This window comes from Leucopleurus acutus (genome assembly GCF_964270905.1).
Source record: "Leucopleurus acutus genome assembly, chromosome: 12".
NCBI classification, from domain to species: Eukaryota; Metazoa; Chordata; class Mammalia; order Artiodactyla; family Delphinidae; genus Leucopleurus; species Leucopleurus acutus.
In genome coordinates, this window is record NC_139154.1 from 13,545,891 (window position 1) to 13,617,444 (window position 71,554).

General features: G+C 46.4%; 1 protein-coding gene across 1 annotated transcript; it reads left to right on the forward strand.

The window, feature by feature from the left end:
• The first annotated feature begins 14,052 nt into the window (after positions 1 to 14,052).
• On the forward strand, positions 14,053 to 31,074 carry THNSL2 (threonine synthase like 2). The gene is made up of 9 exons (XM_082851546.1): positions 14,053 to 14,119; positions 16,462 to 16,696; positions 17,938 to 18,132; positions 18,802 to 18,954; positions 22,057 to 22,287; positions 25,459 to 25,607; positions 25,714 to 25,839; positions 28,041 to 28,192; positions 28,686 to 31,074. The coding sequence occupies exons 2-9, from the start codon at positions 16,474 to 16,476 to the stop codon at positions 28,909 to 28,911; spliced, it is 1,455 nt and encodes a 484-aa protein (XP_082707672.1). The 5' UTR covers positions 14,053 to 14,119; positions 16,462 to 16,473; the 3' UTR covers positions 28,912 to 31,074.
• The last annotated feature ends 40,480 nt before the right edge of the window (positions 31,075 to 71,554 follow it).

Sequence of the window (71,554 nt, forward strand, 5' to 3'; positions counted from 1 at the left end):
TGCTGATTTCCAGTTGCCCTCTGGTTGGGTGATTGCCATGCCCTACGTCCTAACAGAAAAGCAGCTGGCAAAGGAGTTCAGAAAATATTATTTGTAGACTCCAGCCCCCAAAACACAGAGCCGAGTGGTGAAGTGGGGGGAAGGGGCCAAGAGACACAGGCAAAAAAAAAAAAAAAAAAAAAAAAAAATCTGGGCACAGGACATAAGGAGATGTGACAGCAATAAAGTAGGGAAGCTGATATGCTAGTGACAAAATTTTAGATATTGCTATGCTAGGTGATGGAAAGTCAACCAAAGTTCTTAAGCAGAGGAATGCTAATCAGATTGTGATTTTGGAATATTACTCTCTAGGTAGTGTGAAAGACGGGCTGGATGGAGAGAGAGCTGGAGGTGGAGAAACTGGTTAGGAAACTCCTGCAAAACTTCTGGCAGGAGAGGAGAGGAGCTGAACTTGGGAGGAGGTGAGAGTGTATGAATTGGAGAGCTATTCTGTGATTGTAACTGAGAACATTTGGGGATCCATTAAAGGTGGGTGAGAGGGAATGGGAGGAGTTGAAGATGCTCCCGGAAGCCCCAGTTTGGGTTACCATGGCGATGTTAACGCCATCCACACAGGTGGGAGATGTAGGGAGAAGACAGTCATCCTTGCCCCTTCCCTTTCCCCTCCTCCTAGCTGGAAGTATTTCCTCCTCACTCTGAACTCTAGTCACTATGCCTCTCTTACTGTTTGTACCACTCTATCTTACAACCTTTCCTAGGTTTTTTTTTTTTTTTACATCTTTGTTGGAGTATAATTGCTCCACAATGGTGTGTTAGTTTCTGCTCTATAACAAAGTGAATCAGCTATACATATACATATGTTCCCATATCTCTTCCCTCTTGTGTCTCCCTTCCTCCCACCCTCCCTATCCCACCCCTCCAGGTGGTCACAAAGCACCGAGCTGATCTCCCTGTGCTACGCGGCTGCTTCCCACTAGCTATCTACCTTATATTTGGTAGTGTATATATGTCCATGCCTTTCTCTAGCTTTGTCACAGCTTACCCTTCCCCCTCCCCATATCCTCAAGTCCATTCTCTAGTAGGTCTGCATCTTTATTCCTGTCTTATCCCTAGGTTCTTCATGACATTTTTTCCCCTGAGATTCCATATATATGTGTTAGCATACTGTATTTGTCTTTCTCTTTCTGGCTTACTTCACTCTGTATGACAGACTCTAGGTCCATCCACCTCATTACAAATAGCTCAATTTCATTTCTTTTTATGGCTGAGTAATATTCCATTGTATATATGTGCCACATCTTCTTTATCCATTCATCCAATGATGGACACTTAGGTTGCTTCCATGCCCAGGCTATTGTAAATAGAGCTGCAATGAACATTTTGGTACATGACTCTTTTTGAATTATGGTTTTCTCAGGGTATATGCCCAGTAGTGGGATTGCTGGGTCATATGGAAGTTCTATTTGGAGTTTTTTAAGGAACCTCCATACTGTTCTCCATAGTGGCTGTATCAATTCACATTCCCACCAGCAGTGCAAGAGGGTTCCCTTTTCTCCACACCCTCTCCAGCATTTATTGTTTCTAGATTTTTTGATGATGGCCATTCTGACTGGTGTGAGATGATATCTCATTGTAGTTTTGATTTGCATTTCTCTAATGATTAATGATGCTGAGCATTCTTTCATGTGTTTATTGGCAGTCTGTATATCTTCTTTGGAGAAATGTCTATTTAGGTCTTCTGTCCATTTTTGAATTGGGTTGTTTGGTTTTTTTTTTTTGTTATTGAGCTGCATGAGCTGCTTGTAAATTTTGGAGATTAATCCTTTGTCAGTTGCTTCATTTGCAAATATTTTCTCCCATTCTGAGGGTTGTCTTTTAGTCTTGTTATGGTTTCCTTTGCTGTGCAAAAGCTTTCAAGTTTCATTCGGTCCCATTTGTTTATTTTTGTTTTTATTTCCATTTCTCTAGGAGGTAGGTCAAAAAGAATCTTGCTGTTATTTATGTCATAGAGTGTTCTGCCTATGTTTTCCTCTAAGAGTTTTATAGTGTCTGGCCTTACATTTAGATCTCTAATCCATTTTGAGTTTATTTTTGTGTATGGTGTTAGAGAGTGTTCTAATTACATTCTTTTACATGTAGCTGTCCAGCTTTCCCAGCACCACTTATTGAAGAGGCTGTCTTTTCTCCATTATATATTCTTGCCTCCTTTATCAAAGATAAGGTGACCATATGTGCATGGGTTTATCTCGGGCTTTCTATCCTGTTCCATTGATCTATGTTTCTGTTTTTGTGCCAGTACCATACTGTCTTGATTACTGTAGCTCTGTAGTACAGTCTGAAGTTGAGGAGCCTGATTCCTCCAGCTCCGTTTTTCTTTCTCAAGATTGCTTTGGCTGGGCTTTGCTGGTGGCACAGTGGTTGACAGTCAGCCTGCCGATGCAGCGGACACGGGTTCACGCCCCGGTCTGGGAAGATCCCACGTGCCACGGAGCGGCTGGGCCCGTGAGCCATGGCCGCTGAGCCTGCGCGTCCGGAGCCTGTGCTCCGCAACAGGAGCAACGGGAGAGGCCGCAACAGTGAGAGGCTCGTGTACCGCAAAAAAAAAAAAGATTGCTTTGGCTATTCAAGGTCTTCTGTGTTTCCATACAAATTTTGCGATTTTTTTGTTCTAGTTCTGTGAAAAACGCCATTGGCAGTTTGATAGAGATTTCACTGAATCTGTAGAGTGCTTTGGGTAGTAGAGTCATTTTCACAGTGTTGATTCTTCCAATCCAAGAACATGGTATATCTCTCCATCTGTTTGTATCATCTTGAATTTCTTTCATCAGTGTCTTATAGTTTTCTGCATACAGGTTTTTTTTGTCTCCTTAGGTACGTTTATTCCTAGGTATTTTATTCTTTTTGTTGCAGTGGTAAATGGGAGTGTTTCCTTAATTTCTCTTTCGGATTTTTCATCGTTAGTGTATAGGAATGCAGGAGATTTCTGTGCATTAATTTTGTATCCTGCTACTTCACCAAATTCACTGATTAACTCTAGTAGTTTTCTGGTAGCATCTTTGGGATTCTCTATGTATAGTATCATGTCATCTGCAAACAATGACAGCTTTACTTCTTCTTTTCCTATTTGGATTCCTTTTATTTCTTTTTCTTCTCCGATTGTTGTGGCTAAAACTTCCAAAACTATGTTTAATAATAGTGATGAGAGTGGGCAACCTTGTCTTGTTCCTGATCTTAGTGGAAATGGTTTCAGTTTTTCACCATTGAGAAAGATGTTGGCTGTGGGTTTGTCATATATGGCCTTTATTATGTTGAGGTAAGTTCCCTCTATGCCTACTTTCTGGAGGATTTTTAACATAAATGGGTGTTGAATTTTGTCAAAAACTTTTTTGGCATCTACTGAGATGATCATATGGTTTTTCTCCTTCAATTTGTTAATATGGTGTATCACATTGATTGATTTACATGTATTGAAGAATCCTGCATTCCCTGGATAAATCCCACTTGATCATGGTGTATGATCCTTTTAATGTGCTGTTGGATTCTGTGTGCTAGTATTTTGTTGAGGATTTTTGCATCTATATTCATCAGTGATACTGGCCTGTTGTTTTCTTTTTTTGTGACATCGTTGTCTGGTTTTGGTATCAGAATGACAGTGGCCTCATAGAATGAGTTTGGGAGTGTTCCTCCCTCTGCTATATTTTGGAGGAGTTTGAGAAGGATAGGTGTTAGCTCTTCCCTAAATGTTTGATAGAATTCGCCTGTGAAGCCATCTGGTCCTTGGCTTTTGTTTGCTGGAAGATTTTTAATCACAGTTTCAATTTCAGTGCTTGTGATTGGTCTATTTATATTTTCTATTTCTTTGTGGTTCAGTCTCAGAAGGTTGTGCTTTTCTAAGAATTTGTCCATTTCTTCCAGGTTGTCCATGTTATTGGCATAGTTGCTTGTAATAATCTCTCATGATCCTTTGTATTTCTGCAGTGTCAGTTGTTACTTCTTTTTCATTTCTAATTCTATTGATTTGAGTCTTCTCCCTTTTTTTCTTGATGAGTCTGGCTAATGGTTTATCAATTTTGTTTATCTTCTCAAAGGACCAGATTTTAGTTTTATAGATTTTTGCTATTGTTTCCTTCATTTCTTTTTCATTTATTTCTCATCTGATCTTTATGATTTCTTTCCTTCTGCCAACTTTGGGGTTTTTTTTGTTCTTCTTTCTTTAATTGCATTAGGTGTAAGTTTAGGTTGTTTATGTGAGATTTTTCTTGTTTCTTGAGGTGGGATTGTATTGCTATAAACTTCCCTCTTAGAACTGCTTTTGCTGCATCCTATAGGTTTTGGGTCATTTTGTTTTCATTGTCAATTGTCTCTAGGTATTTTTTGATTTCCTCTTTGATATCTTCAGTGATCACTTGGTTATTTTGTAGTGTATTGTTTAGCCTCCATTTGTTTGTATTTTTTATAGACTTTGTCCTGTAATTGATATCTAGTCTCATAGCATTGTAGTCAGAAAAGATACTTGATACGATTTCAATTTTCTTAAATTTACCAAGACTTGATTTGTGACCCAAGATATGATGTATCCTGGAGAGTGTTCCATGAGCACATGAGAAGAAAGTGTATTCTGTTGTTTTTGGATGGAATGTCCTATAAATATCAATTAAGTCCATCTTGTATAATGTATCATTTAAAGCTTGTTTCCCTATTTATTTTCATTTTGGATGATCTGTCCACTGGTGAAAGTGGGGTGTTAAAGTCCCCTATTATGATTGTGTTACTGTCAATTTCCCCTTTTATAGCTGTTAGCATTTGCCTTATGTATTGAGGTGCTCCTATGTTGGGTGCATAAATATTTACAGTTGTTATATCTTCTTCTTGGATTGATTCCTTGATCATTATGTAGTATCCTTCTTTGTGTCTTGTAATAGTCTTTATTTTAAGTCTATTTTGTCTGATATGAGAATTGCTACTCCAGCTTTCTTTTGATTTCTGTTTGCATGGAACATATTTTTCCATCCCCTCACTTTCAGTCTGTATGTGTCCCTAGGTCTGAAGTGGGTCTCTTGTAGACAGCATATGTACAGGTCTTGTTTTTGTATCCATTCAGCTAGTCTATGTCTTTTGGTGGGAGCATTTAATCCATTTACATTTAAGGTAATTATCGATATGTATGTTCCTATTACCATTTTCTTAATTGTTTTGGCTTTGTTATTGTAGGTCTTCCCCTTCTCTTGTGTTTCCTTCCTAGAGAAGTTCCTTTAGCATTTGTTGCAAAGATGGTTTGGTGGTGCTGAATTCTCTTAGCTTTTGCTTATCTGTAAAGGTTTTAATTTCTCTGTCGAATCTGAATGAGATCCTTGCTGGGTAGAGTAATCTTGGTTGTAGGTTTTTCCCTTTCATCACTTTAAATATGTCCTGCCACTCCCTTCTGGCTTGCAGAGTTTCTGCTGAAAGCTGTTAACTTTACGAGGATTCCGTTGTATGTTATTTGTTGTTTTTCCCTTGCTGCTTTTAATATATTTTTTGATAGTTTGATTATTATGTGTCTTGGCATGTTTCTCCTTGGATTTATCCTGTATGGGACTTTCTGTGCTTCCTGGACTTGATTAAATATTTCCTTTCCCATATTAGGGAAGTTTTCAACTATAATCTCTTCAAATATTTTCTCAGTCCCTTTCTTCTTCTCTTCTTCTTCTGGGACCCCTATAATTAGAATGTTGGTATGTTTAATGTTCCAGAGATCTCTGATACTGTCCTCAGTTCTTTTCATTCTTTTTTCTTTATTCTGCTCTGCAGTAGTTATTTCCACTATTTTATCTTCCAGGTCACTTATCTGTTCTTCTGTCTCAGTTATCCTGCTATTGATTCCTTCTAGAGAACTTTAAATTTCATTTATTGTGTTGTTCATCATTGTTTGTTTGCTCTTTAGTTCTTCTAGGTCCTTGTTAAACGTTTCTTTTATTTTCTCCATTCTATTTCCAAGATTTTGGATCATCTTTGCTATCATTACTCTGAATTCTTTTTCAGGTAGAATGACTATCTCCTCTATATTTATTTGATCTGGTGGGTTTTTGCTTGCTCCCTCATCTGCTGTGTATTTCTTTGTCTCCTCATTTTGTGTTTGGGGTCTCCTTTACGCAGGCTGCAGGTTCGTAGTTTCCATTGTTTTTGGTGTCTGCCCCCAGTGGCTGAGGTTGGTTCAGTGGGTTGTGTAGGCTTCCTGGTGGAGGGGACTTGTGCCTGTGTTTTGGTGGATGAGGCTGGATCTTGTCTTTCTGGTGGGCAGGACCATGTCCAGTGGTGTGTTTTGGGGTGCCTGTGACCTTATTATGATTTTAGGCAGCCTCTCTGCTAACGGGTGGGGGTGTGTTCCTGTCTTACTAGTTGTTTGGCATGGTGTGTCCAGCACTGGAGCTTGCTGGTTGTTGAGTGGAGCTGGGTCTTAGTACTGAGATGGAGATCTCTGGTAGAGCTCTCGCCGATTGATACTACATGGGACCGGGAGGTCTCCAATGGACGAATGTCCTGAACTTGGCTCTCCCAGCTCAGAGGCTCAGTCCTGACACCCAGCCGGATCACCAGGACCCTGTCAGCCACACGGCCATGTACGCGGGGAATTTCTTGCCTTTTGGGAAGTCTGAGGTCTTCTGCCAACAGTCAGTAGGTGTTCTGTAGGAGTTGTTCCACATGTAGATGTATTTTTGATGTATTTGTGGGGAGGAAGGTGATCTCCGCGTCTTACTCTTCCGCCACCTTGAAGGTCCCCCTCTCATTCCTTTTTTAGCTTTAGATATTATCAATGACTCATTATCATGGAAGATTAGGATCACGAGGCTTATGTGGTGGTTTTCAGGTGCGCAGCTGGGCACACCTGTGTCGTCTTGCTGTCAGGGAATGCCCCAGACGTGCCCCATATCAACTGCCACAGAAAGTCCAGCCGCTGGGGAAGAAGCTTTTTCTTCCTGAAGGAGTATGTGAGCAGAACATCACAGTATCCTCCGCATTTAGAAATTTTTTTTCTCCTCACTGGGTGGAGTGTGGGCGGGACACTCAAAAGTGATAGAAGGTGGTCCCAGCTGGAGATCATGAAAAGAATTTAAGTATAACATCACCAATCTGTACACCAGGTACCTGGCCAGGAGGTAGGGGGGACACAGTAAGAAAAAATAATTCTCATGGCAAAATTCTAGTTTTGCCAATTTTCTAGGAAAACATCAGGCAGTAATTTCCAGTCTACCATGGACACCAATATTCCAGTATTTGCTTGATTTTTCAATCCTTTAGGCGCATGGATATATATGTCATATACAATTTTATGAATTAAAGTAAAAAAAATGGAAAACCCTATTGCCATTCCCAGGACCCCTCCCCGTGCCCCCCTTCCCCGCATCAACCAAAATCGGAACTGGGGCTGTCAGCAAGCAATAAGCCACGGTAGCCAGTCCTCTTGACCGAATACTGCCATCTAGTGGCAAAGAATGTAAACACCCTGGTTTATGCTGGAATCAGGAACCAGAGAGTTGGAACACAGGTTGGCAGTACCAGGCGCGAGAGAAGGGAGCCACACGCTCTGTATCACTCAACTTTCTGCATGGCGTGAATGGGTAGAAAGAAGCCCACTTCTGTTCCACCTAAATCTGTAAATCCGAGTCTCCCAGGCTAGAGGGGCCTCCTCCTCTGTGAAGCCGTGGCTGCATCTCCTGAGCCCCAACTCTGTGTGCTGAGCCAGGCCTGTGCTTGCTTCCCCTGCAGCACTTCTTGGTTGGGCTGTGTGTGTCTTTCTGTCTGTCCCTATCCCTCTGCTCTGCAGACTATGGGACCCTGAAGGGCAGAGCCTGGAGCCTGGCCCAGTGCCTGGTACTTTTTTAGGTGTCCAATATATATAAAATATCTTTAATCATACATCATATATATATTTTTTATGGAATAAAAATGAGTGAATGGCAGAGTAAGTGTTCATCACTTTAATAATGTCAGCTCCAGAGAATGAGAGCTCTACTCCTCTTAAATCATTTTCTAAATGCGGAGGATACTGTGATGTTCTGCTCACATACTCCTTCAGGAAGAAAAAGCTTCTTCCCCAGTGGCTGGGAACTGCTGGGAGAAGATCTTCAGCCCACAGCTTTCTTTGGAGGTTGTATCAGCTGACGGTACAATTGTAGACAGCGATTGTATCAGCCTCGTCCAAGGTCATACCTCCCCCACGGGGTAGCCGTGTCCAATGACTGACCGATGCAGGAGTGATTTATAGAATCATATCTGATTCCTGAAGACACTGTGATGTCTCTAAGATCTGCCCCCAGGGACCTAGTGTGCCTCTGTCCCCAAGCCCTGGCTAACTTGCTCCATTTCTGCACCTGGGGAAACGGACCGTTCTCCCCTCCCCTCCTACAGCTTGGGATACACCTCCAGCATTTTTGCTCCTTCCTTTCAGGTAGCTCAGCTGAGTATCATAGGTTTTTAAAATGTTTCCTGGGTTTTAAACTGTTCCCCTTCCCTCTGTGCCCCTGTGTGACTCGCATTGTTTCCTGGCCCTGGTGCTTTCCCTCCTTCCCTTGGCAGGTGTTTTCCTGACTCTGCTTGTGGAGTCGTGTTGTGAGATAGATGGTCAACAAGTTCCGAGTCTCCCACAGAGTATTCAGACAAATACTTCCCACCTTCACTCTCTGCCTGTCATTCTACTTAGGAAGAAGCTGCTAGACCAGGGTGGACAAACGTTTTCTGTAAAGGGCCAGATAGTAAACATATTAGGCTTTGAGGGTGTGGGTGAAAAATGTCACCTGTCGTATCAGTAAACAAATATGTTGGGGCCATCAAGCCCTTGGCCACTGCAGCCTCCACCCACTGTGCACCCTGAGGGGACTCAGGATGGAGAAAAGCAAGATAGTGTCCCTAGACAGCTGCGGTGCACATCGAGGGAATGATTTCAACGAGCCCAGACTTTTACATCTTCCCATACATAGAAAAGCGCTCAATTCATTAACTTGAGATGTCTGGTTTCCTTTAATTAATAGTAATCTCTTAATGTTCCGACTACCTGGTCTTTGTTGCAAAAACTCCTGTATATCCTGGCTTCTCCCTTACCTCTTCAGAGCAGTCCCTCAGAGCTATCTGAGAGGCTGCCTCTCGGGCTTAAGTCTTCAGCCAGTCCACCGAATAAAACACAATTCTCAACTTCTGTGCATTTTGTTTTTCAGTTGACACGGGCCATAGGGTCTATGGTGCAGATTCTCCACTCTGTTGTCTTAGTGCAAAAGCAGCCACAGGCGGTACTCAGATGAATGGGCACAGCTGGGTTCCAGTAAAACTGTATCCAGAAGAACAGGCAGTGGGCCAGATTTAGCCCGTGGGCTATAGCTTGCTGACCCCTGTCCTAGACAGTCCACATCTCCTCCCAGCCTCGGCTTGATCTATGACTGACCTGCCTGACTCGTGTCCCATGTTGTCTCAGGCTTGTTCTCTGTGACCCTGACCTGTGTCATCCACATGCCGTGGATAATACCTGTGCCAACTTGATGGTCACTTATCGTTTTGTAACTCACCTGAAGTAATAAATTATTATATGTTGACCTTACTCTTTTGTCTTTCTATAATTTGTTGAGAAAGACAAAATAGAGTAACTACACTCAGAACAACATTTTTTGCGGTACGCGGGCCTCTCATTGCTGTGGCCTCTCCCGTTGCGGAGCACAGGCTCCGGACGCGCAGGCCCAGCGTCCATGGCTCACGGGCCCAGCCGCTCCGCGGCACGTGACCACTGCGCCACCAGGGAAGCCCGCAGCATTAGTTATTAAAAAGAGGTAACTGATTTTTCTCATTCCCGGTCAGGGTGCTGGTAAGAACCTTGGGACCAGGAGGAAGGGAAGGTGTCAGGGTAGAGAGAGGGAAAATCATCTCCATTGCTGTAGTAATGTCTTCCTCAAGCAAATACTTTACGGGGCATTTACTATATGACAGGCACTGTCTGAGCACAGGGGATACATCAGAGAATGGAACAGAACTATTCCCTGTTTTCCTGGGAGCTTCCATTATGGTGAGGAGAAACCAGTGACCCTCTAGAGTGCCTGGTGGTGATATTTATGGAGAAGAGTAAAGCAGCGTAGAAGGATAACTAAGTACTGTTTTAGACCAGGTGGTTATGGAAGCCCTTTCGCATTAGGAGACCTTGGAGCAAAAACCTGACTGCACCGAGAGGAAGAGTACTCTGGGAAGAGGACAGAGCAGTTGCAAAGACCTGAAGTGACACCATGTTTGTCACGTGTTGGAAGAGGTGGGCACCATTGTGGCCCGAGCAGACAGAGCGAGGAGGAGAGTATAGGGGATGAAGTTAAATGTTAACGCTCTTATATTTCTAATTGCCTCTAAAAAGGAGCTGTTGCTCCAATTATTTCCTGAAATATGAATCCAGGCTCATTGTCATGAAGGACGTCATGCTCTATACTAAGAGCTCATGACGTCACTAACCCCTTCACGAACGTCTGTGTTGGACATTTTTAGGTGTCCAAAGGCCATTTGGAAGCACTGTAAGGTGAGCATTACCCTGAGTCAATCTTCCTCACCACCCGTGAGAGGGTCCCCATAAAAAGCTTCCTCTCTATCCCCCCCAAACCCTTTTCCTATTTCCCTAGTTGCCATTTTTGCCTTTATTCAAGGCAGCTTGTTAGCTCATTATTCTTCTTTTATTATTTATTTATTTATTTATTTTTGGCTGCGTTGGGTCTTTGTTGCTGCGCGCGGGTTTTTCTCTAGTTGTGGCGAGCAAGGGCTACTCTTCGTTGCGGTGTGTGGGTTTCTCATTGCGGTGGCTTCTCTTGAGGAGCATGGGCTCTAGGCACACAGGCTTCAGTAGCTGCAGCATTTGGGCTCAGTAGTTGTGGCTCGCAGGCGCTAGAGTGCAGGCTCAGTAGTTGTGGCGCACGGACTTAGTTGCTCCACGGCATGTGGGATCTTCCCGGACCAGGGATCGAACCCGTGTCCCCTGCACTGGCAGGCGGCTTCTTAACCACTGTGCCACCAGGAAAGCCCTCCTTGTTCTTATTGAGGTTTTTTTTTAATTACAACGGTCAAATGCAAAACTTCTCTAAATATGCCAACAGATCACTTGAATCAGAGTCACCTGCGGCACTAGTTAAAAATAAAGATTCCTGGGTCCCTGCCACTGACTTTCTGAATCAGAATCTTAGAGATGGCACCCGGGAATCTGCATTTAAAACAAACTTCTTAGGTACTTGCTACTCAAAGTGGGGTTCTCAGACCAGCAATATTGGTCTCGCCTGGAAACTTGCTAAAAATGCAGAATCTCACGCCCCACCCTGGATCTACTGAATTAAAATCCATATTTAACAAAATCTTCAGGTGAAGCTTTGGTATATTAAAGTTTGAGAAGCATAGGCCTAAATGATGTTTATACGCCTGGGAGTGTGAGAACCACTGACCTAACGCCATCAGAAGGTTCTTAGAATAGGGTCTACATTCGGGTTTGGCCATGGGAAATGGTTGCTTGGCTCACCCAGAGGAATAAGAAAGTTTCACAGCGTGCAGATTCCCTTTCTGCATTTAAGATCACTTCAGTCTATGCGGATTGTCTAATTCTCAATGTATGGAACTGCAAAAGTGCGTTCTCATGCTGAAGCTTGAAACTTTCTTGCTGACCATTGTTTTCCAGGGATGTTTAACACGGCCACCACTAGTGTGATGGAATTTCACACTAGTATCCAGTCAACTTTTGTAGGCTGGCCTTTGCTAAATGAGTTACCAGTGACATCCAGATGGCTAATATTTTAAACAAGTCAATTTTGTTTTCTATGCATTTTATTCATTCATTCAATAAGCATGTACTGAGTGTGGCCAGTAACTGTTCTAGGGGAGAGAGTGGTGGATACAACAAATAAGGTCCATGCTCTCACAGAGCTTCCATTAGAATAGAGAGGAGAGAAAGACAGCCAACAAGCACATGAGTCTGAGAGCAATAAATGCTATGAAGAAAATAGAAAAAAGAGCAACACGAAGTAATATTAACTGCAGAACTGTTTGTACCCTTCTCAAATGTATTCTACAAGCTTATCAAAAGTTATTGAGTAAAACCAGTTATCAGAACATTAAAAGGCATCTGATTCTTATTAATTAGGCACAATTACTGCTATTCCAAATAAATTCAGAAATGGAGGACGTTATTTAGTATGATAGAAAAGGGTGCATAACTAATACATGTAAGAACCATACAGGGACTTCCCTGGTGGTCCAGTGGATAAGGCTCTGCCCTTCCGGTGCTGGGGAGGTGGGTTTGATCCCTGGTCGGGGAGCTAAGATCCCACATGCCCCGGCGTGGCCAAAAAAAAAAAAAAAGAACCATACATATAAGAAGCGTCCAGCAATAGAAGATGCTTAGTTGGTTATGAGTATTGTAACAAACTCTGCGGCATCTTCTGGCATTTTTGCCATGGGTCTCAGTTTCCCTGGCCTTTGAGTTATTAAGTACACTTGATGCAGGGGATGGAAACTCTTTGCAGGTCCCTGCCTGACCTATATTCCTCTCTGGGAATGGCCCCTCTGGCCGCTGTGTGAATTCCACAACAATCTATAAACTGAGCAGTGACCAGTCAGACTTTCTCTTTCAGGAATTTGAGACCCACTCAGACTGGAGTCAGTCGACGGCAGGTGCGTGGACCTATATGGATGTGGACACCATGTGTGGGCCAAAGTTTGGAGGGCAGGTAACTTGAGTAAGCAGAGACCACAGGTTTAGGAGAATGTCATAAATAGAAGGAAGATAGCAGAAGTAACGGCAACACCAGAGGGCGGCCATTCCCTCCATCCCCATGACGCCCAGTGGGACCACCTACAGTGACCAAGCCCGGCCTAGAGGCAAGTCTAAACCTTATCCGGCATCTGTCACATCCAGTTCCACAAATTTTGCCATCTAAGTGGGTCGGGTCCCGGGAGCAGGGACGTGAATCCAAGGGCATTTGGCTATATCTGGAAGACATTTTTTCACGTCTTGCTTTTTTTCTTTAAAATAAATTGGGGAGGCATTTTACTCTAGAATATATCTGTGCTTAATAAAAAGTGTTTTCCTACAATACGATGTCACGTATCCCTGTGGATTCTGAATTCCTGACTCACTAACCCTAGTTTGAGAAACAGTTTGTCAGCCTTCCAGTTTTCGTAGGTGGGAAGCATGAAGCCCAGAGACGATAAGGGCCTTTCTTCTTTGCATCTTGCGCTCAGTTTTCTACCCTGCAACGTGCGACGATGTGGTGCTTCCGGGGCTTGCAAGGAAGATTTACGAGACTGTGAATAAAGCGCTTAGCAAAGTGTCAGAAAAGCATACTAAGTGAAGAATAAATGGTTTCCCTCTCGTTAGCATTCCCTGCCGCTCCCTCCTCCACCTCTTCCCACGCCGCTTTCTTCCGCCTTTAGCCTCTCTGCCAGGTGGCCCGGCTCATCCTCCGACCGGAAGCCTGGCCGCTGCCCCCGCGTCCGCGCGCACGTCCGGAACCAGGCACTCCCGCCGCGCCCGATCCGCCTCCCGGGCCGCGCCCCGCCACTCCCAGAGCCTGGCACCAGGTAAACGCGCCCGGCCCGGACCCCACAGCCCTCCCACTCTCCCGCCCAACCAGCCGATTCCGGGGCGGGGATTGGGGTTCCGCCCATACGCGAGCGGGCGCCCCAGCGGCCGAGCCTCCAGCACGCGCGCGCCGGCCCCCGGTCCCCTTTCCGGGTCCTCTTCCGGCGATCGCGGCGCCCTCTCCGGGGTAATCGGTAGCGAGACTTTTGAGCTCTGGAACTTTCGCTCAACCCGGATTTCAGCGTGGCTGGATCGGCCTCCCTAACCCCTTTCTTCTGTCTCTAGTTCGGGCGCTGCGACTTGGAGGAACCTGGGAGGGTTGAGGGTTCCCGATGCTTTGCACTTTTGGCAGGATTTCTGCAATTCTCAGAGAGCCCCGACACTGAGAAGTCTGCGGGGTTTTCAGAGGCTGGGAGTGGAGCCTTATCCCTAAGACCTTATCAAAACCGTCTTGGCCCAAGACCAGGCCAGCCGGACGACTGGTGCCCAGTGACCTTGGAGAGGCCGGCGCCTGCCGTGGGCCTATCGGGGCCTCCACACCAGGGGCCGCAGTACGAGGTCAGCGATCGGCTGCCAGGGGTTCGGCCGCAGAGGTTTAAGTCTTCCCCACGGCCTCACCCCTGCTCAGAAATCTCTTCGCCTCCTGGAGGAACCCTTCTTGAAACGTTTCCTTGTCTTGCGGCGCTCTCTTGTTGCCGTTGCTTTTCATCCAGATTATTGGTCAGAGTTTTTCTGACCTGTCTCCACTCTGGAATAGGGCCCAGCGGAGTCACAGGGGCAAATTATAAAATCATGCGCCAGAGGCCACTTAGTTCAGTCTCCGTCGGATGCTTGGAGCCCCCATACAGCCCCCATACAGCAGTCCAACCAGAGTGCCTGATTTTTTTTCGTCAGCTTCTCCACGTCCTGTGGCAGCGGCTTCCACTTCTGGGCTTCTCTCTCCAGTTTACCTTACACTGAACCCAGTGGTGTATAGCGCATGTAGCTTTGCCGTGCTGGCCTCAGAAGGCTGCCCCTTGGGGTCTTTGGATAGAACGGCGGCGGCGGCCCTTCCTGGTGCAGACAGCCGCCCGTGTGCTTATCAGTCCACTTCTTCCCACTGACCTGTGCAGAGCCCGGCCTCAGGCCCTCTCCTTTGTTCCTGGGCCAGGTGGAGGCGGGAACGGAGACCAGCGCCCTGGGAAAGTGCATTCCGCAGAGATTTTCTTTCGCGCTTCTCTGTAGCTCTGACTGCTTGCCACGGCTTCTCTGGCAGCCCGGTTGTCTTCTTGCCTTTAATCGGACCCCGGGAAGTGGCCAGGCACGACCGCCCTCCCGTTACTCCAGGGTCTTATGCATTGGCTTTAACCCTTGCCACAGAGTTACAGAAATTACTCATTTCCTTGAAGGCACTGCTAGCCCTGTGCCCTCCCACCCTGTTGTGTTTGTGAGACACTGGGCCTTCTTTGCGTACTCCCTGCAGTTGGCTTTTGGAGTTGCCTGATTTCATTTCTGTGCCGAGCACCCCTATACAAGGTGATATGTCCCAGTTTGCCTGAGACGGTTCTGGTTTATCCCCGTTGTCTCAGCGTAATTATGAATAACGTCCACTTTCACTTTCAAAAGATTCATGATTTGGACAATTCAACTTGTCTCTGCCTCTCAAAGTTGGATGCATTCGTGTTCGTAGGCTTGGGCGTGGCACAGGGCAGCCCATGTAGGACTTGCTCTGGGCTCAGATGTGTCAGAGTCACAGTCTAGGGAACCAGAATTCCTCCAGGTCAATGCTAGCTCATTCCCTTTCTCATAGGTGGAAGGCTTCAGGTGGCTTTGTCCCCAGAGGGCAGGGGTTCCCCTCTGGCCCTGGCACAGAAGTCCAAGCTGGTACTGAGAGCTATGTCTAGTCAAATTCATCCCCAGAGGTGTTGTGGGGATTTATAATCAGAATTCACAGCCATGATCCAGAGAAAGGTGTTCCGAGCTCAAGCCTAGCGGCTTAACATGGTTCTTGGCTCCTGGGAACCTAACTGATGTGAAGTGTGACCAGAGTTAGGCCTGGGGTGCCCTTGGACCCTATCCCCTTCCATGCTAATCAGAGTTCTGCATCCAGACAGGACCAGTTAGCCGGGCCAGATGATAGTAAGGGTAGCATATCAGCACTTCTAACTATTTTAGGATCGGGCTGAGAGGTAGGCCACTGCTTTTCACCTGGGATGACTAACCGTACTAGTTTTCCTGGGACTGAGGGGTTTCCTGGGACTTGGGGCTTTCAGTTTTAAAACTAGGAAAGTCCCGGGCAAACTGGGATGGGTTGGCCACCCTATTCTTCATCCTTGCTGCATATTAGACCCACCCAAGGAGCCTCATGTAGAGATTTCAATTTAATTGATCCAGGTAGAGTCCCAAGTAGGGGTATTTTTTTTAAACACTCCCAGGCTGATTGCAACAGACTACCAGAGTGGAGAACCATTAGGTTATAGGCAGCATTGCTAAAAATCCATGGAAGGTGATGATTATTTTTTTAGCAGAAGTAGATACATCTCTCAAAAGGGAGTGTAATCAAGTGTGTCATCCTCTCCTTATCGAGGGGGGTATCAAAATGACACGTGCCTTATTATTGTTATTCCTTCTCCGCACCCCAAGGACTTCTTCCTCATCAGTGAGGATCAAGTGTTCTCCTTTCCCAGAATGCCCCAGTACCCCCTCTCCCGTGGCAGTAGTTCAGTAGAATGACCTCATTTTGATTGGAGAGGTCAGGATTTGTGCAGTCTCAGGTGAAGCTGGCCTGAGATGTCACAGAGCCCCAGCCTCCCATGGATCATGGCCCAGGGGCTAGCCGAAGGGGCTGGGTGTACTTCAGCATTGTCCCCTGGCGTACTGAGCTTGGAGATCAAGTGTCTCTGGGACTGTTCCCTCTGCAGGCCTCCAGGATCATGTGGTACGTCAGTACTCGGGGGATGGCCCCACGGGTTGACTTTGAAGGGGCCCTTTTCTCTGGCTATGCTCCGGATGGGGGCCTCTACATGCCCGAGAAGCTGCCTCAGCTGGACAGAGACACCCTGCGTCAGTGGAGTGTGGTCTCCTACCCCAGCCTGGTGAAGGAGCTGTGCAGCCTCTTCATTGGCCCCGAGCTCCTTCCAAGAGATGACTTAAATGGTGAGCAGACCCTGCCTTTCTACTCTCCCATCTCACTCTTCTGCCAGCCCAGCCCACCATGGAGTTGCAAATCCATCATTTAACCCCTAGGAGGTCCCTAGCCACATTTCTGAAACTTTGGAGTTTTTTCCAGACTCTGGAATCCCAGAATTGGAAATATCCCCGAAGTGTTCATTCATTCCAGCTCCCACCTCCAGTGAGATGAATGCCAAAGTGATCTGTGGAGATTTTTTTTTTTTTTTTTGCTTATTTTTTAAAAACCCTTTCAAGGGATTTCGCTATTGTCCTGAGATGCTTGAATGTGGGGTATTTCCTTCCTGCATATAAAACACCCAGACCCTCAGATTGCTGTTTTATCTCCTTTAATGGTAATTCCAGAAGGGACTTTGAGAGTGTTTTGGTCCAGCTCATTTCAGACTGTTATGTGCCTACAGATTCTCTGTGGGAATATCTTTAAAGTGCAGATTCTGATTCAGTAGATCTAGGGTGGACCCGAGAATTCTACATTCCTATCAAATGTCCAGATGCTAATAGTGCTGCTGGTCTGTGGACCAAATGTAATGGTGAGAGTTTGGGGCTGAGAAGAAGAGGACTCAAAATGTAGTTCGATGACCCGCACTGATGGTGTTGCCTGGGTACATATTAGAATTCTCAGACTTCTCTGACCTACAGACCCCAAACCTGCATTTTAAGATCCCAGGTGATTGGTTCACTAATTAAAGTTTCAGAAACACTACTCTAGATGACCTTAGCCTTAGGTAGGATTCTAAGTAAACCATCTCAAGGTGCTGGCATCACAGGTGTGAGATTAAGTAATACAAAAACAAACAAATAAGTCTCTGTCTTTAGGAAGGAAAATTAGAAGAGATGAGACATTTGCTTTGTTTCTTATGCAATTGTTTAATTGAATCTCATTGGAATACATGCACACAAGAAATCCAAATGATGAAGAAATTTATAAAGTGAAAAATGAAAGTCTTACAGCACCAATTCTGGTCTCTGGGGCCATTACTATGAGGAATCCATGAACAGTTTAGTTCATGCCTTTTCAGACATTTTTCCTAGGATTAAACAATTATATTCATACACAGTATCCTTTGTGATAAAACTTTCTGGTCTTTTTATCTGGTAACAAGGGAAAGAAACTTCAAATGTAAAAGTGTAAAGAGACTGAGAGTGAACTTGAGGGACAAGAGAATGGCCTTTAATCACCGTCCAACGTCCCCTCTCTCCCCTCGCAGATCTGATCGACCGAGCCTTCAGCAGATTCCGACACAAAGAGGTGGTCCATCTATCCAGACTGAGGAATGGGCTGAACGTGCTGGAGCTGTGGCATGGGGTCACCTACGCGTTTAAGGACCTGTCCCTGTGCTGCACAGCACAGTTCCTGCAGTACTTCCTGGAGAAGAGGAAGAAACACATCACCGTGGTTGTAGGTGTGTATCATGGCCGTGCGCCCTGGAGCCCTACCGTGCCCCAGCTTGCCAGGGTCCGCCCACAGGATGCCCTCCACTGATGTCTCTCGGGGAGTGTGTTATTGGTTCTTCCAGAGCAGGGTTCTTTTTCTTAAATTGAAGTATGGTTGATTTATAGTACTGTGTGTGTGTGTGTGTGTACAGCACAGTGATTCAGTTATACATTAACTATCTATCTATCTATCTATCTATTCTTTTTCAGATTCTTTTCCCTTATAGGTTATTACAAAATACTGAGGACAGTTCCCTGTGCTCTACAGTAGGTCCTTGTTGGTTATCTATTTTATGTATAATAATGTGTATATGGTAATCCCAGCCTCCTAATTTATAGAGCAGGGTTCTTAAACTTTTCTTGTGCCACAGACCCTTTTGACAGTCTGGTGGAGGCTGTGGAACCTTCTTAGAATAATATTTTAAATACATAAAATACACAGAAGGTATGGCGCCAAGCTCACAGATGCCCTGATTTCTATCCGTGGACCCCTTGGAGGTTCAAGGACCCCAGATTAAGTACTGGGTTCCTACCCTCCAGGATATTGCCTCATTTGGCAACAGTGCTTTAGGGGCCATTGCTTTCCTTCTCCATCTCCCTCGTCCTAAAGAGGAGGGTTCCTCCTTCTTCCCATCCAGGCACTTCTGGGGACACAGGGAGTGCTGCTATCGAGAGTGTTCAGGGGGCAGAGAACGTGGACATCATTGTTCTGCTGCCCAAAGGTCGCTGCACAAAGATTCAGGAGCTCCAGATGACGACAGTGCTGAGAGAGAATGTCCACGTGTTTGGAGGTGAGTGCTGGGACAGAGGCTCCGGGGACAGCATGGCTTTGCCTCGAGTGGTCTGTTTTGGGAGATGGGCTGGAACAAAACTAGTCAATCGACTAGCTGACCATCCTTCCTCCTCCCCTTTCTCTCTCCTTCCCTTCCTTCATCAGTCATATTTAGAGGCTGGTGTATGCCTTGACTTAGCACTGAGCAGGCTCGTGGCTACACAGTTTCAGAAACTACTGGAGGTGACAGGTGCCTAAACCAATACTGACAGTACAACCGAGGAAGTGCAGGTTGAAAATCATACCCCAAAGAATGCCACTTCCCTGCATGTGCACCCTGCTGGTCCATATCTACAGGCAGCTACCCAGAGTCATAGCCTGAGCCAACTGACTTGGGTTCTGTCCCAGGGCACTGAAGTTCAGATGGCAAAAACACGTTTAATAATTATTTTTAAGAGAATGTGCTGTTGCATGTTGGCAGCTCATGCCCTCCCTTGCAGTGTTGAACCAACTAAGCTATGCACTTGGTTAGCAGGTCTCAGTATTTAAAATAAGAAGCTACTCAGTGGGAACCATCGCTAGTGACCCCCCTTCCTGAGCCACATCCCGAATCATAGGGTTTTGTGTTTGCAGAGAGGCAAAAAGCCATCTCCTTAATGTCTGGCCATCTGTTCTGAGTGCGTCTAATCATTACGGAGTTCAAGAGTGTAGGAAGGCGGGATGGGTTTGAGTGGAGTCATACTTTTTATTTTTTATTTCTACCTCTGACACCCTACTACACCCCAGGTAGCCCCAAGGAAGGGGTTGGAATATGAGCAGTAGGGGTCTTGGTGAGGTTTTGTGCACTGTGGCCTTGGGCAAGCTGTCCAGGTGGCCTGGCTTGGTTTGGTCACTCACCTGGCAGGACAGCAAATATAGTGACAGAAAACCTTCCTTCTATAACTGGCCTGGCCTCCTGTTATGATCCCATAGATGATGTTTTTATAGAACACCAATTTTGTCAGGGACCAAAAGAACAGTGAGGACGAACCTTACCCATGGGAGTAGCATGAATATTCTTTGTCTATTTGTTCAAGAGCAAACAAAAAGCCCCTTCTACTCTTTTCTTTAGCAAGCACGTACGCATTCCACTGAAAAGTTTATGGTTTAGCTGAGGCGGGTGTTGGCAAAAATCTTACACATTAGCCTTAGTAATGAATTACCCATATCTGGCTGCATTTTCCTGCAGTCACGACAAGATTTTAATGTACAAGGTTCAGGTTCCTGAGTGTCCCTGTTACACCCTAAGCACCAAAATTGCTATTTATGAATCTAGGACTGTCTTTACCTAGAATCAAAGCAGAGAAGAGCTTTTCGTACCTCTAATCTGCCCTTCTCTCCTTGTACACAGATGTTGGGAGGCTTTGACCTAAGGGCATGTGTAGAAGCATCCTGACCATGGGGTGGAGAATGGTGCCCATTTGAAAAATAGTGGCAGGGACTTCCCTGGTGGTCCAGTGGTTAAGACTCCGCGCTTCCAGCATAGGTGGCGTGGGTTCGACCCTGGCTGTGGAACTAAGATCCCGCATGCTGTGTGGCATGGCCAAAAAATTTTAAAAAGAAGAAAGAAAGAAAGAAAATAAGAAAGGAACCTTTAAAGGAGTTAGCTTTTGTTTCTAAAACGGGACTGTTCAAATTCTTCCCTTCCTTTCTGGAATCTTCTGATTTGGTTTCCAGGAGGACGTGTGTTAGTTCGGGAGCTAACGGTGGGCATGTGTTTTCTGTTGGGCTGGTGAGCTCCGGGAGTAGAGATGGGCCACCTGGGTTGCTGTGTGTTGGACACTAATGTTTTCTAAAGTCATGCATTTCCATATACATTGTATACCTGGTTCTTCTTAAGCACGGGATAGTCAGCAAGAGCTAGTTACATATTACTTGGGATGTTTTTGGTTGGAAGTAACAGAAAATCTAACTCAGACTGGCTTGAACAGGGACAGTCTTCAGCTCATGTCCCTGGAAGTCTAGAGGTGGGATAGGCTCCCGACTGGCTGGTTCACTGGAGCCAGGTTCTCTGCTCCGTCTTCCATTCAGCCTCATTCCTCGTGTGGCATATGATGGTTACTGAAGGTAACCAAGTCTCTCTTCCTGTGGCTCTCTCTTAAAAACAGTGAATCTTTTCCTAGCACCCCAGCAAATATCCCCCCTATACATGGATCTGGAGTCAGTCCTGCAGCCTCATTACTGCTACACGATGAAGGGTGGAATGAATAGGAACCTCAGTGCCGGCCTTCCCTGGTGGCACAGTGGTTAAGAATCCGCCTGCCAGTGCAGGGGACACGGGTTCGAGCCCTGGTCCCGGAAGATCCCACATGCCGTGGAGCAACTAAGCCCGTACGCCACAACCACTGAGCCTGTGCTCTAGAGCCCGCGAGCCACAACTACTGAGCCCGCATGCCGCAAACCCGAGCACCTAGAGCCCGTGCTCCGCAACAAGAGAAGCCACCGTGGTGAGAAGCCCGCGCACGGCAACGAAGAGTAACCCCCGCTCGCCGCAACTAGAGAAAGCCCGTGCGCAGCAACAAAGACCCAACTCCGCCATAAATAAATAAATAAACAAATTTATTTAAAAAAAAAAATAACCTCGGTGCCTACTCTGGCATTTCCCCTGATAATCTTCCCCCACCGTCCTCCAAGTCTGGACCCAGTGGAGAAACAGACCCAGGTTTCAGACAAGAGAACAATATTGGCTGGATTGCTGGTTGGGCTGGGTTGAGGGATGCAACTTGGACTAGGGACCCACGTGGGAAGAGCGACTCTTTCCCTCCAGCCCCTGATGGAGGACGGTGAAGTAAAGCCCAGCCTCTCACCATCTCACAATCTGATAAACCATCCCCGGAGACTGGGGAAGAGGGCATGGAATACAAAGAGGAATTCTCCCCCAATATCCCAGAAAGCTGACATTTTCTTTCATTTTAGATAATGGTAGAAACATTGGAAATGTGACCCCAAGGATATGAGACATGGTTTGAGTGAAGGTCCCAGCAGGATGGTCTCAGCCCAGGAGTACATGCTGACCTTATGGGCACGTGCTGGCCCCCGGGGGGTTCTTCATGATAACTCCCTCTCCTCTCTCCTCTGACAGTGGAGGGGAACAGCGATGAGCTGGACGAGCCCATCAAGGCCGTGTTTGCCGACGTGGCCTTTGTCAAGGAGCACAGTCTGATGAGTCTGAATTCCATCAACTGGTCCCGGGTCCTCGTGCAAATGGCCCACCACTTCTTCGCTTATTTCCGGTGTGCACCAACCTTAGACTTGCACCCACTGCCCCCCGTGGAGGTGGTTGTACCATCGGGGGCTGCCGGTAACCTCGCAGGTAAGGAGACCCCTGGGCGGAAATGGGCTTTCCAGAAAAACGCCTGTGGTCCCCGTCCTCCCAGCTGCACTTTGGTTGAGGATAAAGGTTGGGTCCTAAGTGATGGGAAATGACACACAAGAAGCTTCCAGAAAACTTGCCCCCAACTCCCTGGGGGTGACATCCTGGCCTCTTGCCACAGGGGAAGGAGGATGGGTTAACCCCGAGGTGCTCCGGATGCCTGATCTGATGTGTTTGCTCAGCAGAACGTGGGGAGACTAGGCCAAGGTTCAGCCGCTGGCCCGGCTGGCAGTGCCCTCTGCCAGGAACGTGGACTTTCCTCCCAGCTCCAGCCAGCTGCCCGCTCTGAAGATAAGGGCTCGCCTGGCACGGCGTGTTTTCCCTGGAGACCGCGTGATGTGGAAAGAGTCCTGGACTTAGGCTTCTGTGCCAGTTCTGTCCTTTACTCGCTAAACGTCTTGTCTCTTAGATTCAGCTCCTCAGCTATCAAAGATTGGAACACTTATCATATCTCTCGCAGAAATAAGATTCTTTATGCGTGTCTGTGAACTTTATGAGGGTCAAGAGCAATAGAGCTACGTGGCATTCAAATCATTTCCTATAATAATACTTAACATTTATCAAGCACTGAGTATGCATCAGGTACTGCTCTAAGTGCTTCTCTCATATTAACCCCTTAAATCCTCACATGCGCCTATGAGGGGGACGATACTATTATTTCCATTTTATAACGAGAAAGTTGAGGCACAGAGAAGTTGGTCAGCCTGCCCCTGGTTACACAGCAGTCAGTCCCAGAGCCAGGATGGCAGCCCAGGCAGGCTGGCTCCAGAGCCTGAATCCTCACAAGCATGCCTCCTGATTGGCATGACTTGTTTTCTGATGGTTCCGTTAGTGGCATCGCTTCTGATGGGCGTCCAGGACAGCTTAGGTGAGACCATGAAAGTATCTTAGCGGTCAGGAGTCTCCCTGACTACAGCTAACACAGGGATGGAAAGAACGGCAGGCTGGCTGTTAGACAAGGATGGCTCGGCCTTCTTCCCCATCCATGGCTGCCCATTTGCATCACCCTCCAGGGAGCGATGCCACCTGCACACGTCCCGGTATCTGCCGCAGTGCCTGGCACAAAAGCACTGTTTGCAGAGGGGACTCTGATCTAGCCCTGCTCCATCAGGAACCAGCTGCTTGACCTGAAGCCCCTGGATCCCTTGAGCCTCCGTCGCTCCTCTGTCATACAAGGATATCATGATGTTTACTGAGGATCACGTGAAATAAGACTGTGAATGTGCTTTGCAAAATTAAGAGTGATGTTGGGTGGTGCGGTTATCCTTAACCCCTTTCACCTACTCATCAGAGATAAGCCATTCATGGCAGTAGGAAGCTTCCCCCAAACTACGTTGCCTTTCTGGGCTTTCCATCTTTCAGGGTGAGGAATTCCTTGTTTGTTCCATGCAAATAGACACCGCTATTAGGGCTTCTGTGTGCCCCCTCAGTCCCTTTCCAGAGGACGCAGTCTGAGGGCGCTGGTTCTAGGAGACTGAGTCAGGGGACTCAGCATGCGCTCTAGACTTAGACAGACCTAGTTCAAATCCTTAGTCTGCCACTTAGCAGGCTTTGGATGGGTCATTTCAACTTCTCAGAACCTCCATTTTCTCTTCTGCAAATGGTGGCGAGCACGGGAACAGTGTCAGGGCACAGTCACCTTCTCCTACTCTTTCCTTCTTTTTTTTGTAACGGCTTCATTGCTCTATGATTCACATATCATACAATTCACCCACTTCAAGTATATAACTTAATAGTTTTTAGTATATACAGATTTGTGCGGCCATCACCATAATCAGTTTTAGAACATTTTCCTCACCCTAAAAGAAAGTCCTGTTCCTTTAGCAGTCATTCTCCATTTCCTCTCATCCCTCCCAGCTTTAGGCAGCCACTAATCTATTTCGTCTCTATAGATTTTCCTATTCTGGACATTTTATGTAAATAGAATCATCCAATATCTGACCTTCCTTCACTTAGTGTAATGTTTTCAACGCTCATCTATGTTGTAGCATGTATCAGTACTTTATTCCTTTTTATGGCTGAATACTAGTCTATTGTATAGCTATAGCACATTGTGTTTATGCATTTATCAGTTAATGCACATTTGGATTGTTTCCGTTTTTTAGTCGTTATGAATAATGCTGCTATGAACATTTGTGCTTAGGACCTGCTTTCAGTTATCTTGAGTATATAGAAACTAGGAGTGGATTTCTGGGTCATATTGGAACTCTGTGCTTAACTTTTTGAGAAACTGCTGGACTGTTTTCTGAAGTGGCTGCACCATTTTACACTCCAGCCAACAGTGTATGGGGGGGGGGGTCCAGTTTCTCCACATCCTGACCAAGACTTGTTATTATCTATCATTTTGATTCTAGCCATCCTAGTGGGTATGAAGTGGTATGTCACTGGGGTTTTGGTTTGTGTTTTCCTGATGACTAATGATGTTGAGCATCTTTTCATGTGTTCATTGGCTATTTGTATATCTTCTTTGGAGAAATATGTACTCAAGTCCTTTGCCTAATTTTTAATTGGGTTATTTTTATTGTTGAGTTGTAAGAAATCTTTATATATTCTGGCTTCAAGTCCTATGTCAGGTATATGATTTGCAAATAGTTTTTCCTCTTCTGTGGGTTGTCTTTTCATTTTCTTGATAGTCTCCTTTGAAGCACAAAAGCTTCCAAAAGCACAAAATCTTCTTAATTTTGATGAAGTCCAATTTATCTACTTTTTTTTTTTTATAATCTAGAGTAAGCAATGGGTCTTTTATTTTAATTTAATTTATTAATTTATTTATTTTTGGCTGTGTTGGGTCTTCCTTTCTGTGCGTGGGCTTTCTCTAGTTGCAGCTAGCGGGGGCCACTCTTCATCGCGGTGCGTGGGCCTCTCACTGTCGCGGCCTCTCGTAGCGGAGCACAGGCTCCAGACGCACAGGCTCAGTAGTTGTGGCACACGGGCCTAGTTGCTCCGCGGCATGTGGGATCTTCCCAGACCAGGGCTCGAACCCGTGTCCCCTGCATTGGCAGGCAGATTCTCAACCACTGTGCCACCAGGGAAGCCCTATCTACTTTTTTTTCTTGTGTTGTTTGTGCTTTTGGTGTTGTGTCTAAGAAACCACTGTTCTCCTCTCTTAAGCTGGCTTCATCGCTCAGAAGATGGGCCTGCCCATCCACCTGGTCGTGGCAGTGAACTCCAATGACATCATCCACAGGACCGTCCAGCGGGGAGACTTCTCTCTGTCTGAGGCCGTCAAACCAACCTTGGCATCAGCTATGGACATTCAGGTGGGGCCTGTGAGGCGATGTGCAGGTCTGACCCAGGTGTTGGTTGGGTGGAGGTGGACAAGGGCTGAGGTCAGCGTGGCCCTCGGGACCCTGCCTTTCTGCCCAGGTGCCGTACAACATGGAGAGGATCTTCTGGCTGCTCTCTGGCTCTGACAGCCAGGTGACAAGAGCCCTCATGGAGCAGTTTGAAAGGACCCAAAGTGTGAGTCTGCCCAAGGAATTGCACAGCAAGGTCAGTTACCACCCATACACCATGGAGAAGGGAAAGGGTGCAGCCACAAGGCCAGGCTTGGGGTTTGAAAATCTGTTCGAGGAAAGGGGATGCTTGTTTCTTGAGTACCTACTATGAGCCTGGCACACCTGCAGTCACTTCATGTGGATTTCTTTGTTGAATGAGGAGAGGCAGTAGAGGTTATTGGTTTAGAGTCAGGTGGGGCTTAACTCCAAGCCAGCTGTGAGACCTTGGACCAGTTTCTTAAATTCCGTGCTTCAATTTCCTCATCTATAAAATGGGGATAAAGAGAATGCCTGCCTCATAGCATTGTTGAATTTTAAGTCAAATAATACCCATGAAGAACTTTGTATACTGCCTGGCAGTATAGGGCTTAATATATTAACTGTTGTTTTTATTTATTATTGTTGATTTCCAATAATAACTGGAAGCCACTTTTCCCATCCAGTATGAGCAGAGACTATTGTTCTATTAGCTTTTTTTAAAAAAAAAAAAAAAGAAAGAAGGAGAAATTTTATCTCCTCAGATGGGTAGGAGCCTAGGGAGGGATTGCTTTTATTTTAAGGTAACCTGGCGATGAAAACTTATTTAATATAAAAAAAGAATTTCATATGTTGAATTTGCTTTTAATTTTCTCTGCCACATTCCCACCAAATCGTCATCCAGACTGTGTATATCTCCAGTGCCTAGGACCTCACTACCTCACATCAGCTGTAATCATTATGAAGGTCTTTATATCAAGCTAGAACCTGTTACTTCTTAGCTTGTGCACTGGTGAGCCATCTGATTCCCATACTTAAAGAGAATCTTCGTTTACCTGCTAAGCCTTCCTTTAGCTGTCCCTTACATGACGTAATTTTCAGTGGTCAATGTCCATCTTAAAGGGTTGTCTCCAGAACTAGATACACCCACACAGACTGGAGTGGAATTTCTGTCTTCTGGAATCTATGCTTCTTTTGATGCAACCTGCCTTAATTAGTTTGGACTGCTATAACAAAGTACCACAGACTGGTGACTTAGAAACAACACAAATGTACTTCTCACAGTTCTGGAGACTGGAGGACTGAGGTCAGGGTGCCGTGGTTGAGTTCTGGTGAGGGCCCTCTTCTGGGTTGCAGTTGTCTGCCTTCTCATATGTGGAAGGAGATTTAGCTAGCCCTCTGACCTCTTCTTATAAAGACGCTAATCTGATTCATGAGGGCTCCACCCTCATGACCTAATTACCTCCCAAAGGCCCCACCTCCAAATACCATCATATTGGGATTAGGGCTTCAACATATAAACTTGGGAGGGACACAAACATTCGGACCGTAACACAGCCAAAGTTCAACTTATTTAATGGTTTGTATTGACATCCACAATCCTTCTCCTCATGTAAATGAGGTGCTCCATGAAGACAGACACCATATCCCCCAGTTCTTCGTTCTCTCCCCCGCTGTACACGTAGAAGATATTCCAACTGCTGGAGCAGCATTCATTCATCCATTCATTCACTCATTCATATTACATATTGACCATGAGTCAGGAGCTATGCTTGGTGCTGGAGATACAAAGATAAATAAAACACATGCATTGTCTTCTGTGAACCCTAATGGGTCAGGAAGGTATCTAAACAATTTATAATCCCCTCTGGTCTCTATTGGTTGCAGTTGAGTATATGCAGGGTTTTTGGCACATTGTAAGCATGCAGTGAATTTTCAGAGAATGATCAAATAAACCATCTACACCGAGGGAGTACTGAGAAGGGAGTCTTCCTCCGTCTAAAGGTAGTGGGGAGTTTTCCTAAAGGAGGTGCCACAAGAGCTGGGGGGGAACTGACGGGAAGCTATTCTCACATCCACAGGAAGGGGGCGTGCCAACAACAAAGCAGCAGGAAGGCTTGAGTGCCCTTACCCTGTGTTCTGTCCCGTTGTCGAACAAGACTACATACACTAATTTGCTGATTCATGAGCCAAATTCTAACTAAATGTGTTGACCTGAAACTCAAAGGTATCCTTCCCCTAACTTGAGTGAATCCATTTAAAACTGGGAAACGTGGGAAACCAAATTTTTCTCTGAGCTGGATCTGAGCCATTCAGTCTGAACGTTTCATTCGTGTTTCTGGTGCATATCTGGCTATGTTATGTGGTGGGAATTTTCTCCCGTTTTCCCCACTTCCCCTCAGCCCTGATTCCCACCCCTCTGACCCTGAAACCTGTCAGCTTTCAGAGGCAGTAATTTCTCAGTCAGTGTCAGACGAGGCTATCACCCAGACCATGGGCCGCTGCTGGGAAGAGAACCAGTACTTGCTGTGCCCTCACTCGGCCGTGGCTGTGAGCTACCATTACCAGCAGGTGGACAGGAGGCAGCCCAGGTACAGGTGGTGGGTGCCTGTGTGTCGGGGGGACCCCTTGGCTTTCAGGGGTCCTCGTCTTCCCCAAGCAGGAGAGAGAGGAATGTGAACAAATGGACATTTTCTTTTTTTGGCTGCCCCTTGCTGCATGCGGGATCTTAGTTCCCTGACCAGGGATGGAACCCATGCCCCCCTGCAGTGGAAGCACAGAGTCTTAACCACTGGACCGCCAGGGAAGTCCCACAGATGGCTTTTATGAGCATGATGGGTGCTGCGTGGAACTGTGTCTTGAGACTGTGGTCCTGGAAGGGGGAGCTGGGCCTCCAACAAGGAGGAGCAATTTGCTTGCAGAGATAAGTTCAAGGGACCAAACACGTCTTTTTCTCTCTCTCTTTCTCTGCACCCTACCTCTCCCCTTCCCCTGTTCCTTCTTCTCCCTCCTGGCCTTCGTTCTGTACCTGTCCCTCTGTCTTCTGTCTTCCGCCCCCTGTTCCCACCTGCCCTGCCTCCGCAGCCCTCCCCGCTGTTGTCTGGCTCCCGCCTCTGCAGCCAAGTTCCCGGAGGCCGTGCTGGCTGCCGGGCTGACCCCGGAGACTCCCGCGGAGATCCTCGCCCTGGAGCACAAGGAGGCGCGCTGTACCCCGTTGCAGAAGGGTGACGACTGGACGCGGATGCTTCGGGACCTGATTGAGGACCTGAGCCGGCAGCGGCAGGGGCGCTTCCGGAACGCGCCGGCATAGCCAGGCTTCCTTTAGGCTTCGGACCCTGGGAGGTGTCCCCTCTGAGCTGCCTGGTGCACCTTCTCTCCATGCTTCGGACCCTGGGAGGTGTCCCCTCTGAGCTGCCTGGTGCACCTTCTCCCCATGCAGGTGCAGGAGTTTCTCAGGGGGCTGCCCAGTTGGGTCTGGAGCCAGCGGGCTGTGCGCTGTTCCTTGGCTGCTCTGTGCTCTCACCGTGGCTGGCTGGCCGTGTTGGGCCTGGTCACCGGGGAGGCGGGGAGGGAGTCGTGGAGGATTGCTGGGGGTGCACCCCCAGGGCCAGACAGTGCAGGAACATCACTGCTTCCTGTGAAACTTTCAAGGCCTGCAAATGAAAGGTCTGGGGCTCAGGGGCAACCTTGGCTCCAAGATTTTGGATCCCCAGATCCTAAAACCTGTGCCGGTGGGGCCCGCTGCCTCCATTACCACAGGTCTGGCTCTGAGCCTTAGTTTATCTGGTCCCCAGAGGTCTTGGCCACAGGGCTTCCACCCTGTCAAACGTTGGGAATCCCTGGAATAAAAGTGCAGGTTCAGTGCAATGGTGACTCTGTGTGCCCTGTGGGCAGAGCCCGGTGCCTGTCAGGTCGTGATGGTGGTACCATGGTGTCCCTCATCCATCTGCTGCCCCAGGTTGCCAGCAGGGCAGGTGGCACAGGAGCTGGGGTTCAGGATCACCAGATCCAGGCCATGTAGGAAAGCAGGGACCTCAGACTAGGTCAAGTTGCCCTGTTGCTCATGTACCAGGTTCACCATCCTTATTAAACCAAGTCATGATCACAGCAGCGAGAAGCAATGGTCCCTCTTTAAACACTAAATAAAGTCCAAATGCCTACATTTCCACAGGTACCTCCATAATCACGCTGCTTCAGAGAAGCCAAGTTGTTCTTTCCACTGAAGACACGACTGACGCTCTCCCTTCTCCACGCCTTTGACCCTACACTTGCCTCTGGGAGACTGTCCTTCTTTGATGAACCCACAAGTCCCATCTCACAGGCTATTTGTCTTGGTTCCTGGTACTTGTTTACCGTGTCTTGTTTACTCGTCAGCGCAGCTGGAAATAAGGACTCCTGTTTCCTGACTCTGGCAGAACTCCAGCTGTAGCTTTCTTAAGCTGTGTATTCCCTTCTGCCCTGTTTTATGGTTATCCACTTGAGACATTATCTTCCTGTCTCTAAGCTCCTTGAAGATAGGAACGATCGTTTAACGCAAGGGCTAAAACTTTTTGGATTTGCCCCTATTGATTAAAAATCTTTTAATATGTTCTCCCAACATATGTGGACTAAATTATGTATAAACTACACAAACCGTGAGCTAAAATAGACATGAAGGAATAATAACGACACCTATATTTATCTTTTCTCCCCATTCTCCAACGGATCGCCTGTGGGCCTGTCTTTGGCAGTCCTGGTTGAACACAGTGCCTGGTACATTCCAGAACCAGCAGGAACCAGGGGCATAGCACCCCTGTGATTGCACATCTGCCAGATACTGTGCGATGACTCTCAAAGTGTGGTCCCTGGGTTTATCCAAAATACACTCTCCTGGCCCCTACCCCAGACCTTCAAAGGCAAATCTGTGGGCGTGCGTGCGCCATCTTCAGTCCTTACAAATGCCCCAAGTAAGTTTCGACCCTCTCACTCGGGAAACCTTGGCCAGAGGCTTTAAGTGTATGAATAATTCTCTTCCACAGGGAGATAGGCCTTTTCACAAGGGCGTGCTTTCTTCCTGCTACTGTTTTCATGATCTAGCCTGCACTGTCCAGTTCAGGAGCCACTAACCATATGTGACTGTGGAGCCCTTGCAATGTCAATAGTCTGACTGAGGAACTGAATTTTAAATTTTAAGTTTAACTTACATTTAAATTTCAAAACTATTACTTGATTCAGTCATTGGAAAGCTTTTAGGTATGATTGGAAAAATGCAGATATGTGAAACTGCTTTTTCAGCTGTGAAATTTATGAAGTACATAAAATACAGGTAAGTATTTCCAATGAAAATTCAATGTTCTGATTGACATGTGTCACAACTGTAAACTGCATATTGGATTTCAAAGGCTTCCGATGAAAAAATCTAAACTATCTCATTAATAATTTTATACAGATGACCTGTTGAAAGGATGATATTTTGATGTGTTGAGTTAAATAAAACACGTTATCAAAATTAATTCCGTCTTTTTCCTTTCCTTTTCCAGGGACAGGGACAAAGTTATATATGTGGTTCGCCTTTGTCTCACGTTGTATTTCTACGGACAGCAGTGATCTAGGCTTTGGGTACACGTGAACACACGGCAGATAGTTGTGGATTTAGTTATATTACTGGGTTCAAATCTCATGTAGATCGAGGGAAGGGGTTAGACAAACGCAAACGTGTACGTCAACACAAGCCTGAGGCTCTGGTCTCTGGGGGCCCCTCTGGAAGGCAGTTAAGGCAGGCACAGCGTGGAGGTATTTTGGGCCACTAGAGGGCGCTGTTACTACCACTCTGAGGGCCGCTGTGAAAGGAGCCAGTGGGCATCTGGCCTCCAACGCGGCCTTTCCCGGCCCCCGAAGTCTAAAGGAGCTTCTGGGCCACCCAGCTTGATCTCTGCCTGCTACCTCCACATCAGAACCACTAGCCCCGCATCTACTTGATGCCCAGGGGCTGAAAGGAGAGGCCGGAGGGCATCCTCTTACTGGAAAACTTGGCATCGAAGCATGGCATTCAGTACGTAGACGGCAGGAATGCTGGACGCACAGGAGGATGGGCGAGCATTCCTAAGGGAATGACCGTGACCCTTACAGCCATCAGCACCTGACAGCTTCCGAGACACTTTAATATCCACAAGAGCATACCTGAGGGAGCCCCCAGGACCCATTTATCTATTAGGCAAGACCAGGCTGATACTTCGGGGTCATGAGATACTTAGAGGCCCGTGAAAATATTTTTATTTCTATTAAAAGAAACAATGAATATAATCCGGCTTGGATTATATTCATCTTTATACCAACAGTTTAGTAAAAAAGAACTTTAAATATTTTTTGTAGAAGAACCCCTTGAAAGCAAAAGTGCCTGGAGCCCACGAAAGTCATAATGCGGCCCTCAGAGGACCCGCTCTACGCCAGGTAATACTTCACCAGAATCAACTAATTTAATGGTGACAAGCAAGCTGTGAAATACGTGTTACTACCATCTATGTTTTAGAGATGAGGTCACCTGTCAGGGTGGTACCGCAAGGGGGCAGAGGGGCTGGGACTTGAACCCAGGCATGTGGCTTCAAGTTTGACGTGTACTTTCATCTTATCATGTTGCATGGAGCTGGTCCATTCTGCTGTGGCCCTTCCGCGGGGTCCTCTTCCACCCTCCCTTTCATGGGTGGATTTGGGAGCATGGCCATGATGCTCCAGGAGGTCCACCAGGGGCTGCTGCAAACCTGCGTCCCAGGTCTCTCCACGGGCCCTGGCACCCACCTGCTGCATGCGGCCAGAGCCAGTGGTTCCTTATTCTTTGCTGCCGCATTTCTGAGGGTCTCAGGGCAGTGCTGGGAGTTACAGGGGGTCACAAAACCCTTCACCTTCTGGAGGCTTCGGAGTGATATCCAACTCTGAGAGCCCACTGCACCTGTGAGAGGAGACCCAGAATAAAGCCATTGGACACAGCACAAACAGACATGAAACATGAACTACAAGATATTCTGGCCACAGGGAATCTTAGGGCTGAATGGAGGAGAGGACAGGAATGAGATGAATTCTGAAGAAACATCCACCCCTGTGAACATATACACAGGCACACAAACACAGACAGACACACACACACATACAAATACATACCTACATACACACTCATCCCCCTCAATGGAAAAAGCAAGGATCCTGGTACCAATTGAAATTAGAAGCAGGTTGAAGTTGTCCTTCTGAGTCGTCCGCTAACTGGCGGTGTGACCACACACAAGCCATTTCATCTCTGTGAGCCTCAGTTTCCTCATCTGCCCATTGTAACACTTACCTCGCTAGTTTATTTTGAGGATTGAGATCATGTATTTCCAATTCCTAGGTAAATGCTAAAATGCCATACAAGTGCTTCTCACTAACATAATTTAGTCTGCAGTGAACAGTTTAGTACTTTTAAGCTATCTTGCGTTTTTTACTAATTGCTTCCCGGATTCGTCTTCTCTTGCCTCTTCCTGAAGGATGAAGTTCCTTCGTGGCCCTGCGGTGCTGGGACAGCTCTGGGTGCAGGGTTGGAGTTGCCCTGGCCTGCTCAGTGCACCCAGCGACAAGCCCTGTGGGGGTCATTTGGGGGTTGAATGTCATGGATTAGTCAGTGGGGGCTCTGCTGGGCAGTTAACAAGCCTCATCAATTTGCAGTGATGAGGATGGTGGGATGATTCCCTTTCCTGAGCACTCATGATGGGCTGAACCCGTTGTAAAGCACGTTCCAGACACTGGCTCCTTCAGTCCTCACAAGGACTGTATGAGAAAGTACCATTAGGGGCTCCATTCTAGAGATGAGGAAATGAAGCTCGGAGAGGTTAAGTAATTTGCCCAAGGCCACCCAGCCAGTGAGTCCTGGAGGAAGGATGTGAGGCCGAGTTAACCTCAGAGCTAGACTAGGACAGGAACTTTGGGCCCGATGGCTTCCAAGTTTTCTTCAATCAGAGTCTGCGAGCTCGATGGGGAGCGGGCTGCGTCTGAGGGTGGAGGAGAAGAGAAGAGGACCCATCACTAGGAGACGGGCCATCTGGGGAGAGGGGCACAGAGCGAGTGCCTTTGCAGGGAGCTCTCCTCTGGCTCAGGCTCCCTCTTGGAGCTGGGTTCCTCTCGGGGATGCTGGAAGCTGGGTTCCTTGTGGGGATGCTGGTGTCTGCTGAGTGGATTGGGTATGGTTACGGGACAAGAGGGAGGTGAGAGTAATTCTGTGGGATTGTCAGCTGCTGGCAGGGAGGCCCAGCCTGGTGGTTCCCACTGGAAAGACTCAAACTTAGATGGATAAAGTCGGGGAGCCTTTGTTGAGTTTTCTGTGTCCCCAAATAAATAACGGGTGAGCAACACAGGAAGGGCTGGGCTATTAGCCTCCTGGAAAGAGGAGAGGGCCAACTTCTCTGTCCTGCTCACTGCCTCTGTCCAAAAAAGCATCTCCCCAGAACTCCCTTTCAGGCCCAACCCATCAGTTTATCCATTCCACAACCTGGGCATCTCCCAGGTGCCAGCTGGGCAAATGCTGAGGGCCACTGTGCTGACTGCCTACCAAGTGCTGGGGAGAGAGAAAAAGTAGGAAAAGATGGGGCTGGGGTTGACTTATGCAGAAGGATAAAAGTTTGTGGCAGCACCCAGGGGCTGTCCCCAGGCTGTGAGGGACTGGTTACTGGTTCTCCAGGGCAGGAGCCCAGGCAGTCCCCCTGCGGCCCCCTCCCGCACTGACCCTCAGTGTTGCAGTGATTGGTTTAGAGCCTGCTCCCCCGCTACTTAAACAGTCCTTAAAGGCTGCTGTCAAATGCCCCATAAGCCAGGACCTGGCGTCCACACCTAGCCTTCACTGAGTATGGGACAGAACAGGCGGGAGGAACTGCAGGGCCCAGAGGAGGAAAGGTGACTGGGCAGGAGAGGGTGGGGCTGGAGTGAAGAAGGCTGGGCTGGGTCTCCAAGGGTCTGCTAGGTACCAAGGGGATGCTCCTCGGTTCAGGACTGTTCCCTTCTCCTCTTCAGTGGTTTAGCCGTCGCAAAGATCTATTATAAGAAGGCAAGGGACCTCCTGTCGCAGCAGAAGTGTCTGTGCACTGCTCCTTGGGGAGGGGACCTTCTTTTCTCTGAATGAATGCGCAGGCCTTAAGTCACCAAGGCCAAGGTCCTGTAACAGGTGCAGAGCCAAGAACTGAGGCAGGGCTCTGCATGGGTTAGGCCAGGGTGAAGCCCCTGGAGCCTCCCCTTGGTTTAGCTGCTAGGGGGACCTATTGAGCGTCACCTCTCCAGCCTCCCCTTGGTCTCCTAAGTCGCTGGAATCACTGGCTTCCACCATCCCTGATCCAGACCTCATCCCCAAGCAGGGACAGCGCTTGTTTATAAAACGGATGCAGTTTAGGTCTTGGGGGTTCGGAAAGGTCAGGGCGCAGCTCTGGGTAACCTCCTGCAAATGGACGTCCCCTCGAGCTGCGTTCTCGCCCTCTCTCCCCGCCCCCCTCAACCCCTGGACAAAAGCGCCCTCCAAAGTCTTCTTCAAGCCCGGAATGGCCAGCAGAGAGCAGCAGAACACACCCAAAGTCCCTCTCCCTCCAAAGGTGACTGACCGCACCCCGCAGGCATGCAGGTCTGACCTTGTTCTCTAGGAATTAGAGCCCCTAAAGGTCAGAAAGGGGGGTGGGCCCCAGAGATTTTTCTTTTCTCTTAGCTCATTGTTTCTCAAATTTAATATTGGGAAGTTCCTCCTTTAAAGCTTAAAAAAAAAAGGTATATATATATATATATATATATATACTCACAAAGTATATATCACATATAATTCCAGTGTTGTCGTAAACAGTTTTTGCTTTGTAATAATGCTACTGCAACATGTACAAACATGAAACTACCTATGAACCCCTTATATTGATATCTCCCAACCAAGGAGAAAAAAGCATTCAAATTAAATGAGAACAAATCTACAAACAAAATCAGTCAAATTCAGAGTGATCTCATTAGTGTGTGTAATCCATCGTGTACTGCACTCAAATTTCTGGTGCCCTGTGACAGTGGCACTGCACTCCTCAGACAGCATTTTCGCTGTTGTGGCTTGTTTAGCGTATTTACTTGCCTTTTGTGGTGGAATAACTTTGCTCCTTCATCATTTTTCGTACATTAACCACCGGGAAACATCCCAAGCACAGCACGTTGTGATGTCGTATAACCTTTACGTGGCACCAGCTCATCATATATTTGCCACATCTGTCTGCCTCTCCTTACTGGCTTGTGACAATTGAGATGGTATTGTTGCTTGCAATTGTAAATACAGGTACAAATGCAGACACTGAAATTATGTGATGACTTACTTTTTTTTTTTTGTGGTACGCGGGCCTCTCACTGTTGTGGCCTCTCCCGTTGCCGAGCACAGGCTCCGGACGCGCAGGCTCAGCGGCCATGGCTCACGGGCTCAGCCGCTCCGCGGCATGTGGGATCTTCCCGGACCGGGGCACGAACCCGTGTCCCCTGCATCGGCAGGCGGACTCTCAGCCACTACGCCACCAGGGAAGCCCGTGATGACTTACTTTTAAGGTGGCTGGCAGATGATGCAGAAAATGTCTTAAAAAAATTATCAAATGAAATCACACACACAAATACACCATTGATTAAGAATTCTTAAACAGCAAGAGTACTTACTGTATGATATTACTTATATGTGGAATCTAAAAACTAATACAAACTAATGTATATGCAAAACAGAAACAGACTCACAGACCTAGAGAACAAACTAGTGGTTACCAGAGGGGAGAGGGAAGGGGGAAGGAGGAAGTTAGGGGTATGGGATTAAGAGATACAAACTACTATGTATAAAATAGATGCACGATAAGGATAAATTGTATAGCACAGGGAATTATGGTCATTATCTTATAATAACTTTTAATGGAGTATAATCTGTAAAAATACTGAATCACTATGCTGTGTACCTGAAACTAATATAATATTGGTAAATCAACTATACATCAATTAAAAAAATAAATAAAATTAAAAAAAGAATATATGTCTGGATCCCTGTTTGACAAATATTATCTCCCCCAACCCTTGCTTTTTACAGATGAATGAACAGGCTCAGAGAGGAGAGTTGACTTAGCCAAGGTCACACAGCTAATCGGATGGGGCAGCTTGAGGACTCTGAGACTCTCTCATTTTACACAGTAATACTTCCCATTACAGGCTTGACCCAAGGAAAGGAGTTTTAGGGATTCTCTTAGGAATTAACCATTGCAGTCTGGGTAATTTCCTGCACATTTCAAGCAGTCATCTTTCCAAGCTTGGAACGGGAAAGAAATTCAATATACACAGCCACTGCCACAGATAGGAAGAACTTGTCTAAAGCCCTACCAGACTCTGTTTTCTGATATATATACATGTATATATGTATGTATGTGTGTGTGTGTATATATATATATATATATATATATATATATATGAAAGTTTATGGAGAGAACAAAATATATACTTATTAAGCCTTTAAGATATTGAGGCCTTATTGGATAGTACTTTTACGGCTTGGGGAAAATAGACTATCTCTTCCCCAACTCCAGGGGCAGGTTTTTAATTTGAGGTCTTTTAACTCCCAAAGGTCCATGGATAGAATTCTGGAGGTTTGAGAACCAGATGGGAAAACACTGCATCTTATTTTCCCTGGCCTGTACCTGAAATTTAGCACTTCTTTAAAATATAAATGTTGGCAACAAACCAATTAACACTAATAGCACCTGGGACTTTCTGGAAGATAAAAATCACAGACATTTTCACATGGCGTTATAGTAGCAGTTGTAGGTGTCTTGAAATAGCATTAACACTCATCACTACTTTAAAATAATATTAGATCTGACACTATATTATGTTATTTAATTATTATTAAAGAGTGTATATTTCTATATTACATATATTTAAAAGTATTTTGGTAACTGTCTTTCAGTATAATTAGTTTCCTTTCTTATCCCATGTATTTTATTTTGTGCATTTGAAAATATTCCTCCAGGCTACTGAGGAACACACAAGAAAAGTACTCTTCATTTGGGGAAAACAAATCTGTAAAGTTACCATTTCTTGTTCATCAATTATAAATTGGGCACATCCTGGGTTTTCTATGGTACGTTATCGCTAAATCTTATAACACTGAGCTGGACATTATCATCCCCTTTTATACATGAGGAAACTGAGGCTCAGAGAGGTGCCTAATATCACACACTCCACAAAACATAATAAATATGTCCAGTACTGTAATAGAAATAGGGACAAAATGAGAGTAACAGTGTCTGGTTTTGTTCACTACTGTATCCCCCATGCCTGGCGCTTCTAAGTTGCTCAGTAGATATTTGTTGAGTGACTAGAGGAGAAGACATCATGTAGCCCCCATGAGGATGACAGAACAGAGATCAGGACAAGGCTGTCAGCCCTCAGGGAGGCTGCGAACCTCTGAGCTGAGCAGCTCTGCAGCCTCCCACCTCTGGACTTCTAGTTAGAGGAGATAACAAGGCTGGTTATATTTAAATCCATTTTAGTTGAGTTTTCTGTACTTTGTGGCTAAAGGCATCCTAGTGAAAGGATGTGTATGAAGAGAGAGGTGGGGCCATATCAGGAAAGACTTCCATGCTCTTCTAAGAAGTTTGTGGTTTATCCTCAGAGGTGATGATGGGGGTGGGTGGGGTGAAGGATTACATGATTGGAGGGAGGGACTGAAATGGTGTGATTTATGCTCTAGAAAGCATATTTTGGAGGTGATGTGGAGGATGGGATTGTGCAAAATGGTTAATACAATGGTAGAATAGTGCAAAGATGGTAAACAAGCAAACTGGGGTGGGACTTTGTTCTGCTCTCAGCTTGAGGGAAAAAAGAAATAAAGTAAACATGTTGAAATTTGAAATTTACTGTAGAACTCAGCTTCCAGGGGACTCACCATGGAGTAGATCCAATCTCACAGATGGCAGAGAGGACAGACTGCTGAGAGGATGCTCAGAATGGTGACCTGAGATCCTGCCAGCACCAGGGCCATCATCAAATAAAGGGTCAGTCTGGGAATTCCCTGGAGGTCCAGTGGTAAGAGCTCCACGCTTTCACTGCCGTGGCCCATGTTCAATCCCTGGTCGAGGAACTAAGATCCCACAAGCTGCACCTCATGGCCAAAAAATAATAGAAAGGGGAGGTCTGCCCAGTGCCATTTAGTACCAGGAATCTTCCCTTCTAGTCTATACAATTCTTTGAAAGTTGATAATCTTTCTATGATTTAAGTGGTTACTCTCAATGAGCCAGAGTACTCCCCCGCCCTGCCTTTTTTTCTAGGTAAAAGAAAGCTTGCTATGTTTGGGTGTGTGGATCTGTGTGTAATCAGCTCAAGGAGCTGGGGCAGAGCATTCTAGTCATCTAGACCTGTCTTGGGGACAGAGGTGCTTGTGGTGGACAGGGGAGTGGCTTGGGAGTCAGGAGAACCGGTTCCTGCTTCTGCTTCTGCCACTGTCCGGCTGTGGTCTCAGATGTGCCTCGTCCACTCTCAGCGCTGTGAATGGTGGGGTTGGCTCCACATTCTCTGTGTTCTTCCCAGTCCCAGTGGCCCTGGACTCTGACAACCTTCCATTGGGCTGCATCGTTTGCTTGCATTGGTCCTTCAGAGGGAGGGGATGGGTTTCCAATGTTTCTAATTAAATCGCTGTTCTCAGTGTCAAATAAAATGTTGGTATCAGTGGCCAGCTGAACATTCAGCATTTATAAAACCCCTACTATGTGCTCAGTACCATGCAAGGCATGAGGAAGCATCTTGAAGAAGAAGGAAGCTCCTGTTCTCCAGTAGTTGCCAGAAGACCTGTACATACACACACACACACACACACACATGCACACACACAAATGTGAAGTGCTGGGAGCCCTGGGTAATTTCCTGTGGTGGTTCTGAGAATGGAGGAAATCACTAGTGCAGTGTCGGGCAGTTAGTAAAAGCTTCTAGAGGGAGTGAGTCAAGTGTGTTTCAGGTTTGGGCTAAGGGAATTCTTATCATCTGTTATGGACTGAATTGTGCCCCCCAGATGCTCATACGTTGAAGTCCTAAACCTCAGTGCCTGAGAATGTAACTGTATCTGAAGACGGGGTTTTTAAAGAGGTAATTAAGGTAAAGTGAGGTCATTAGAGTGGGCCCTAATCCAACATGATTGGTGTCTTCATAAAAAGAGGAGATTAGGACACAGCACGTACAGAGGGAAGACACAGGGAAAAACCATCAAGTCAAAGAGACAGATCCTCCCCTTATGGCCCTCAGAAGGAACCAACCCTGCCAACACCTTGATCTCAGACTCCTAGCCTCCAGAATTATGAGACCATCAATTTCTCTTGTTTAAGCCACACAGTTTGTGGTCCTTAGTTATGGCAGCCCCAGGAAACTAATATATACCTTAAAATACCTTTTTAAAATAAATAAAATAACATCCCCCCATCTTCAAATAAAATGTATGGTCCTTATGTTCCTGTAAGATACCCATGCTTAGTCTGTGGCCTAACTCTACCCACTTGGAAAGTCATGGGCTTGCATTCATTCATTCATTCATCCAATAATTTTTTAAGGCATGCCAGCTATAAGCTAAACACGGTTTTAGGTGTGGGGATATAACAGATAAAGTACCTCCTCCTCTGGAGCCTTCATTCTGGGGAGGGAGGGGGGCAGGCAATAGAGAATAAATAAATAAGCAAGATAATTCCAGACTGTGATAAAGGTGTGAAGGAAAATAAACAGGGGTGAAGATGTGATGGACATCAGAGGGGTAGGGCCAGCTTTTGGTGGGTGGTCAGGAGACGATCTCTAGGAGTTGACACCCCAACTGTGGGGACTGGGTAGCCTAGCATAAGAACATTCCAGGGGGAAGTCACAGCCAGAGCAGGGGCTTAAGGGTGGTGCATGCTTGGGTGTCTGAGAATCCCCAAGAAGGTAAGTGTGTTTGTGGCAGGGTCCATAAGGGGAAAATGGGATGAAATGAGCTCCTGAGCCCGGCAGGGAGCCCATCATGCAGACCTTTTCAGGCCCAAGAGAGGCTTAGGACAAAATGGTTTAACTTGCATAATTAAAAGTCTGTACCATATGATTCAGCAATTCTACTTCTGGGTATATAACCCAAAGAACTGAAAGCAGGGACTTGATCAAGTATTTGTACATCCATGTTCATAGCAGCATTATTCACAGTAGCCAAGACAAGGGAACAACCCAAGTGTCCATCAAGAGATGAATGGGTAAACAAGTGGTATATCCCTACAGTGGAGTATTATCCGGCCTTAAAAAGGAAAGGAATTTTGACACCTGCTACAGCATGGACGAACCTTGAGGATATTATGCTGAGTGAAAGAACCAGACACCAAAGGACAAGTACCATATGATTCTACTGAGATGAGGGGACTTCCCTGGTGGCGCAGTGGTTGAGAGTCCGCCTGCCGATGCAGGGGACACAGGTTCGTGCCCCGGTCCGGGAAGATCCCACGTGCCACGGAGCGGCTGGGCCCGTGAGCCATGGCCGCTGAGCCTGCGCATCCGGAGCCTGTGCTCCGCAACGGGAGAGGCCACAACAGTGAGAGGCCCGCGTACCGCAAAAAAAAAAAAAAAAAAAAAGAGATGAGGTACCTAGAATAGGCATTTTCATAGAAACAGAGAGATAGTGGTTGCAGGGGAGAGCGAATGGGAAGTTAGTGTTTAACGGGTATAGAGTTTCACTTTGGGATATGAAAATGCTCTGGAGGTGGATGGTGGTGACAGTTGCCCAATACTGTAAACGTACTTAATGCTACTAAACTGGACACTTTACAATGGTTAAAGTGGCACATTTTCTGTTCTGTGTATTTTGCCACAAATGTAAAAAACTCAGTCTGGTTGCAGCTCAAGAGCAGAGGGAGGGAGAGGCTGGAAGAAAGGGGGCAGCCCAGGCCACTTCCCCATTGCTCTGCACCCTGTAAGGCTGGCTCTAGGATTTCCACCCAAGGACTTTCCCGGGTCCCAGGGCCATGGATGTCGAGCCTCGGTCCAAGGCTCCCCACGTAGGAAGCACACCGTGACCTTGCCTTTGGTGTCACACTGCTGCTGAGGTGGGAGGTTGTGAGGTGGGGGCCTGTGCCACCAGCTGCCGCCCTGACCCCTTGCAGCCTCCCCGGAATGCAGCAGCCTGAGCGGCCGGCATCAGACAATTCCTGCAGCCTCCTTCCTGCGCCGGCCCCTGGTGCTGCCTGGGCAGGCCTGCACGGGGGAATAACCCTGCCCCGAAAATAAAAAAAAAACAGGCGAGAGAGGGAGAAAAGCAGCACAATTAAAATCTTAGTGTATGAATAATTACATTTTTAAACTCCCCAATTTTTTTTTTTTTTTTTTTTTTACATCAAAAGGAATTCTGTAACCAGAGGTTTAATTTGCAGATTTAGTGGCATTTGGCCGGTTAAAAGTAGGTGCTGTGAAGTGAGTAAGCGTGGGATTTGGGGCTGGAAGCAAAGAATGGGAGAATCTGCTGGGCCAGAAATCCCGGCTTTGAGCTGCCTCGGAGCTTTGTGGCCTTATTTCCTCTGCCCACAAGCCACGCTGGACCGCGCTGCTCTCGGGGAAAGAAAGCAGGGAAGAGAGAGGGAGAAGAATTAAGTCCTGCTGTCCTCCTTCAAAATAGCTTTCTTGGGTGTTTTTTGTTTGTTTTTTCCCCCTGATTATTCACTCATTGCAAAAAAAAAAATCCTGAAAATATACAAAAGCGAAAAAAGAAAAAGCAAAGATCACCTGAAATTTCACTGCTTGGAGGTAGTAACAGTACCTTTTCCTCTTCTCTAAGACAATGTGGATGAAAAATCCTTTGGCCAACTGGACTGGGCTTCACAACAGGCAGGTCTATCATCCTTACCTCTCTCTTATTTTTCTTTCCCTCTTCTTTTCTGGAAGTCTCCCTCCTTTTTCTTCCCCACGAAAAACAAAAAAACAGGAGCCTTGACATACGAAGGTCAGGAAGGGAGATTATGGTCCAAGAACCTTTCCAAAAGTGATGCTGGCTGGCGGAGCAGCCTCAAGGAAGGGGCCCAGAGGCGGCCATCTTGGCTGAGGGAGGGGTGCAGCTGGGCGGGTAACAGAGAAGTGTTATTCTAGGGCGGCCCTTTCAGAGGAAGGGAAGGGAGAGAAGCAGGCATGGACGGTGTTTATCTCCCAAATCAACTAGTCATTGGTGGCAGGCTGGCACCAGGAAGGGGGCCCTTGGTGAGGTGACTCCCCTCCACTGAGACAATTTCCACATAGGGTTAGGACTCAGGGCTCTCTGTAGCGGTGCTCCCAACAGCTGGGGTGTGGGGCGTATTCCCTTGTATGCCCTTCGGTCCTAAAAGGGGTGTGTGTGTGACAGGGAGAGAGAGACAGACAGGATTGCTGGAGCTCACCAAGGCCCAAATCTAAAACCAGTTAGAAGGCAGCTGCCCCTGGACAAACTTTACCAGTGGCCTCTGTGAAGACAAACACAAGAGACACCAGCTGGGCTGTCCGGAAGCTCACTCAGATAGGAGCAAAGCCATGGGACAATCCGGCAGTTTGCGGGAGCAGGGCAGGCTGTTTTAGGAGACATGAAGGGAAAACGCAGAGTGGTAACAAAGCAAGCTCTTCCTGAGGAAACCAACTCTGCTGGCCCTGCAGCACCTTCCTCAGCACTTGTGGGTGGAATCTTCTTCTCACAGATATGTGGCAAATATTAACGGCTACCACTAATTTAACATGGCTGTCTCATCCCCCAAGATACTGGGGTTCTGCCCTTGTACTGAAGCCAGAAAACAAAGACTAAGAGAAGATGAGGAAATTGCCCTGGGCTCCCAGGTAGGAAATGGCAGGGAAAGAGGTTCAAACTCAGGTCTCTCTGACTCCAAGGCCCTACACACATCCACCAGCCCTTGTGACCATGTTTCTCTGACTTATATCATCATGAAATACTTTTTAAAAGCGTAATGGACTGAGGAGACACCAAGATGATTAAAAGGCAGTAATGTGCTTGGATCACACCAGGCAGAACGTGGTCTCGCAGATTAACTAATTGTAGCAAGAAATTATGAAAAGGAGTTTTGTATTTTTCATTTAGAAGAGAAGTTCCAAATTCTGTAAATTAAACCAACTTACTTTTCTTAATAATTAAATAGAACACACCTTTAAATATGTATTTTTATACTTTTATTATAATGTATGACCCCCACAAACATTTTTTAATCGAAATAATCCTTATTTATTTATTTGGCTGTACCATGCGGCTTGTGGGATCCTAATTCCCCAACCAGGGATCGAACTTGGGTCCGGCAGTGAGAGCGCGGCATCTTAACCACTGGACCGCCAGGGCATTCCCTTGAATTATTTAAAAGCTACCTTTTCACTTAGGAGCAAGAATGTGGGTTTGGATCTTTGTTATGAGTTTTAACATCAAGTCCATCTCTGTTACCACTACAGTGTAGCAAAGGCTAAAACATCAAGAACCCAATTTGCCCTATTTGTGTTGTGTTTTATCGCAGTTATTATTAGTAGTATTGGCAATTAATTACTTCCTTTTCAAGAGCTCTTCTCCCAACTTTTTAGAAACTCTCTTCATTTGGAGGCTGCTTAATTTTGTGACTGTATGATTCAAACCCAGCTTGGAAGCCCACGATTCTTTTTATTTAAGACTTCCTTCTTCTGGATCCATGCGGATTGACACGGGACAGCAGATATGTTTAGGATACAGGAAACATTGAAACACATCATGAATACCTTTGGATCTTCTAAGTCTGAACATACAATATAGGCTGATGCTGGTCACATGTCAGGAGTTGTTTTTGCAATAAGGGCGCATCGTTTTCTGCTGCAAATGCCTCTACCCTGTTCCTGAACCCTAAGAGTTGTGTTGTCACACAGCATAAGGGTCAATTGTTAGACACCATACATCAATGGAGGCTGTTCTGGAGGTCGCGTGTGTATGATTAGGTAATGCTTTCCTCCATTCTTCAATAAGGCTCATCATTTTTGAAAAGCAGATTATCACGTAATAATATCAATGGCACCTCTATAAATGTGTCCAGTATTTTTCTTAAGCAGATATTTTATTTTTTTTAATTTTGTTTTTATTTATTTATTTTGCGGTACGCGGGCCTCTCACTGTTGTGGCCTCTCCCGTTGCGGAGCACAGGCTCCGGACGCGCAGGCTCAGCGGCCATGGCTCACGGGCCCAGCCGCTCCGCAGCCTGTGGGATCTTCCCGGACCGGGGCGCGAACCCGTGTGCCCTGCATCGGCAGGCGGACTCTCAACCACTGCGCCACCAGGGAAGCCCTTAAGCAGATATTTTAAACATTTTTTAGAGCAAAAATATGGCTACTAGAGCTTTGAGCTTTTTTTTGGTGAAACACCTATTGACATCCCACAGCACACAGGCTGAACCTTAGCCCCCATAAGAAATTGGTAAAATCATGCTAATTTGGTCCAGTGTGCAAAAAAGTAGCAAATAGTTGGTAAAAGACATGGCCCCCTAGAAATGCATTCTAGAGAAAAAACATAAAAGATTCAGGGAACCGCTCTATTGATAAAGTTATTAAGGGTCCAGTGATTTGAGCCATGGTCAGGCTAACTCTCCAAAGCAAAGGACAACTTACTGCATCTTAAACTCCCACTACTGAGAAAGAAATACAGTGCTTGGCAGACTTCTTGGGGTTTTGAATGTTATATATTCCATACTTGGGAATCCTGTTATGATCCATTTATCAGGTGATGCAGAAGGCTGCTAGTTTTGAGTGGGGTCCAGGGCAAAAGCAGGTTCTACAGCAGCTCCAGACTATAGTACGAGCAGCCCTGCTTCTTGGCTTGTACGACCTGGGAGATCACACAGGGTAGAGAAAGATGCCAGGCAGAACTGCTGCACACCCCAATAAGAGAGCGCCAACACAGCTCTTAAGGTTCAGAAACAGGTAGAGGCATTTACGGCAGAGAACTATGCACCATTATTGCAAAAACAGCTCCTGACATGTTACTGGGTTCTTGTAGAAATTTAGCCTCTGACCATGGGAGGCCAAGAGGTCACAAGGCCATGAGCTGGATACTGTGAGAGCCAGCAAGTCATAGGCTGCGGGGGGAGGCAGCAGAAATCTATGAAAGTGATACATTGGGGATTGGGCGCGTCCAGGGGGACAAGTGAGCTGAAAGTGGACGGCCTGGACACACACGCCACTTACCGCTACTGCTCCAAACATACCTCCCTCGGCTCACACCTGTGGTCTTATACAGGGAGGAGGTGCTCCCTATGACCAGCTGACAAAGTAGAAAAAGAGCCCCGTATGGATCATAGATGGCTCAGCTCAGTGGTAGCTATGAGCCCAAAGAGGACTGCTGATACACTATGACCTCTCTCAAGGGTGGCCCTGAAAGGTAAGGAGACCTCCAATGGACTCTCGATCATCCTCTGTCAGACAGAGGAAAGAGTCAACGCAGACTCCTGGGCTGTGGTCAACGGCTGGCTGATTTGTCAGGGTCCTGGAAGGAGCAAAATTGGAAGAGGAAGGACAAGAAAGTTTCGTGAAGAGGTCTGTGGATAGACCTTGGGGGCTGTGTGCCAAGTGTGAGAATCTTTGCATTGACCGGTTAATGCCCGTCAGACACCATCCCCTGCGGAAGAGGGGAATAAACAACTGTGTGATTAGGACTTCAGCCAATAGCTGTCAGCCCACTTCTGTTCTCAGCCACCCCCGTGTTTGCACACTGGCTCACGAGCAGAGTGACCCTGGTGGCAGAGAGGGAGTCATGCACGAGCCCAACAGCATGGACTCCAGCACACCTTGTTGCTCCCTACTTCCCATAAATAGCTTTGTGATCTACATCCGATCCAGCCTCTAGATCCAAATACTAGGTTACAGGGAATACAGAAGAGGGAGGAAAGAAAAACACTTTAAATCACGCCTGAGAGATGTAATCAAGAAACCCAAACTATGGGGAACGTCATAGGAGAAAAACACCTGAATTTCTTCAACAAATAAATTGCAAGATGAGAGAGAGCATAGATTAAAAGATTATTTTAAAACTTAACAAACTGTAAAGTGAGGTCCTTACTTGGATTATGATTTTTTTAATGGAAATAATTCTGACATTTACCAAATAATTGGAAATGTGAAAACCTGATAGCTATTTGATGATTCTAAAGAATTATATTTAATTTTTAAAATATTATAATGGTATTGTGGTTATGTGTTAAAGAGAGAGAGAGAAAAGAATCCTAAGCTTTTAAAGATATACACTGAGGGACTTCCCTGCTGGCACAGTGGTTAGGAATCTGCCTGACCATGCAGGCGACACGGGTTCGAACCCTGGTACGGGAAGATTCCACATGCCTCGGAGCAACTAAGCCCCCGTGCGCCACAACTATTGAGCCCATGTGCCACAACTACTGAAGCCTGTGCAGGTAGAACCCATCCTCTACAATGAGAAGCCACTGCAATGAGAAGCCCGTGCACCACAGTGAAGAGTAGCCCCTGCTCACCTCAACTAGAGAAAGCCCGTGTGCAGCAACGAAGACCCAACGCAGTCAAAAATAAATAAATAAATAAAGTTATTAAAAAAAAAAGATATACACTGAAATATTTGTGGGTGAAATGGTATGATGGCTGCGGTTTGCTTCAAGTAAAACCAGAAAGAGGACATTGGGCTTCCCTGGTGGTGCAGTGGTTGAGAGTCCGCCTGCCGATGCAGGGGACACGGGTTCGTGCCCCGGTCCGGGAAGATCCCACATGCCGCGGAGCGGCTGGGCCCGTGAGCCATGGCCACTGAGCCTGCGCGTCCGGAACCTGTGCTCCGCAACGGGAGAGGCCACAGCAGCGAGAGGCCCGCGTACCGCAAAAAAACAAAACAAAACAACAACAACAACAAAAAAAAAACCAGAAAGAGGACATAGATGAGGTATAGATAAGGTGAAACTGGCCAGGGCTTGATGGTTATTGGGGTTGGATAATGGACACTTGGGGGTTCATCATACCTTTCTGTTCACTTTTTGTTCTTGGTTTTGTTGTTTTGTTTTGGTCACACGGCATGCGGGATCTTAGTTCCATGAGCAGGGATCAAACCCCGCTGCAGTGGAAGCAGGGGGTCTTAACCACTGGACCACCAGGGAAGTCCCGGACTTTCTGTGTGTTAGAAATTCTCCACTTAAAAAAAATGTTGTGTGATTGAGACGCGTTACCTTACCTATAATACAAAAAGAGGAATCCTTCAACCTCCCTCAAGAAATGTTATGAGAGTAAACTAAGATAATAGATATGGGAAAAAGGTTGAAAAGTTAAAATTACTCAGCAAATTAAAATGAAATCATATCACAGATGAAATTGTAAGTGGAGCTTGACTTGAGCCCGTGTGTCAAGAAGGGAGGACCTCTCCCTAATCCCAGGACTAGAAGGATGCTGTTTCAGGCTGGGCTCCATGACTCTCTAGGGGTCCTCAGGGTCCCTGCAGGGGCCTCAGTGGGAGGCCTGTGGGGAGGGGCTCCTGGCTCTTACTTCTGCTGTCTCTGAAGCAGCTCTGCTTTGATCTGTTTGTTATAATGAGCTCAGGACCAGATTAAGACTTTAAAGGCCCCGAATACTGAGAAGATTGTGATGCCTCCATGCCTACACACAACTGGATTTTAATCACTGACATTAAAGTAGCTCATTTCTAGTTTTGCTGATGGAAACATTCTAGCTGCGTTTATTCAAGTGGAACTTTCCTCTCTCCCTCCTCCCACTTCACCGGTGTTCTGAGCATATGCTTAGAATGCCTTTTGGGGAATCACAGCATTGACTGGGGTTTCACAGTACGTTTCCTCTAAAAGGGAAGTTTCATTTATTTAAGCTTTCGATCGAATCTAATGTCTAATTAAATAGGGCCCGTGCTCCGCAACGAGAGAAGCCAGAGCAATGAGAGGCCCGCGCACCGCAACGAATGCAACCAGAGAAAGCCCGCGTGCAGCCATGAAGACCCAACACAGCCAAAAGTGAATAAATAAATTGATTAAAACAAAACAAAACAGTAAGAGCCACAATTAACTGAACTCACCGAAGTCACACAGCTGGAGGATTTTAGAACCAAATGCTAGTTTGTTTGATTCTGGGGTCTGATTTTAGCCTCTGCGTTTTGCTCTTAACCTCCCTTCTAATATGAAACAAACTCACAGTTTTACCTCTTCAGAACATTCAGAAACCATTGGTATAAGAAAAAAGTTTCAAGTGCCCTCCAGCTTTTGACAGGGAGCATTACCTAGAGTCTGAAATACTGAATCAAGGAGTCTTCACTGGTCAGTCGAAGGCCGTGCCCCTGAGCTGGACGGCCGTGGTGCGTATCCGCTCTGCTCCTCATTTACTGAGGCATCTCTTAGGTGCAGAGGCTGAGCTGTAGCTTGCGATGGCCTTTAGGCAGCAGGGTTGGATCTGCCGTCTGCTGTCTGGATCGTCACTGATATCTGCAGAGATGTCCTGTCCATCTGGGTGATTTGTGCCCTGTCGGAAGTTCATGGCCGAGGTATGAGATAGTATCACTGGTACCTCATTAAAGCCAAGGAAGCTGGGGGCTTCTGTGGCTAGCTTGGGTCCCATGCCAGTGCTCTGGCTGTAAGAAAGGCTGGGCAAACAATTTCACGAGTTTCTGCTTCCTTATCGTGAGGTGGGCTCTTCTCACCAAGATTCATAAGGAGGGGAATTCTTCCAACATAGGAAGAGAGAATAGATGTGATGAACTGAAAAATGACCACACCTCCATAGTTATGAAATTCCCCAGGTCTTTTCATTTAATGAATCAACACGTATTTATCAAATCCAAGGTCCCTGTAAGGCACAGTGAGTGGGAAGGGGACTGCCACCTTTAGTTGAAACCTCCAAAGAGCCTGAGGTCTTTCAGCTCCAGCTTACACCAAGCCTTAATTGGGCTCTTTATTTACAGGACCAGAGGTCAAATTGGGGGTGGAGGAAAGATGAAAGTGACTTGCCTTATCCTCTCAGACTTAGAATGCCCAGCTCAAATCCCCAAACTCTCACCCTACAGCCAGGGCTTACACAGGGCTGTCAAGGTGACATTCCTAAAACACAGGTAAAATTGTGTCACCTCCACAGCTCAGAAATCCTTGATTAATCTCCGTTGCTCAGACACTAACCCATTCATTCACTCAAAGGGTATCGGCGCCTATTATGTGCCAGGTACAGTGCTAGACACTTGGAATATAAAGATGAAAGCCATGGGCCTGGCCCCCAAGGAGCTCAGGGTGTAGCCAAGGAGAAGGATAAGAACACAATGTCATGCAGGAAGATGGCCAAGTGTCCTTGGTGCCTCTTGCTGAAATGCCCTCCCCGGAACAGCAACCCCCGTACTTGTATCCTGTAAATCCTGTGCTTCCTTCAAATCAAATCTAGACTCCTCCCCGGGAGATCTTAGATGGTTCTCTGTGTGTTGTGAATGCTGGAATCCCCCAGAGAGCTCTCTGGGGAGGGTGGCGGTGGGGGGGGGGGCTATGCCATCTTTACTGTGTGTTTCCTGCAATGCCCTGCAGAACATACTCTTAGCGGCTAATAGGATGACCCTTCTGATTTCTCTTCCAAAAAAAAATGAACACATGTCTGGTAATGCCTTTCAGGAAGACGAAAACCCATTTTCTTTTTTTTGTACCCGAATGTGATGGGGCTGCTCCCAAGGTCACAGTTGCCACGTGCCCTGCACCGAGAAGGCACCCAGTGACGGTCCATGGGGTTTGTTTGGAGACTCATCTTCCACCCCAATCAGGCCTGCGTGTGGCTGGGCTCCTTAAGTGGGGGGCTCCCTAAGCTGACTGGGGGCTTAGAGAGAGCTTTGATGCTGGGGGGATGTTCCACCTCCATCAGTTTTTTTTTTTTTTTTTTTTTTTTTTTTTTTTTTGGCGGTACGCGGGCCTCTCACTGCTGTGGCCTCTCCCGTTGCGGAGCACAGGCTCCGGACGCGCAGGCTCAGCGGCCATGGCTCACGGGCCCAGCCCCTCCGCGGCACGTGGGATCTTCCCGGACCGGGGCACGAACCCGTGTCCCCTGCATCGGCAGGCGGACTCTCAACCACTGCGCCACCAGGGAAGCCCCACCTCCATCAGTTTTAAGCGAGGAATCTGGACCCAGAAGATAAAATGGTTTTCTGCCTGATGGAACTTGCCACTTCTCAGATTGGCCAGCGAGCTTTGGTCTCCGGCCAAGTGCACGGTGGGCTTCCCTGCTTTGATGTGGTTTTGCAAGGAAAACATCTGCAAATGAGCAACAAGCAGCACATTTTTCTTTTCTCTGTTAGTGCACCTTGAGTTTTGAAAAAGCAGTGCTAATTCGCCTCTTGGAGCTGGTTGAGTCTGGGAGGCCACCGCCCTCTAGAGGAGGGAGTGGATATAGGTTTCAGAGTCTGAATATCAGCATAGATTTAGATTAATTTACGATTTCCAAGCAGTTATTCAAATGTTTGTCATTGGTGGAAAAGGAGGAGAGGGGAAATTTGGAATCAGGAGAACTAGGTCCTGAATCAGTCATGCTCTACCTCTTAGTTAAGGTGCATAATTTTTACGTCTGAGCCTTGGTTTTCTGATCCATAAAATGGAGATATCAATCAACGTACCACCTCAGTACTGATAGTCTCCAGTGAAATGATGCCTGTGGAAGCCTGTGTGATCTGTAAAGCACAGATATTAACCAGGGAGGAATACCAATCCCAAAAGAATTGTTCATTGATATTAGAGGCAAAACACATTGATCACTTATTTTTGGAAGAGGCTTTTAGTTGAATTAGATATGCTTTATATTGCAATGGCCTAAAGAATAATAGTGCCTGTAGAAATAGATTTAATATTAAAAACATTTCAGCTTGTCTTTTTTTTTTGATTGTGGGGAACATTTCTTATTTGAGACAATTGTGGATTCACAGGAGGTTGGGAAAAAAATGAATAGGGAGGTCTATGCACCCTTCACCCAGGTTTCCCCAAAGTGAACGTCTTGCAATTCCTCTAGTACAGTATCAAAACCAACAAATTGGGAATTCCCTGGTGGTCCAGTGGTTAGGACTCCACACTTCCACTGCAGGGGGCACAGATTCAATCCCTGGTCAGGGAGCTAAGATCCCACAAGCTACACGGTACAGCCAAAAAAAAACCCCAAAACAAAAAAACACCAGCAAATTGACATTGGTATAATGCACAGAGCTTGTTCAGATTTCACCAGTTTTACAAGCTCTCATTTGTATATGTGTGTACATAGTTCTGTGCAATTTTATCCCCCATGTAGCTTTGTGTAACCACCGCCCCAATCAAGATGCAGAACCGTTCCATCACCACAGGGCTTCCCCATGCTGCAAGATTCACTCTCTCCCCTACCCAGTCCTTAACCCCTGGCAATCGCTGATCTGTTCTCTATCACTATAATTTTGATATTTCAAAAATGTTATATAAATGGAATCATACAGTATGTAACCTTTTGAAATTGGCTTTATTCACCCAGTTTAGTTCCCCTAAGGTCCCATGCAAGTTGTTGTATGTATCAACAGTGTGTGCCGGGACTCCCCTGGTGGTCCAGTGACTAAGACTCTGCGCTCCCAATGCAGGGGTCCCGGGTTCGATCTCTGGTCAGGGAGCTAGATCCCACACGCCACAACTAAAAGATCCCGCGTGCTGCAACGAAGATCCCGAGTGCGGCAACTAAGACCTGGTGCAGCCAAATAAATAAATATTTTTTAAAAAAAAAAAAACCGAAAAACAATGTGTACTTTTTCTTTGCTGAGTAGTATTGATGGTGTGGATGTACCATGGTTTGTTTAAGCATTCACCCACTGAAGGGCATTTGCGTTGCAATTATTCCTGATGAGAGAAGGAATAAATATTTCCTTTATTGGTTCATTTAGTAAATATCTAGGGAGTTGCCCCACGTGCCACGTTCTACAGTAAGTACTTGTGATGCAGCAGTAAATTAGAGAAAGATGATAAACCCGTAAATAAAGAGGATGATTACAGAGGTGATAAAGGATGGGCAAGAAATAAACAGACTAACAGGCAGAGTGCACGTAGCTCCTTTAGAATGGAGGTTGGCGGTCGCCCCTCAGGGGAAGCAGCATTTAAATCTAGACCTGAACGGGGGGAATCAATAATTCAAAAGCTCCAGTAAAGAGCCTACGAGGCAGCAGGCAGAGGGAACAGCAAGTGCAAATACCCTGAGGTGGGCAAGTGCGTGGTCGCTGGAGGAACAAAGAAGAAGCCAGGAAGACTGCAGCAAAGGTGGAGGCCCGGGGAGGAGTGGTGGGAGAAGCAGGTAGAGCCTGTGCGCTGCAGGGACGAGTTTGGATTTTATTCTAAGCCTGTCAGGCAAGGGGAGGCATGATGCCCTCAACGTTTTAAAAGATCACTCTAGAGTCTACAGACAAATTCTCTTTTAAGCCCCCGGGAGGAATTTTGCTGAGTAACTACTCATTTATTATTCACAAACCCCTGAACAAGAATTGAACGCTAACAGCCTTTGCTGCCGCTTGCCACTGTGGGACTCTCCACCCGGCAGTCGAATGGGAAGGTAGGCAGGGTAAAACATTCTTCTGCAGCTCCAAAGCCAGCAGCTCAGCAAGAACAGATTTATACAGAAGCAGAATCTGCAAATGCTTTCTTTATAGATACCCCTTTGGCCTTCACGTGACCTCCATGAGAACTTGCTGCACTGCTCCCCCATCCCACTGTGCACCTGGCTCCCACCCCCTACTCCCCAGTTAGTGGTGGAGGTGAGAGGAGGAGGGAGCGTGTGCAGACAGAAGAAAGGGGAGATACTCTAGCAGGTCTCAGGGAGCTCCAGGTCGGCCTGAGGGATGGGTGGCTGGGTTGGGACAGAGAGAGAGAGACAACAAGAAAAGACCAGTGTGGGCTGATGTGAGAGACAGGCAGGAGAAGGACCGGGAGGTAGGGCACGGAGTATCCCATCGCAGCCTCGGTAGTGGGGAGCGGTCACTTTGTCCCTCTGGACCTGGGGTCCTCACCAGAGGCCTGTATGTTCTGGTCAAAGGGTACTTTCCAGCCTGGGGACAAATCAGTTCAGGACAAATAAGCATTTCTCCATGTCTGACTTGCCTGAGTGAAACTGAGGAGGGAATTGTGGTTCAACAAACGCAGGGACTATTTCCTTCCTTCAAAATAGTCTGGGAAACAGTCTCTAAACTGAACTATCTCTAAAACTCAACAGCAGAAGTTGACCCCATGCAGAGAGGCTGCCCGAAAGCCTCCGACTCTGGAGTAACTCACATTAAGAGAAGTTGATACGCTGGGAATTCCCTGGCGGTACAGTGGTTAGGAGTCAATGCTTTCACTGCCTTGGGCCCGGTTCGATCACAAGTCGCACAACGCGGCCAAAAAAACTTGATATGCAAAACTTTAATTTTTCTAACTGATAAATGAGGACAAGTTTGGCAAAGTAGAGCTCACAGGCCAAATCTGGCCCACAGCCTGTTTTTATCTTTTTAATTAATTAATTTAATTTATTTATTTCTGGCTGTGTTGGGTCTTCATTGCTGCACAAGGACTTTCTCTAGTTGCAGCGAGCGGGGGTTACTCTTCCTTGCAGTGCGCGGCCTTCTCTTGTTGTGGAGCACGAGCTCTAGGCGCATGGGCTTCAGTAGTTGTGGCACGCAGGCTCAGTAGTTGTGGCGCACGGGCTTAGCTGCTCTGCAGCTTTGGGATCTTCCCAGACCAGGGCTCGAACACTATTGTAAATAGTGTTGCAGTGAACATTGTGGTACATGTCTCTTTCTGAATTATGGTTTTCTCAGGGTATAAGCTCAGTAGTGGGATTACTAGGTCATATGGTAGTTCTATTTTTAGTTTTTTAAGGAACCTCCATACTGTTTTCCATAGTGGTTGTATCAATTTACATTCCCACCAACAGTGCAAGAGGGTTCCCTTTTCACCACAGCCTTTCCAGCATTTATTGTTTCTATATTTTTTGTTAATGGCCATTCTGACTGGTGTGAGGTTATACCTCATTGTAGTTTTGATTTACACCTCTCTAATAATTAGTGATGTTGAGCATCTTTTCATGTGCCTCTTGTCCATCTGTATGTCTTCCTTGATGAAATGTCTATTTAGGCATTTTGGGATTGGGTTGTTTGTTTTTTGGGGATTGCCCATTTTGGGACTGTGTTGTTTGTTTTTTTGATATTGAGCGGCATGAGCTGCTTGTAAATTTGGGAGATTAATCCTTTGTCAGTTGCTTCGTTTGCAAATATTTTCTCCCATTCTGAGGGTTGTCTTTTCATCGTGCTTAGGTTTTCCTTTGCTGTGCAAAAGCTTTCAAGTTTCATTCGGTCCCATTTGTTTATTTTTTTTTATTACTATTTTTTTTTTTTTTGCTGTACTTGGGCCTCTCACCATTGTGGCCTCTCCCACTGCGGAGCACAGGCTCCGGACGTGCAGGCTCAGCCGGCTGCATGGTTCACAGGCCCAGCCGCTCTGCGGCATGTGGGATCTTCCCGGACCAGGGAACGAACCCGTGTCCCCTGCATCGGCAGGCGGACTCTCAACCACTGTGCCACCAGGGAAGCCCCCATTTGTTTATTTTTGTTTTTATTTCCATTTCTCTAGGAGGTGGGTCAAGAAGGATCTTGCTGTGATTTATGTCATAGAGTGTTCTGCCTATGTTTTCCTCTAAGAGTTTTATAGTGTCTGGCCTTACATTTAGGTCTTTAATCCATTTTGAGTTTATTTTTGTGTATGGTGTTAGAGAGTGTTCTAATTTCATTCTTTTACATGTAGCTGTCCAGCTTTCCCAGCACCACTTATTGAAGAGGCTGTCTTTTCTCCATTATATATTCTTGCCTCCTTTATCAAAGATAAGGTGACCATATGTGCCTGGGTTTATCTCTGGGCATTCTATCCTGTACCATTATTCTATACTTCTCTTTTTGTGCCAGTACCATACTGTTTTGATTACTGTAGCTTTGTGGTATAGTTTGAAGTCAGGGAGCCTGATTCCTCCAACTCTGTTTTTCTTTCTCAGGATTGCTTTGGCTACTCAGGGTCTTTTGTGTTTCCATGCGTATTGTAAAAAAAATTTTTCTAATTCTGTGAAGAATGCGATTGGTAGTTTGATAGGAATTGCATTGAATCTGTAGATTGCTTTGAGTAATATAGTCATTTTCACAATATTGATTCTTCCAATCCAAGAACATGGTATATTTCTCTGTCTCTTTATGTCATCTTTGATTTCTTTCATCAGTGTTTTATAGTTTTCTGAGTACAAGTCTTTCACCTCCTTAGGCAGGTTTATTCCTAGGTATTTTATTCTTTTTGTTGCGATGGTAAATGGGATTGTTTCCTCAATTTCTCTTTCTGACTTTTTGTTGTTGATGTATAGGAATGCTAGAGATTTCTGTGCATTCATTTTATATCCTGCAACTTTATCAAATTCATTGATTAGTTCTAGTAATTTTCTGGTGGCATCTTTAGGATTTTCTACCTATACTATCATGTCATCTGCAAACAGTGACAGTTTTACTTCTTCTTTTCCAATTTGTATTCCTTTTATTTCTTTTTCTTCTCTGATTGCCGTGGCTAGGACTTCCAACACTATGTTGAATAAGAGTGGCGAGAGTGGACATCCTTGTCTTTTTCCTGATCTTAGTGGAAATGCTTTCAGTTTTTCACCATTAAGTATGATGCTTGCTGCACATTTGTCATATACAACCTTTATTATGTTGAGTAGTTTCCCTCTATGCCCATTTTCTGGAGAGTTTTTATCATAAAATGGTGTTGAGTTTTGTCAAAAGCTTTTTCTGCATCTATTGAGATGATCATATGGTTTTTATTCCTTAATTTGTTAATGTGGTGTATCACATTGATTGATTTGTATATATTGAAGAATCCTTGGGATAAATCCCACTTTATCATGGTGTATGATCCTTTTAATGTGGTGTTGGATTCTATTTGCTAGTATTTTGTTCAGGATTTTTGCATCTATGTTCATCAGTGATATTGGTCTATAGTTTTCTTTTTTTTTTTTGCGGTACGCAGGCCTCTCACTGTTGTGACCTCTCCCGTTGCAGAGCACAGGCTCTGGACGCGCAGGCTCAGCAGCCATGGCTCACGGGCTCAGCCGCTCCGCGGCATGTGGGATCTTCCCTGACCGGGGCACAAACCCGCGTCCCCTGCATCGGCAGGCGGACTCTCAACCACTGCACCACCAGGGAAGCCCTATAGTTTTCTTTTTTTGTGATATCTTTTCCTGGTTTTGGTATCAGGGTAATGGTGGCTTCGTAAGATGAATTTGGGAGTGTTTCTTTCTCTGTAATTTTTCAGAAGAGTTTGAAAGGATTGGTGTTAGCTCTTCCCTAAATGTTTGATAGAATTCACCTGTGAAGCTATCTGGTCTGGACTTTTGTTTGTTGGAAGATTTTTGATAACGGTTTCAATCTCATTACTTGGGATAGGTCTGTTTATATTTTCTAATTCTTCCTGGTTCAGTCTTGGAAAATTGTACCTTTCCAAGAATTTGTCCATTTCTTCATGGTTGTCCATTTTATTGGCATATAGTTGTTTGTAGTGGTCTCTTATAATCTTTCGTATTTCTGCAATGTCAGTTATGATTTCTCCATTTTCATTTCTAATTTTATTGATTTGCATCCTCTCCCTTTTTTTATTGATGAGTCTGGCTAAGGGTTTATCAATTTTGTTTATCTTCTCAAAGAACCAGCTTTTAGTTTTATTGATATTTGCTATTGTGTCCTTCATTTCTATTTCATTTATTTCTGCTCTGATCTTTATGATTTCTTTCCTTCTACTGAGTTTGGGTTTTCTTTGTTCTTCTTTCTCTAGTTATTTTAAGTATAAGGTTAGATTGTTTATTTGAGATTTTTCTTGTTTCTTGAGGTGAGATTGATATAAACTTCCCTCTTTGAACTGCTTTTGCTGCATCCCATAGCTTTTGGTTCATCGTGTTTTTGTTGTCATTTGTTTCTATGTATTTTTAAATTTCTTCTTCGATTTCCTCAGTGATCTCTGGGTTATTTAGTAGCACACTGTTTAGCCTCCATGTATTTGTGTGTTTTACAGGTTTTTTTCCCTGTAATTGATTTCCAATCTCAGAGCACTGTGGTCAGAAAAGATTCTTGATGTGATTTCAATTTTCTTAAATTTTCTGAGGCTTGGGTTGTGACCCAAGATGTGATCCATCCTGGAAAATGTTCCATGTGCACTTGAGAAGAAAGTGTATTCTGCCACTCTTGGGTGGGATGTTCTATAAATATCAATTAAATCTATCTGGTCTATTGTGTTATTTAAAGCTTGTGTTTCCTTATTTATTTTCTGTTTGGCTGATCTGTCCATTGGTGTAAGTGGGGTGTTAAAGTCCCCTACAATTATTGTGTTACTGTACATTTCTCCTTTCATGGCTGTTAGCATTTGCCTTGTGTATTGAGGTGCTCCTAAGTTGGGTGCATAAACATTTATAATTGTTATATCTTCTTCTTGGATTGATCCTTTGATCATTATGTAGTGTCCCTACTTATCTCTTGTAACAGTCTTTATTTTAAAGTCTATTTTATCTGATATGAGTATTGCTACTCCAGCTTCCTTTTGATTTCCATTTGCATGGAATATTTTTTTCCACCTGCATGAAATATCTTTTTCCATCCCTTCACTTTCAGTCTGTATGTGTCCCTAGGTCTGATGTGGATCTCTTGTAGATAGCATATATATGGGTCTTATTTTTTTATCCATTCAACCAGTCTGTGTCTTTTGGTTGGGGCATTTAATCCATTTACATTCATGGCTATTATCAGTATGTATGTTCCTGTTACCATTTTCGTAATTGTTTGGGGTTTGTTTTTGTGGGTCTTTTTCTTCTCTTGTGTTTCCCGCCTAGAGAAGTTTCTTTAGCATTTGTTGTAAAGCTGGTTTGGTGGTGCTGAATTCTCTTAGCTTTTGCTTGTCCGAAAAGCTTTTTGATTTCTCCATCAAGTCTGAATGAGATACTCGCTGGGGAGAGTAATCTTGGTCGTAGGTTTTTCTCTTTCATCACTTTAAGTATATCCTGCCACTCCCTTCTGGCCTGCAGAGTTTCTGCTGAAAAATCAGCTGATCACCTTATGGGGATTCCTTTGTATTTTTTGTTTGTTTTCTTTTTCTCTTGTTGCTTTTCATTTTTTTTCTTTGAATTTAATTTTTGTTAGTTTGATTAATATGTGTCTTGGTGTGTTTTTCTGAGGGTTTATCCTGTATGGGACCCTCTGTGCTTCCAGGACCTGGGGGACTATTTCCTTTCCCAAGTTAGGGAAGTTTTCGACTATAATCTCTTCAAATATTTTCTCAGACCCTTTTGTTTTCTCTTCTGCTTCTGGGACCCCTATAATTCGAATGTTGGTACATTTAATGTTGTCCCAGAGGTCTCTGAGATTGTCTTCAATTCTTTTCATTCTTTTTTCTTTCTTTCTTTCTTTCTTTTGCAGTATGCAGGCCTCTCACTGTTGCAGCCTCTCCCGTTATGGAGCGCAGGCTCTGGACGTGCAGGCTCAGCGGCCATGGCTCACGGGCCTAGCCACTCCGCAGCATGTGGGATCTTCCTGGACCAGGGCACGAACACGTGTCCCCTGCATCGGCAGGCGGACTCTCAACCACTGCACCACCAGGGAAGCCACATTCTTTTTTCTTATTCTGTTCCTCAGCAGTTATTTCTGCCATTTTGTCTTCCAGCTCACTTATTCGTTCTTCTGCTTCAGTTATTCTGTTATTAATTCCTTCTAGTGTATTTTTCATTTCATTTATTGTGTTGTTCATCTCTGTTTGTTCTTTAGTCCTTCTAGATGTTTGTTAAACATTTCTTGTATTTTCTCAATTTGTGCCTCCATTCTATTTCCAAGATTCTGGATCATCTTTACTATCATTAGTCTGAATTCTTTTTAAGGTAGATTGCCTATTTCCTCTTCATTTATTTGGTCTTGTAGGTTTTTACCTTGTTCCTTCATGTGTGACATATTTTTTTGCTGTCTCTCTCTCTCTTTTTTTTTTTAATGAGTGGGATTGTGTTCCTGTCTTACTGGTTGTTTGGCCTGAGGCTTCCAACACTGGAGTTTGTAGGCTATTTTGTAGAGCTGGGTCTTGCTGCTGAGATGAGGACCTCCATGGGACCTCACTCCAATGAATATTCCCTGGGGTCTGAGGTTCTCTGTTAGTCCAGTGGTTTGGATTCAGAGCTCCCACCGCAGAAGCTTCGGCCCAACCCCTGGCAAGCCATGTAGCATGGCAAAAAAAAAAAAGAGAGGGAGAATAATAACAAAGTGAAAAAAAAATTAGACTATGAAACTAACAATATGCTAGAAAGAATATAAAAATAAGAATATAGATGAATCAACAACCGGAAGGTACAACAGTACCACACTAGTAAAAAAGAGGAGGGAAAAGAAAAAAAAAAAGGGGGGGAAAGGGCTTGGCTGTGGAGGGCGGGGCCTATGCAAGGGCAAGGTTTGGATGGTGGGTGGGGCCAATGCTCAGGACCCACAGGGCTGGAAAAGGCCCTGGGGGCTGTGGGGGGTGGGGCTTAGGCTCAACGGAACAGAAGGGGCCCAGGCATGCCCCCCACCCCTGGTCTCAGAGGGCGGGGGACTCACCTGGGAGCCCAGCAGGCTTCCTGGGCTCGAGTGGGTGGGGCAAACACCTTTGTCTCCTCTCCTGCTCTTCCAGTCCCAGAGGACCCTTCCCGCCTGCCTCTCCTGTTCTCCCCTGGCCTCCCTCCTATGCCCCCAGGACCCATGCGGCCTGCAGGGGGCTTTGGAGAGCAGGGTACCAGCCTGGGAACTCAGCAGTCTCCCCGGTCCAAGTGGGCAGGGCAAATGCCCTCTGTTCCTCTCCCGTTCCTCTGGGATGGCCCCTCCTACCTGCTTGTCCTGATCAACCCGGGCTCAGGGATGCCGATCCTGTCTGGCCTCCACTTCTCCTCCCCCGTCAGCTCCCCCCACATCCCACTGGTTCACTTGGGGGTTCCTCCCATCTCCTTGGGCGTCAGGGTCTCCCACCAGCGGCCGGCAGACTCCCTAGTTGTGGGGAGATGCTAACTTGGCGTCTTCCCACACCACCATCTTGACTCCACCACCCCTCCCCTCAGCATTTTATAGAGGTTTGCTGATCCCTGTGGTGGGCAGACTCTAGGTGCCCCCATGCTGCTTGCTTCCTGGCATTCATGCCTCTGTGGAACCCCTCCCTCTGAAGGAGGGTGAACCTGTGACTTACTTCTAACCAACAAATACAGCAAAGGCTGCCACTCCCATGATCACTTTACATAGCCCTGTAACTTCCATGTTGCCATCAGACTCTCCCTTTTCTCCTTCGGTGAGGACAGCTGCTGTGTTATGACTTGTTCTGTGGAGAGACGCAAGTGACAAGAAACTGGGGGTGGGCCCTGGACAACAGCCAGGAAGAAACTGAAGCCCTCAGTCCGACAACCTGCAAGGAACTGAATCCTACCCACAACCACATGAGCTTGGAAGTGGACCCTTCCCACCTGGAGCCTCAGGGAACCCAGCCCTTGCTGACACTTCGCTGACAGCTTCATGAGAGACCCCAAAGTAGAGGGCCCAGCTAAGCCATGTTCCGACTCCTGACTGAGGGAGACTGTGAAGTAATAAATGTGTGTAGTTTTAATTGCTAAAACTATCGATAACTAGGGAACTGGGATTTAGATTTCCTCCAACATGGTTGTCCAGTGGGATTCCCTTCAGACAGACAAGATTTCTACACAGCTCCTTGGGAGCAAAGCAGAGAAGCGAGGCTGTGGCAGCATTGGGGCTGTTGGAGGACCAGGTAGATGAAGATTCTTCACCAAAGCCCCTAGGACAGAGATTCCAAAGATGCCCCCATTTAAATGGATCACCGAAAAGCCTGTTACTTGGTAGGCAAGACTGGAACAATGGGAATCCCCTAAATGTGCTTCGGGTCCTGGGCTTCTGTGGCCCAGAGGCACACCGGCTGCTTGGTTGGAATGGTGAGCTGGGCTGAGACTTGAGGACTCCCTGTGGCCCATTACTTTAGGTCTTAGGCTGGAGTCAGAACTGTGCAATCTACACCATGGCTGCTCACACCTGTTCCCCAGTGGTCACCCCCCACCCAATCAAGAAGAATGCCCTCCCCACCCTACCCTTGATCAGACAATCCTACCACCTCAGAATCATCAAGGGCAACAGACCAGAGCCCAGAGAAACTGAGGGCAAGAAGTGGGGAGCTCTGGCCTCTACTTAGAAGTTAAAGAACGTCACCCAAACATCAGGATACAGAGAAGATTTGGTTATGAAATTTAGGACAGTAAAATGAAAGATGCAGTAAATGTTTTTAAAGGAAAAGTTCCAAACCTTCGGCAATCCCCAGCTTAGTAAACATCACCATGGGATTTCAGGAGAGAGCTGTGCAGGATGTTGGATGGGCGGCTAGGCTGCCAGTGGGCTTCCCCTTCCAGATCACCCTCAAGGCCCTGCCATCTACCTGCTGTCCTCAGGAGAAATGAAAGCTTTGCTTGCTGGAAGCAGAATCAGAAGGACCAATCGGCTGGGTTTCTGACAACTAGAGGAAATCACGAATGGTCATTTTTGGCACACAAAGTGTCCTTCTGCTTAAAACTCCTGAGCCAATGTCACCAGGGCAAACCATGTTTATGATGAATGTGACTTAGAACCTAAATAGAGTTTTCATTCATTTCTTCAACTGATACTTGCCAAAAATGTTCATCGAGCCTCTCTACTGAGCTCCAGGCACCCTTAAATGCTGGAGCTACAGAAGCAGATAGTACGGGCTTGCTTCCAGCACCAGCTGGGGCAGCCTCAGGGAGTTTCAAGCCACACAACGGCAATAATAATAGCTTTTGTTATTAGGACTGTTACCAGCATTATATTATGGTGATGGTCTTCAATAACTGTCTTTTCTGTTCTCTCCTTAAAATTCAGCCACCTGTTAGAAAGAGTCCACCATGAGCACCATTAAGCATCAGGCCTCGTGGGCCCCCACCAGCCACGTGGTAAGATTACTCATGGGTATAAGAGAGTCTTCTCTGTAAAGTGCAGTTGCTGAGGCTGAGGTACATACTTCAGTGAAGACCAAGTTAGTATACACTTGACTGGAACTCTGAAGTTTTCATATTTGAAATCAAATGAAACCATTTTCTGGTAATGCTTTGGGACGTGTGTGTGTATATATACATACATACATATATATATATATGTATATATATCAAACAAAAATGTCTTTATTACAAAACAAAAATCTGTAATGAAAAGAGTGAAAGACTCCTATGATACTTCTAACTTTCTGCATTCATTGTTAATAAAAATGAGAAGTCAAGAAAGTAGAGAGAGTAAACCTCCCTTTTACTCTTAACCCCCGACTTTCCCCCTCCCCACACACAAATAAAAGATCATATCTGAAATAAAAATGGAATATTATACCCACTTTTAAAAAAATGTATTTCATCCCAACTCAACACTGCTACATGGCTCAGGTAAACAGCATACACATTACTCAGATGAATAGACATGAGTCACCTACTCTGTTTTAAAAGCTGTGTAGACAGACGTAGAGAACAGACTTGTGGTTGCCAAGGGGGAGGGGTTGTGGCAGAGGGATGGAGTGGCAGTTCGGGATTAGCAGATGCAAACTATTATATATAGGATGGATAAACAACAAGGTCCTACTGTAGAGCACAGGGAACAATATTCGATATCCTGTGATAAACCATAATGGAAAAGAATTTTTAAAAGAATGTATGTATGTATAACCGAATCACTTTGCTGTACAGCAGAAACTAACACAACGTTGTAAATCAACTATACTTCAATAAAGAATAAAACAAAATAAAAGCTGTGTAGAATTCCATTAATGGCTGTTCCACAGTTTTTAATTCTCCATCGCTGAACAATCAGATTGCAAAGAATCATTTGCCAACACTGTTGCAGTCATCACGTTTGTACAGACGTGTGCATTCTTTTATGAATATTCCTGTAGGGTAAATACTTAGAAGTGGCTTGTTTTTGAACCTGGCAGTCGTTGTGATAATGAGCTGTAGCAGAAAGAATGCTACCCATGGGTCAGAAGTCCCCACGATAACAACAATTCCTACGACTCACTCATGGATAAGTCACTCAACATCTCTGAGCCTCAGTTTCCTCACCAGGAAATGAAGATAGTAATCCCCATTGGCCTATGTCATGGGATGCTGCAGAGATCAATTGAAATAAAAAGTGCAGGGATGTTTTGAAGGAAATGCGTTAAACAGATGCGGGCATGGGTGGGGGACGAGGTGTTATTACTCTTCCCCCTTAGGTGTGCAAGCATAGGAGAGGTTATGAAATTCCCTACTTGAATTTAATTAACTTTAATTTTTAAACTATGCCAGAGCATTTGGGGAGTAAGATACTTATAGGTGCCAGGGCTGTGGACTCAAAACAAACATGAGACTTTGCTGGCGGAGACTCCAGAACTTGTCTGCAAAAGCCCAGAGGGCTGCTGGCCTAGACTTACGCTGGGGCCTTGAAGGCCGAGTGAGACCAAAGACTCCCGGTCGCTTGTGGCTGGATCTGATGTGCTCTATGGAAGAGTTTTGTAATAATCGGAGCCATCCAACTTGCAAGAGTTTATCCTAAGAGGGAAGCTCCCGTCACTGGAAGTACCCAAGGAAAGGCAGATGAACCCCTGTAGGGATCACGGAGAGAAGTTTTCCATGGGAAAATCGCCACCAGGAGTCCGTGAGGGATCCTCTTCTCTGAGAAGCCAACTGTCTTAGTCCAAAGGTGGCTGAGGGCTCTGCCACCAACCTGGTCATCACTGGGAGTCCTTTGCGATTTATCCCCTACTCTGTGGCTCTGTTCCTCAAAGACTTTGCCTACCACCAAATAAACCACTTGTACTATGAAACAGTGAGGGTCCGTTCATTTTAATTTATCAAATCAGAGACAATCCGAGCTCCCTTTCCCTATAAAATAACCAGGGGTAGCCTCTCCCAGCTTACGTGGTTACAGCCTTGAACAACGACGTTTAATTCAGAGGAGTTGGTTGATTTGTCGAAGGACACACAGCAGGAAAGTTGCCGAGCTGAGCCGAGCCAGGGCCACCTGAACCTGCAGGATCCCTAGTTCTAGGATAAAGCACACTACACGTGTCGTTAGAAGATGGGGGTTCAAATCCCAGCCCTGCTGCTTTCTAGCTGTACAAGCATCTGGAAAACGGGAGCAATGACACTGCGCTCTCAGAGCTGCTTTGAGGAGCAAATGAGACAGAAAACTCTCTACAGTTACATAAACGGATGAGCGTGAAAGGAAGCAGCATGTGAGGGGGTAGAAAGCTTCGCGCACATTCGGGGTTAGCATAACTGCCTTTTCCTGGAGCAGGGGAACTGCTGTACGTGAGGGGTGGTCTCCGCCGTCGGAGGACCAGCTTCCCCACCCTGGAGCCGGATCTGTCCAGGAGGAAGCGATGCGGAGCCTGACACTTCCAGCTGCCTCACGAAAAACACTGGCTGCACAGGGAGAGCGAGTAAACCACCCAACGCCAAGGAAGCTGCACTTCCTCACTTTGGAAATTCACATTTTAATGTCTCTGAAATGTTACAATCAACAAGGGCATTTGGTGTAGTCTTTCTTCTACGTTGTACTGTCTGTGGAATAATCTATCTCCATCAGTGCCCCCAACAGCTCTCGCAGCCCCTCTCCACATAGAGCCCAGGGAGTCCTCGAATCAAGTGGATAAACTCTGAGCACATCTCACCCCTTCTCTTTACAGGAAACCGAGGTCCAGAGAAGGTGAGTGATGAGTCCAGCATCGTGGATGCAGGAATGTGACTTGGCCAAGGTCACACCACCAGGAAGTGGTGGCGTTGGGATTTGAACCCAGTGCTTGTCAGAAAATGTCGTCAGAAACAAGAGGGCGATGATATGCGTCCTTGTGGCTGGTCTGAGGGTGAAGTAGTTGAGGTCAGGAGAGGTGCTTTGTGAATGAGGGGGGCCATCCCACCCTGGTCCATGTCCTGCCCCTGGGCCTACACTCAGCCCTTTCCAACCTGGGAGTCACCCCAGCCCAGACCTAGAGGGTCACAGACCCTAGATTCGTGGGTCTCAAACCTGAGCACGCATCAGAACAACCTGCAGGACTTGTTAACGCAGGGATGCCTGGGCCCCACCCCGCCGGTTTCTGGTTCAGGAGGTCTGAGGCGGGCCTGAGAATCTGCATTTCTAACAAGGTTCCAGGTGACGCTGAGGCTGCTGATTGGGCCACACTTTGAAAACTGCTGTCATACATCATGTTTTTCTCCCCCTCACTCATACCCCAGCCCCATCTGGGTTAAGAGAGAGGAACTTAACCAGCAGCAGCCTCCGGGAGTAAGATGAGAAAGGACTTTCAAGTTTTTAGTCTCTGTGTGACCCCTTGTTAACTTCCCTAACTCCTCTGTGCCTCCGAGAATTCTCTAGAAAATGCAGATGTTAAGACCAGCTTCATAGAGCTGCTGAGGTTGTAACTATAAACCCACTTGGTATATAGTCGTAGCTCAGCTAATAACAGTTACCCTGTGTCTGGCACATAGTAGTTTCTTTTTGATTTCTGCTTCTCCACCAGGCCGCTGGCCTCCTGGGCCGGGATGCTCAAAATCCCGGGGGGCTGACTGCATTCTTTATTTTTATTTATTTATTTGGCTGCATTGGGTCTTTGCTGCAGTGCGCGGGCTTCTCATCGTGGTGGCTTCTCTTGTTGCGGAGCACAGGCTCTAGGTAAGCGGGATTCAGTCGTTGTGGCACGTGGGCTCAGTAGCTGTGGTTGGCGGGCTCTAGAGCGCAGGCACAGTAGTTGTGACGTACGGGCTTAGCTGCTCCGCGGCATGTGGGATCTTCCCGGACCAGGGCTCGAACCTGTATCCCCTGCGTTGGCAGGTGGATTCTCAACCACGGAGCCACCAGGGAAGTCCCTGACTGTGTTCTTTAAAAGTGAATCCTAAAGGCAGCATCAGCCTGATGAAGAGGGCTGCACTCCAGCAGCTGCTGCAATCCCAGGACCACACAGCCAGGGAAAGCAGGGAGGCAGCAGACAAAAAGGCAGAGGAGATGGGCTCAGGTGACAGAGGAGGGAAACTGCCTGGAGTGTAACCAATTAGTGACCCAGGGCAGTGCACCCTAATCCCTGACAGATGTAGGCTCCGGGCTCTGTCACGTGGGAGGAAGCATCTGGCTTCTGGGTCCCTACCTGTCACAGCAAGGCCGGGCTGCCTGGAGCACAGGTGTTAGGGCTGGAGGTTTTGATCTTACATGGAGCCTGGCAGCTTGCAGGTGGGGCTGCTGGCATCTGCTCAACGGACTGGGTGCATGCCTGGCCCCATCTGCTCTCCTCACCTCTGCCTATGTTCCTTCCTTCCTGGGGGCTGCTGCAGCGTCCCCAGTGGCAGACTAGCTCCCTCCCACCCAAGCTCAGACCGCTATGCCACATAATTGATGACATGCTAAACTCTTTCCCCAGAGGAGGATACAGAGTCCCCTTCCTGTCTTTGGATGCTGTTCATTCTTCTAGCTCAATCACACGTCCCCTTTGATAGCCTGTAACAAATACTGAGTTATAAGGTTGACTGTTGTTAACACATCTTATGTTAGATGGTAGGGGGATGGGAGAGGAGTAAAAAAAATTAGTTAATATATACACAAACATACTTATATCCAAAAGGAGAAAGAAATACAAATATTAAAGTCCTTGTTTCTGCAACTGGTCTTGTGACAGCTGGTATTTATAATTCTTTCCTTCCTCCGCCCTTTCCACACTCTCTGCCCTGGGCAAACACCTTGGCTGGACCAGGTTCCTTGCCTAGGAGGCTGACCCAAATCTTTCTTCTTGAAGGGCCTGGGCCAATAGCAGACCTGCCTGCATTGAGCTGTTGTAGTTTTCCACTGAGTTTTATCACAGCCTTCGGGAGTCCTAAGAGGACCCCAGGGAAGCCCCTGCATTCCAGGCATATTCCTCGTCATCTCTGTTATGTGGCTGCAGCCCGATTTTCTCTGGAAAGTCAGGATCAATCACCCCAAAGAGTAGAGTGACCTCTTTGCCTGTTGATTCACTGGAGTGAAGAGGCAACGTGGCCAGATGGCCATCCCAGCTTCCTCTTCAGTGGACCCCGTGCTCTGTCCCCTGTGGGAGATCCCCACCCCCTTGGGGACTGAGACCTCTTCACCAGCAGAGCTCGGAGTTGTGGAAGCGGGAAGCCAAATGCTGCCTGTGGATCAGCAGGGCTAACGGTGAGAGGGGCCACTCCCATCCCTGCCCTGTGGTCCCCTGCCTGCAGATCCTGAGGACAGCAGCGTGTGTGGGTCACTGATTCACTGCACACAACGCGCCCCAAGGACATCGCCACAGCTACAGGATTTGACAACCAGCCCATCCTCTGCCTTTCCTCTCCAGGCTATCTGGAAGGCGGAGCTCTCTCCTGTCTGCCTGTCTGTCCCTCTCTCTGGATGGGCATCTTCATTACTCAAATACTAGGTGAGGCTCCAGGGGCACAGCGGCATCTCCTCACACCTGAGAATCACTTTCCAACCTCAGTTTACCATCATAGTCACCCTGTGATTAGGGGAAGGGAAGGAAACTCAGTCCTGTTTTCCCTTTTATTTTGTTTTTTTATTAGTTACTTTGTTTTATAAACAAAAGAGTAATCAAACAACAGGTTCACTGATGTGCCTCAGGTCACCTAGCCAGCTGGGGGAGGGGGTGGAATCTTGCCTGCAGGGCTTCTGACCCCTAACTTGGCAGTACCTTTCTGGACAGCAAAGAATTTCACTGCTTCTGGAACTTTCGCCACCAATAATGATAATGACATTTGCTGACAATATGTGGTTCCGGACCCCATAAATTCTTGTCATGTGACTTTGCACTACCAGGCGTCTCCTCTTCCGGATGCCTCCCTCAGCTGATGAGTCATGAACTGGATTTCCTTTTTTAATATATTTATTTATTTATTTTTGGCTGCGTTGGGTCTTCGTTGCGGTGTGCAGGCTTCTCTTTTGCGGAGCATGGGCTCTAGGAGCAAGAGCCTCAGTAGTTGTGGCACGCGGGCTTCAGTGGTTGTGGCTCGCAGGCTCTAGAGTGCAGGCTCAGTCGTTGTGGCACACAGGCTTAGTTGCTCCGCGACATGTGGGATCTTCCCGGACCAGGGCTCGAACCCATGTCCCCTGCACTGGCAGGCGGATTCTTAACCACTGTGCCACCAGGGAAGCCCCATGAACTGGAGTTTGTTCCCAGCCTGGCCTGTGGTGTAGTTGGAGGAGCAAGGGATTTGCAACCAGGTCCCCCTCAACTTACCATGGGGAAACTTTGGGGGAACGCTTTGCTTCTCTGAGACTGGATTTTTGTCTATAGATAGGGCAGAGATGGTACCTTCTACATGAAAGGGATCTGGAAAAAATGAAGGGCTATGGTATATACGAGACGGTTTTGTAAAATTCTAAGTCTTTTGTTATCAGAATGACTGCTTATCATCAGCGTGAAACGCTTGTGTTGTGAGGAACAAGAATGTCTGTCCTGGGCTGGGTGGGGAGGGGGGTGGGGCGGGATTGCAGAACGGAGTGTTGGCTGGCAGCCTCCTGGAAAGGGGCCTCCTTGGTGACGTGATGGTCCAGTTGTATGGGGCCAATGGGCTACAAGTTCATGTGCGCTGCTAACAATGGGAGGAAAGGGCAGAAGGAATATTTATGGAACACCCAAGGTGTACCAGGCCCTTTCTGTAGTTTCTAATATTTTTCTCATGACATCCCTCATTCAGATGTTCCTTCAGCAAGATGTGGTTTTGTTGGGTACCTGTTCCAGGTGGGGGTCAGAGCCAGTTCAAATACATCACAGATGCTGGGAACAAAGTAACAAGCTCCACAGACACCATCCCAAGTCCCAAGGAATGTAGACCTTAATGAGGAAGATGGGCATTACACAGAGCATGGCTGGCTTCATTCAGGCCTCTCGCTGCTTTCCATGGCCACCTATTGTAAGGGCACCTCAAGCCTTCCCCCTCACCTCCGCCTTCTCCAGGACCCGTCCTTCTCTTGTCCATTACTTTCCTCCATAAACTTGTCATTATCAGAAATGATTTTATTTCTTTGATTAATGTGTTTAGAAGCTCTTGTTTGTCTCCCCTGACCCACTGGAACCCAAGCTCCCTGAAGGTAGGGGTATTGTTTGCCTTGTTCAGTGATGTATCCTGTGGGCCTAGAACAATGCTTGGCCAGAAACAGGTGATCAAAAACTAGTTTTGGAAAGAATGAATGGAAGAAGAAAGGAAGGTGTGTTCCCTGCCCTCACAAAGCCTCTTCTCTGTCTCCTGCAGAAGTGCCCCGCCTTGACTAGCAGAGGAGACAGATAGGTGAGTGCTGGGAGGAGGCATGCACAGGTGATATGTGGTTATGCTGGGCAAGGTGGTGCAGGGGAAGGCTTCCTGGGGGGAGTTGTGTGCTTAGCTCTGAAGGAAGAGGTGTATTAGTTTCCTGTGGTTGCTGTAACCAAGTACCACAAACTGGGTGGCTCAAAACAAGAGAACTACATTCTCTTACAGTTCCGGAGGCTAGAAGTTTGAAATCAAGGTTTCAGCAGGGCCCTGCTTTTGATTAAGGTTTGCATGGTATTTGGGGGGTATCTTTTTTTTTTTTTTTTTTTTTTTTTGGCCACGCTGTGTAGCTTATGGGATCTTTGTCCCCCGACCAGGGATCGAACCCACACCCTTCACAGTGAAAGCACAGAGTCCTAACCCTGGACCACCAGGGAATTCCCAGGGTATCGTTTTATATTCAACCCATCTATATCATTATATTTTTGAACTGAGTTTCTTGTAGACAGCATACAGTTGGGTCATATATATTTTTTAATCCACTGGGCCAAATATCTCTTTTAACTGGTGTATTTAGACCACTTACATTTAATGTAATTATTAATATATTAGGGCTTACTAATCATTTTTATTTGTTTTTTGTTTATTCCCTCTGTTTTCCATTCTTCTGTTTCCTTTTTCCTGTCTCTCTGTGGATTATGTGAACATTTTTTAGAATTTTATTTTCATATATCAGTAGTGTTTTTGGATGTATCTTTTTTTTTGCAGTATGCGGGCCTCTCACTGTTGTGACCTCTCCCGTTGCGGAGCACAGGCTCCGGACGCGCAGGCTCAGCGGCCATGGCTCACGGGCCCAGCCGCTCCGCGGCACGTGGGATCTTCCCGGACCGGGGCACGAACCCGTGTCCCCTGCATCAGCAGGCGGACTCTCAACCACTGCGCCACCAGGGAAGCCCTGGATGTATCTTTATGTGTAGTTTTTTTTAGTAGTTGCTCTAGGTATTACATATACATATGTAACATCACAGTCTACTTGTGTAAATGTTTTATTACTTTGTGTGAAATGTGGAAATCTTTGGTCCATTCAGGTCCCTTTACCTCCTTGCATTTATAATTGTTTTAAATATTTACATACTTTGAGAAACAGATCACATAATGTTATAATTTTGCTTCAACCGTGAAACAATTTAGAAAACTCAAGGGGAGAAGGAAAGTCTTTTGTATTTACTCACGTTTTACTTTTTCCATATTCTTTCTTCTTTCTTGGTGTTCTAAAAGTCCTTCTTTTATAATTCCCTTTCTTTTTATTATTTATTTATTTATTTATTTATTTATTTTGCGGTACGTGGGCCTCTCACTGTTGTGGCCTCTCCCGTTGAGGAGCACAGGCTCTGGACATGCAGGCTCAGCGACCACGGCTCACCAGCCCAGCCGCTCCGCGGCATGTGGGATCTTCCCGGACCGGGACACGAACCCATGTCCCCTGCATCGGCAGGCGGACTCTCAACCACTGCGCCACCAGGGAAGCCCCTAATTCCCTTTCTTTTTAAAGAACATCTTTTAGCTATTCTCATAGGGCAGGTCTGCTGGTGACAAATTCTCTTAGTTTTCCTTCATCTGAGAATGTCTTGATTTCCCTTTTATTTATTTATTT

Coding starts and splice junctions, on each gene's coding strand:
- THNSL2 (XM_082851546.1), top strand. CDS start 16,474: ATGTGGTACGTCAGTACTCGGGGGATGGCCCCACGGGTTGACTTTGAA. Junction 16,697..17,937: donor TCCAAGAGATGACTTAAATG/GTGAGCAGACCC, acceptor CTCCCCTCGCAG/ATCTGATCGACCGAGCCTTC. Junction 25,840..28,040: donor CCAAGGAATTGCACAGCAAG/GTCAGTTACCAC, acceptor GAAACCTGTCAG/CTTTCAGAGGCAGTAATTTC.